The sequence below is a fragment of the Phoenix dactylifera genome, chromosome 5 (genome assembly GCF_051530095.1).
Source record: "Phoenix dactylifera cultivar Ajwa chromosome 5, Ajwa_hap1_PhDact_Kaust_v1.1, whole genome shotgun sequence".
NCBI classification, from domain to species: Eukaryota; Viridiplantae; Streptophyta; class Magnoliopsida; order Arecales; family Arecaceae; genus Phoenix; species Phoenix dactylifera.
Genome location: NC_143194.1, coordinates 15,113,084 through 15,185,172, shown reverse-complemented (window position 1 = coordinate 15,185,172; position 72,089 = coordinate 15,113,084). Strand labels below are relative to the sequence as shown.

At 38.6% G+C, this 72,089-nt stretch overlaps 2 protein-coding genes and 1 non-coding gene across 4 annotated transcripts; 1 reads left to right on the top strand and 2 right to left on the bottom strand.

The window, feature by feature from the left end:
- Positions 1-25,049: 25,049 nt before the first annotated feature.
- On the bottom strand, positions 25,050-25,158 carry LOC148703411 (small nucleolar RNA R71). The gene has a single exon (XR_015987775.1). It is a non-coding gene; the product is annotated as a small nucleolar RNA R71 (small nucleolar RNA).
- A 10,176-nt stretch (positions 25,159-35,334) lies between these two features.
- Positions 35,335-62,679, top strand: LOC103723967 (putative ubiquitin-conjugating enzyme E2 16). Of its 2 annotated transcripts, none has more exons than XM_008815070.6 (6): positions 35,335-35,467; positions 35,565-35,668; positions 35,770-35,872; positions 35,976-36,039; positions 62,095-62,183; positions 62,276-62,679. In XM_008815070.6, exons 1-6 carry the CDS (start codon positions 35,438-35,440, stop codon positions 62,369-62,371), a joined length of 486 nt encoding a protein of 161 aa, XP_008813292.1. In that variant the 5' UTR covers positions 35,335-35,437; the 3' UTR covers positions 62,372-62,679. The 2 variants fall into 2 exon arrangements, with proteins under 2 accessions (XP_008813292.1, XP_008813293.1); XM_008815071.5 differs by having other exon boundaries at positions 62,095-62,129; positions 62,276-62,583.
- Positions 62,680-69,007: 6,328 nt separating this feature from the next.
- LOC148703412 (uncharacterized) lies at positions 69,008-69,430 on the bottom strand. The gene has a single exon (XM_088722965.1). The coding sequence runs from the start codon at positions 69,428-69,430 to the stop codon at positions 69,008-69,010; it is 423 nt and encodes a 140-aa protein (XP_088579091.1).
- Between the last annotated feature and the right edge of the window lie 2,659 nt (positions 69,431-72,089).

The window sequence follows — 72,089 nt, the reverse complement described above, 5'->3', positions numbered from 1 at the left end:
AACTTAATTTGGGTTGAACCCAATTTGATTTAGCTCATCAAATTAGCCCAATTGCAATTAATTCTACTTAATTCTTCTTCCATTAACTCACTAACACTAGTGGGTTAATTCATTCACCAATTATATTGATAATTGACATCAATTGTAATTCTAAATCATAATTATGATAATCTGACTAATCAAATCCTTTATGTGTGTAACTCTGTAGGTACTATTCTATTTGGTAGTGAGATATATTGAAATCTCCATCTCAATATCACTGAAACTCCTTTCAGTGGACTGAAACAATTTCAAATCTACTCTTAGGGTTCACTGATCATCAAGTGAATGCCAAAAACATATCCTTAGTCCTTCTCAAGTACTTAAGAATATTTTTCACAGTTATCCAGTGCTCCTCGCCTGAATTCGACTAATATTTGCTCGTGACACTCACAGCATATGCTATATTAGGTCGAGTACATAGCATGACATACATGAGGCTCCCTATTGCCGAAGCATAAGGGATCCTGCTCATGCGCTGAATCTCTTCATATGTGTTGGGGCACATCTTTTTGGAGAGATTTATCCCAAGTCTTAGGGGTAACAATCTTTTTTTAGAGTTTTCCATGCTGAACCTCTTCAGCACTTTCTCTATATACATTTTCTGTGATAGGCCAAAAATTCTCTTAAATCTATCTCTATAGACCTTAGTCCCCAAAATATAGGATGTTTCTTCTAGATCTTTCATGGAGAACTCCTTAGACAACCATAATTTGACTGATGTAAGCATAGGAACATCATTTCCAATCAGGAGTATATCATCCACATACAGTACGAGGAATACTATATCCCTTCCACTAATCTTTTTGTATACGCATGGTTCCTCCTCATTTTTGATGAAATCAAACAATTTGATTACATCGTTGAAACGAGTGTTCCAACTCCGAGATGCTTGCTTTAATTCATAGATGGATCTTTACAACTTGCAGACCTTGTGATCACCATCACTGAAAGTGAAACCCAGAGGCTGCTCCATATAGATATCTTCCTCAAGATATCTATTAAGAAATGCAGCTTTCACATCCATCTGCCATATCTCATAATCATGATAAATTGCAATAGCAAGCAACGTTCGAATGGATTTTAGCATGGTTACCAGTGAAGAGGTATCTTGATAGTCAATGCCTTCACGCTGACTATAACCTTTTGTCACTAACCTTGCTTTATAGGTCTCTACCTTGCCATCTGAACCTAATTTTCTTTTGTAGACGCATTAGGTATTATACCTTCAGGTGGATCTACTAAGGTCCAAACTTGGTTGGAATGCATGGAGTCTATCTCTGACTTCATTGCATCCATCTATCTCTCGGAGTCGATGTCTAATATCGCTTCGTTGTAGGTCTTGGGATCATCACTTTGTTTTCTTTCTTCCATGAGGAACACTTCCTCTACTTCCTCTGTAAGCATACCTAAGTATCTTTCAAAAGGATGGAAGATTCTACTAAATCTACGAAGTGGATGAGGTGAATCATGTACTGGCTCAATGTGAATAGGTTCACTAGGCACAATTGCTCGTTGCTCTTCAGAGACTTTCTCTTCGAACTCAATTTTTCTCCCACTGCTTCTATCAAAGATAAAATATTTTTTCAAGAAGATGGCATATCGGCTCATAAACATTTTATGATCCTCTGGGATGTAAAAATTGTATCCTAACGACTCTTTAGGATATCCTATGAAACAAGCATCAATTGTCCTAGCCTCTAACTAGTCCGTCTGTTGTCGCTTGACTTGGGCCGGACATCTCCAAATCTTGAGATAACCAAGACTCGGTTTCTTACTATACCATATCTCATATGATATGGTAGGAACGGTGTGGTAGTTACGCCCTGCACGATGCGACGATCGTAGTGGAATCTCGCACGGGACGTCGTTCATCGTATGAACGTGCCATGGATCGTAGAGTTTAAAAAAATTTTTTGATCCAAATTCAGAAGACCTTTGAAATCATGAAGGAGGAGAATTAGGATCTGAAAGGATTGATTAAATATCACAAAAACTAAATCAAAATAAGAAATTAAAAGGTTTGAAGATCCCATCTTCAAACTTTGTGTGGATGGAAAAATACCGCAGCCTGCTGATCTTTAGAGGTTCCTGTTGGAGCCGCACACGCGTCCAGCCTCTACAGATATCCACACAAGGACTTGACTATCTAAGATCAGATCTCATCAGAGTGCTAGCTCCTTGCAGAGACCTCTCATGACTATCAATGATGATTAGAAGATCAGCGACATACCTCCTTGAAGAAGAACTCCTTCTTCTTCAACCTTGCTCGCGATGGAGGAGGAGTAAGGAGGAAGCTTTACACCGTGGAAGAAGTGGATCTTCCTTGCCTTGCTACCATGGAGGAAGAGAAAGAAGAGGCCCTCTTACTGCCATGGAGAAGGAGGAAGAAGCCTTGGGCGTGGGAAGGAAAGAACCCTTCTTTCCTTAGCGTGTTGGCCCTCCTCTTGAGATTCTCTTCTCACGCCTTCAATGCAACCTTAGAAGAGGAAGAAGGAGGAGCTTCTTGCTGCCATGGGAGAAGAGGAGGAGAGGGAGAGGGAGGAGGCCATGGAGAAGGAGAGACTTCAATGCTCTTCATAGCCTCCCCTCCCTCCTATTTATACTTGGTGGCTTAGGATTTTTCAAGGCTTATCAAACCAAAAGATAAACTCTTCCTTACCGCCCACCCTTAGATCAATTCCAGGTGACCATGGCGCCATGATCAAGAGGATTAGAATCCTCTTAGGTGGCGCCTCAAATCAATGCATGACATGTGTCCTTGGATCAAGAGATTAGAGCCTAATCACATTAGGCTTGAACCTCTTTCATGGCGCCTTGGATGGGTCCTAATCACATTAGGACTTAGGTTAACTCCTAATCATATTAGGAGAATTAGACGGGGCGCCACGCATCCTACAATGCCATGCGGACTTTAGAGTTCGCATGGTGTGAACTAAAGTCCGCATGGTGTCAACACGACTTAATGTATTTTTATCCTACAATGCCATAGGACTTTAAAGTCTGCATGGTGTGAACATGACTTAAGGCATATTCCAAGAATATATCCTGATCTAATCAGGGTTAAACCAATCATGAGCCTAACTCAATTTGGGTCTGTCAACCCTAAAGGATGAATTTTGATGATTACAAAACACTTGAGATCATGTTGTGTACTAATGACATTGGTCTAATTGTGAAGATTTCTAAGTCAAGAAAAATCAGAAGGAATGAAGCACTGCAAAATCATAAGTTCTTCGCAAACGTCTCATGGGACATATTCTAAAGGAAAATGATCTTAATCTAATCCATGGAGATCAGAGATGAAGTATAAAGTTTTCTGTTTGAAAGACTTGAGTCAATTTCTAAGAAAAAAGAACAAGTTTAAGTTGATTCTAATAAGTTTTATTCAAAGAACACAGTCAATGAGTCGATCCCCGCAAAACATGAGTCGACCCTTGTGTAGTTGAAAGTAAACAGAAAGTCTATACCGCCTGAGAAAAATATGAAGAGTCGACCCTTGCGTTTAAAGAGTCGACCCTGGCTCAGTTTAAGCGACAGCCAGAAAATTATGGTATGAGTTGACTCTTGTATTTAAAGTGGCGACTCCTGAAGACGATGAGTCGACCCTTATGTTTAAAGAGGCGACTCCTGATGAAGATGAGCTGACTCTTAAGAATTAAGAGTCGACCCTTTGAAGATGACACAGTAAAAGCTTTCTCCACATTTTGAAGTGCCGATCCAGAATGAGCATGAGTCAACCCCTGAGATACATGAGTCGATCTTTGTACTGCTGGGACCACAACGGGAAGCTGTAAACGACTTTTGTCTTCTTCTGTAATAGAAAAAGATTCTCATCAGAACGGAAAGAAAGAAATTCAAATCCCGCCGAAGAATTTGTCTATAAATACGAGGGAACCTTAGAATGGAAACAACAAGAAAAAGAAAAAGATTCTATTGAAAATAAAAGGTTTCCACTGAGAAAAAGAGAAAAAAAGCTTAACAGTTCATCTTCCTCACCAGCATTGTAATCTGAAACTTTCTCTTGTGAGGAGATCAGTCAAAGTTTCTCACTACATCGTGAAGAGCTGCTGTTCGAACATTGGAACATCCTTCCGTAGCCAACTTCTTCATCGGCTTCAGTTTTTTCTTTCATTGATTTATTTTTTATATGCTCTGAAGCTTTAAGTTTTCTAGTTACAGCATTCTTTTAGTTGGATTAATTGTTACTGTAACAGTTTCATTGATTTGAAATTTGTAAAGGCTCTTTCAAGCCTCAATTGAAAGTTACTGAATCGGAAATATTCAGCAAGTAAAAAGTTTCTGGTTGGTTTATCTGAAAACCAACTAGGTTGTTTGTGAGCCCGAAAAAATAAATGGTGTAAAGTTTTTGGTTGGTTTGTCTGAAAACTAACTGAGTTGTTTGTGATCCCGAAAAACAAAAGGTTTTCGGTTGGTTGCCTGGGAAAACCAACTGGGTTTTAATTGTGAGCTCGGAAAACAATCAGGCTGTAATCTGCTGGGTTATAGTGAAATCTCAAGTTAGGCTTGAAGAGTGGACGTAGGTACTGGAAGTGCACCGAACCACTATAAAACTTGGTATTTGTGATTGTGGTTCTTCTTTTCCTTTTCTCTGCATTTTCCTGACTGCTTTCCTAACTTTATTTACTATCGTATTTGTGCAATCTTGTTTCCGCTGCTGAATCTATAACATAATAGTAACTCATACTCTCCATACGTTTTAACTTTGATTATTTTTAAAGAGACTCAATTCACCCCCCCTCTTGGGCTGCACCTCTAGGCAACAAGTGGTATCAGAGCTTGGTACTCCCAGAAACGTTTTGATCTAACAATCAAGAGTTAAAGGTCATGGCAGCCACTATGGGATCCTTTGTTGCCGAAGGGCAATCTACCAATAGACCACCTCTTTTCAATGGTACAAATTTTACTTATTGGAAAGCTCGTATGAGAATTTTTATTCAGGTACTTGACTATGATTTATGGACTGTTATTATTAATGGACCTCACACACCAACTAAAATTGTTGATGGCATCACCTTATTCAAACTTGAGATTGAATGGGATGATCATGATAAAAGAATGGCTCAGCTGAATGCAAAAGCCATGAATGTCCTTTACTATTCTTTAATGCAAATAAGTTTAATCGTATATCTATTTGCATGACTGCTAAAGAAATCTGGGATAGGCTGGAAGTTACACATGAAGGCACTAACCTGATCAAAGAATCTAAAATCAGTATGCTAGTGCATAAGTATGAATTATTTAAAATTGAAAATAGTGAATCTATAACTGAAATATTTACTAGAATTACTGATATTATAAATGGCCTGAAAAGCCTTGGTAGATCTTACTCTAACAATGATCTTGTTTGAAAAATTCTTAGGTCTCTTCCTAGAGCATGGGAAGCAAAGATCACTGCCATTAAAGAAGCCAAAGATCTCAACTCTCTCCCACTGGAAGAACTGCTGGGTTCCTTAATGACTCATGAGCTCTCAATGAAACAGAACCTTGAGGAGGATGAACTCAAGAAGCGTAGAACCATCGCTCTTAAATCCACTCTGCATGAGGATGAGAGTGATGATTCTGAACTTGATAACAGTGAGGAAATGGCCTTAATTACAAGAAAGTTTAGAAAATTCTTCAGAAGAAACAGAGAAAATTTCAGAAAAAGGTCTGTAATCAAGGGGGAGCAAAGCAAAGAAAATAAGGAGCAATATGTTTGTTATGAGTGCAAAAAGTTTGGACACTTCAGAACAGACTGTCCTCTATTAAAGAAGGCTTCGAAGAGGTTAAGGAAGAAAGCTATGGTGGCTACTTGGAGTGACGGTGATGAATCCAGCTCTGGAGAAGAAGAATAGCAACAAGAAGCTGCAAATCTGTGTCTAATGGGACACGAAAATGAGGTATATCTGAATACTGAATATGATTTCACTTTCGATGAGCTTCAAGATACTTTTTCTGAGCTTATGATTGAAGATAAAAAACTTAGCTTAAAGAACAAGGAACTGAAGATTAAGAACCAATCACTAGAAAAAGAAAATACTTTGCTTCCGGATAATAAGAAGAAACTGCATGAAGAAAATCAGAAGTTAGTTAATGAAGTTGAAAAACTGAAACCTATAGTTGATAAATTTACCCTAAGCTCTGAGAAATTAAATTTTATTCTAGAAAGTCAGAAAGCTGTTTATGATAAAGCTGGTTTAGGATATAATCCTTGTAAGAAATAGAAATCATTGAAAAATATTTTTATGAAACCCACTTATGTTCAACCAAAATCTGTACCACTCAAATTAGACAAACTGAAACAGAAATATGCCACTTACAATCCTATAAGTCAGAATCTTATGAACAATGCTTCAATTAAAATGATATGGGTTCCGAAGGAAACCATCATTACTAACATTCAAAGACCCAAGAAAGCTTGGGTACCAAAGATAAAGAATTGAATTTCTGTTTTGCATGTGTGTCTAGCATCCCAAGCATCAAACAGAAAATGGTACTTGGATAGTGGGTGCTCTAGACATATGATAGGGGATGAATCCCAATTCATGTCCCTCAAAAAGAAAGATGGAGGAATGGTTACCTTTGCTGATAATGAAAAAGGCAAAATCATTGATATTGGTAATATTCGGATTACACCAACTACTTTTATTGAAAATATTTTATTGGTAGATGGATTGAAACATAATTTGCTAAGCATTAGTTAATTCTATGATAAAGGATATTTTGTGACTTTTGAATCATCATTATATTTAGTTTCTAGTAGTAATGACAGTGGTATAATATTTACTGGACATAGACATGAAATGTATATCTAGTTGATTTAAATCAAATACTCATTAAAAACATGGACTGTCTAGTAGCAATGAAGACCAAAAATAGTGAAGCCAGCTTGAGGATGATAGTGGTATTTTGATGATTAATACAATGATTAATAATGAGCTAAAATTTGCGATAGGAAAGGGATAGTAAATTCCAAATTCTAATTCGGCAAAGTTTCAAGTGAAACGTACTCTTAAGTGGACAATAGTAATTTTCATTGTTTAGAGTATGTAGCACCACCATGACATATATTCAAAATTGTTTAAAGTTTATTTCATTGATTATACGGATAAATCTAACCTTAAGTTGCAGCAAAGTATAGATTGAGTCGACCCCAAGCTTGATTGAGTCGACCCCGGCACATCAAGGAAACATCTGGCACACTTCTGCAAAAATGGCACAGATGAACAGTACTTGGGTCGACCCAAGTGAAAGTTGAGTCGACCCCATCTTCAAGCTTCAAGAAAACAAGTCTCTGGAATCCCTGAGAGGGTCGACCCAAATGGAACTTGAGTCGACCCAACCTTGAGTCGACCCCAACAGAACATGAGTCGACCCAAAGGCTATGTCATTCAAAAATCAGTTCTCTGGAATCTCTGAGAGGGTCGACCCAAGTGAAATTTGAGTCGACCCAACCCAACCTTGAGTCGACCCAAAAAGTGTTGAGTCGACCCAAGTGAAGGAAGGCTGAAACACAAGGTTCTGTGGTTCCTGAGAGGGTCGACCCCAATGTTGCATGAGTCGACCCAAGTGAAAGTTGGGTCGATCCCAGTAAAAGTTGAGTCGACCCAAGCACGGGCAGAAGCATAACGGTTAGTTCTGCAGAAGTACTTTTTGACCTCCAAACAGTAAGTAACAGCTAGTTTTTGAAATCTGACCAATGAGGGATGTCCAATGGGTGAGGAAAACTATTTAAAGGGACACTATTCATCAGAGAAGAATATCCTTTTGCAAAAAGATCAAAGCTTACACAAGAAAGACAAGTGCCCTAATCTTCTTCATCCAAGTGCTTCATTCAAGAGTTGAAAGGAAGTGGTTGAGCAGATTCCAAGAGATATCAAGAGCTCCATCCACCCTCGAAGAGTGAAGCATTCTTGACAAAGAAGAGAGAAGTCTCATCAAGCGATAACTATTCTCTAAATTCTTCTTTGTAGCTTATAATTATTATATTTGCTCATCTAGGAGCTTCAACTTTCTTCTTTCTTTTATTAATCACCTTGTAAAGGTTTGTTGGTGAGCCCGCAAAACCAACGGTGTAGGTTTATTGGTGAACCCGTAAAACTAATTGTGAAGGTTCGTTGGTGAGCCCGTAAAACCAACAAAGGTTATTGGTGATCCCGGAAAACCAAAGTGTAAAGGTTTTTGGATTGTGAGCCCGGAAAACAATCCAACTGTAATCCGAGGGATTATAGTGAATTTCCAAGGGGTCGCTTGGGGAGTGGACGTAGGTGCTTAGGAGAGCACCGAACCACTATACTTCTTGTGTGTTTGTATTGTGCATTGTTCTAATTTCACTCACTCATCAATTAACTAAAGTAAGATAGCAAAAATTTAGAAAAACCAATTCACCCCCCCCCCCCCCCCTCTTGGCTTGTCACCTTGGGCAACACAGCTCATTATGGCATCGAAAATTAGCTCATGCAAGTATGAACTTAATTTCAAAACTTATTTGAAAAGAATTTTTTTTCGGCTTGCCTAAATTATCATTTGAAAAAGATAAAATCTGCTATGCATGCCAGCTAGGAAAACAGACCAGAACCTCTTTCAAATCTAAAACGCTGTTTCTACTAATAGGCCTTTAGAGCTTTTGCATATGAACTTATTTGAACCAACTAGAACTGCAAGTCTAGGAGGAAAACTTTATGGTTTTGTTATTATGGATATTTTTCTAGGTATACATGGGTTTTATTCTTGGCACACAAAAATGAAGCATTTTCAGCTTTCATTAAACTGTATAAAAAGATTTCAAATGAATATGGACTGAAAACTATCAAGATTAGAAGTGATCATGGAACTGAATTTGAAAATCATGATTTTGAAAATTTCTGCACTGAAAATGGTATTGATCATAATTTTTCTGCACCAAGAACACCACAACAAAATGGTGTTGTAGAGAGAAAGAATAGAACATTTACTGAAATGGCTAGGACAATGTTATGTGAGAGTGACTTACCAAAGTATTTTTGGGCTGAAGCAATAAATACAACTTGTCATGTTCTTAATAGAGTTACTATTAGGTCAATACTAAAGAAAACTCCATATGAACTCTTAAAAAATAAGAAACCAAATCTTTCATACTTTCATGTTTTTGGTTGCATCTATTTTGTTCTAAATAATGGTAAGGACAACTTGGGAAAATTTGATTCAAAATCAGATGAAGCTATTTTTCTTGGATATTGTTCATCAAGCAAAGCATATAGAATATTTAACAAGAGAACTCTAGTTGTAGAAGAGTCAATACATGTTATCTTTGATGAATCTAATGACCCTTGATCAAGAAAGAATTTAGATCTCGATGATGATGCAGAAGAACTCAATAAGCAAGCCAAAGAATTGACCCTAAAGGATGTGTCTGAATCTGAAAATTCAGAGCATAATGAAAATCAGAAAGAAGAAGATCAAATACTTAATGATAAAACTAGTCTACCAAAAGAATGGAGGTATGCACATAATCATCCTAGAGAACTAATAATTGGTGATCCTTCACAAGGAATTAGGATTATAACTTTCATTAGAGATGTTTGTAATCATCTTGCATTTGTTTCTTAAATAGAATCAAAATCTTTTGAAGAAGCTGAAAAAGATAACTATTGCTTAATGGCAATGCAAGAAGAACTGAATCAATTTGAAAGAAACAATGTTTGGAATTTAGTTAGAAGGCCTGAAAATATTTTTGTAATTGGAACAAAATGGGTTTTCAGAAATAAATTAAATGACGATGGAATTGTAATTAGAAATAAGGCTAGATTAGTTGCTAAAGGATATAATTAAGAAGAAAGAATTGATTTTGATGAAACTTTTGCACCTGTGGTTAGACTTGAAGTTATTAGATTATTACTTGCATTTGCATGCTTCATGGATTTTAAATTATTTCAGATGGATGTCAAAAGTGCATTTCTAAATGGTTTCATAACGGAAGAAATTTATGTAGAACAGCCACTCTGATTGTTCAAATATATGTTGATGATATTATATTTGGTGCTACTAATGAAAGTTTATGTGAAGAATTTGCTAAGCTCATGCAAGGTGAGTTCGAGATGAGTTTGATGGGTGAACTCAACTTTTTTCTTGGACTTCAAATCAAGCAAACAAGAGATGGAATCTTCACCTACCAAAGCAAATACACAAACGAAATCTTAAGGAAGTTTGGTATGGAAGATTCAAAATCAATAGGTACTCCTATGAGCTTCTCTTGTAAATTAGAAAAAGATGAGCATGGTAAATCCTTTGATTCAAAGCTGTATAGAGGAATGATTGGATCTCTACTTTATCTCACAGCAAGTAGACCTAATATAATGCATAGTGTTTGTATGTGTGCAAGATATTAAGTAAATCCTAAAGAATCACACTTAATTGCTGTTAAAAGGATATTAAGATACTTAAAAGGAACTCAACATTTAGGTTTATGGTATTCTAAGACATCTACAATTGACTTAATTGGATATTCAAATGCTGATTTTGCTGGTCGTAGATTAGACAGAAAAAGTACAAGTGGAACTTGTCAATTTTTTGGAACTATCTTAATCTCTTGGTTTAGAAAAAAGTAAAATTCTGTAGCATTATCTACAGCTGAGGCTGAATATATTGCTGCAGAAAGTTGCTGTGCCCAAATTCGATAAATTAAGCAACAACTCGAGGACTATGGCATAAAACAAAATAAGATTCCTATAAGGTGTGACAATACTAGTGCTATAGAGAAATGATTGGATCTTTACTTTATCTTACAGCAAGTAGACCTGATATAATGCATAGTGTTTGTATGTGTGCAAGATATCAAGTAAACCTTAAAGAATCACACTTAATTGCTGTTAAAAGGATATTAAGATACTTAAAAGGAACACAACACTTAGGTTATGGTATTCTAAGGCATCAACAATTGACTTGATTGGATATTCAGATGCTGATTTTGCTGGTTGTAGATTAGACAGAAAAAGTACAAATGGAACTTGTCAATTCCTTGGAACAAACTTAATTTCTTGATTTAGCAAGAAATAAAATTCCGTAGCACTATCTACAGCTGAGGCTGAATATATTGCTGCAGAAAGTTGCTATGCCCAAATCCTGTAGATTAAACAATAGCTTGAGGACTATGGCATAAAACAAAATAAAATTCCTATAAGGTGTGACAACACTAGTACTATAAATCTGACTAAAAATTTCATACAACACTCAAGATCTAAACATATGAAAATCAGACATAATTTCATAAGAGATCATGCTCAAAATGGGGATATAAAAATGGAATTTATAAATACCGATAAACAAATTGCAGATATATTCACTAAACCTCTTAATGAAGAAGTATTTTGTAAATTTAGAGATGAATTATGCATTTGTGATCCATTTTGATGACTGATTAAGAATGATAAACTGTGTATTTTGATTGACTATTAAAAGTTGAATTTTAGTTGATTTGATCCGTGGTTTGTAATTGAGTTTTAAATCTTATTCAAAAAGATTTTGTCTCTTGAACAGTCTGAGGAGATGACTCATGTAAATGAGGAGTCGACTCATGTAGTAAGGGACGACTTTTAAGTTAAAAGAGTCGACCCCTAACTCACAAGAGACGACTCTTAAGTTAAAAGAGTCGACTCTTAGTTCATAGGAGATGACTCATGAGTTGGATGCGTCGACTAAAGAAAAAACTATTCGAAACGAATTCTAAAAGGCTTTCTCTCTCTCTCTGAAACGTTGAACCTGAAACGTTTCATACCCCTTAGAGCGCTTTTTTGTCTTCAAACTCTTCTTCAAACCAAAAACCTCCAAAAATCCTAGAAAATATTTTCGAGGTTCGGATTGATCTTCCAATGGTGAGGGTAAAGCAAGTGACATCCGGACCAAAGAGGAAGAATGCCACTCCACAAACTGAGAGGAGAACAAAGGCTCGGGCAGAGAATCCACAGAGGCAAGTAACACCACTGCCTCAACCCGTTACGGCTCCTCTATCACCTCCGTCCTCAGTGTCGAAACAAGGACCTCTCTCCATAAGAAATGTATCAACAGGAAGGAGAGTGGATTTTGAATTTCTGGAAAAAGAAAATTTCCCCTTAGGGCAAAATCTAAAGGATATGGGTTGAAAATATTTATGTTCACTGAATGTGCCAATCTATCCAGAACTGGTACGAGAGTTCTACAACAATGCCAAATATGGAGAAGGATAGATCTCATCCAAGGTAAAAGAAATCCCTATCTTAATTACTGAAGAAATTCTTAGAGATACCCTTCGGATTCCAAATGATGGAGAAAATAGAGATCATCTAGAAAATAGAAATGAAGGGATTAGTACTATTCTGAATAGAGAAGTCATAGAAGATTGGACTGAGATCAGTGCCAACTGCCAATCAACTGAATGCAGAGATGCGCTACTGCATCACATGATCAACAAAATGTTCTTCCCGAAGATAGAAAAATTTGATCATATTTTAGAAAGGGATATACTAGTAATGCACCATATCATACAAGAACTCCTACTGAACCTACCTGCTTGATGCTTAGATACATGGAAGCTCAAGGTCAAAGAAAAGGAGCTTCACTTCCTTATGGTATGGTCTTAAAACAAGTCCTCTGTAACTTCAATGTAAATCTAGAAGGAGAAACCAAGAAAGAATTACTGTCTTCTAATGTTTACAATGACAAATCATTGAAGAGGATGGGATTTGTCAAATCTGAGGGAAAATGGACTCATAAAGGGAAGGGAATTCAAGATGAAAGTGGTCAAGATACTCCTACACCACACAAAGGCAAAAGAATTCCTACATAAGCACCTCTAACAGAACCTTCAGTTAGTCAGCCTCCTCCTATTCAAAGGCCATCAGATCCTCCACTCAGACTTGAAAAATGGCAACTAAAAGCCATTGGGGACAATATTATTACAGCACTGTTTAATTCTGGAGTTAGTTTTAGCAAAGTCCATCATCTCACTAACATGACCCAAGAAGTGAAAGCAGAACTGTAAGGTTTAAGGCAACTAGCAGCTAACCAACAGAGGAGAATTACTGAGATTGAAAAACAGCTGCAAGCACAAGAAAATTTTGTTCAAGGCTCCATCCAAGAATTGAAAGAAGAACACACTCAGCTCAATTGCTCCATCACTGCACTGAACAGTAAAATTGACAAGATGATGAAAGAGCCAAAGGAAGATCAGTTTGTACCTTCATCTTCAAAACCTTGAACCTAGACTGACCTTAGATTGAACCTAACCTGATCTTAGACTGAAACCCATGTTTTCAAAACATAACCTTGTACTAAGCTTGTTTTGGCACACTTGTATGCTGTCTAATACAAATTGATCTCAATTGTAATCTTTTTGATTTATCAAGTGTCCTTCATTTATCAAATGTAGTGAATGCTTACCCTTCTGGAAATGCAGTGAATGTCTTTATTGATTTGTATGCTGCTCTAATACATTTTGAATCAATCCTTAATCCTTAATGTTGGTATCAGAAATTATTGTTAATTTCCTTCCTTTTGTTGATGACAAAAAGGAGGAGAAATATATAAAAAAGAATTCTAAACTGAGAGATAGGAAATATGAAAAGAATTCAGAATACAAATCGGGAGAAATATATGAAAAAGAATTCTAATCTGAGAAATAAGAAATATGAAAAGAATTCAGAATACAAATCTCTACATTAAAGATAATATATAGGGGGAGATTTAAATTATGATGGTAAACAAAACTTAAGAAAAGATGAAGAACAAAAACTCTGCATAATTCAAATGTTTATAATTGATAGGGGGAGACTTTTCTCCTTAATTTGGTGAAATTATGCATATATCTCTGAATGTCATATTTGCTCTGAACTTCATTATAAAATTCTGATAATTGCTGTGAAACTTTTTTTAACTCAATGGTTTTGTCATCATCAAAAAGAGGGAGATTGTCAACCCTAAAGGATGAATTTTGATGATTACAAAACAGTTGAGATCATGTTGTGTGCTAATAACATTGGTCTAATTGTGAAGATTTCTAAGTCAAGAAAAATCAGAAGGAATGAAGCACTGCAAAATCATAAGTTCTTCGCAAACGTCTCATGGAACATGTTCTAAAAAAAATGATCTTAATCTAATTCATGGAAATCAGAGATGAAGTCTAAAGTTTTTTGTTTGAAAGACTTGACTCAATCCTAAGCAAAAAGGATAAGTTTAAGTTGATTTTGATAAGTTTTATTCAAAGAACACAGTCAATAAGTCGACCCCCGCAAAATATGAGTCGATCCTTGTGTAGTTGAAAGTAAACAGAAAGTCTATATCGCCTGAGAAAAACTTGAAGAGTCGACCCTTGTTCAAAATGAGTCGACCCCCAAAATTGAAGAGTCGACCCTTGCGTTTGAAGAGTCGACCCCAGCTCAGTTTAAGCGACAGCCGAAAAATTATGGTATAAGTTGACTCTTGTATTTAAACTGGCGACTCCTGAAGACGATGAGTCGACCCTTATGTTTAAAGAAGCGACTCCTGATGAAGATGAGCCGATTATTAAGAATTAAGAGTCGATCCTTTGAAGATGACACAGCAATAGCTTTCTCCACATTTTGAAGTGCCGATCCAGAATGAACGTGGATCGACCCTTGTACTGCTGGAACCACAATGGGAAACTGTGAACGACTTTTATCTTCTTATTTCAATAATTTGGTTCTTTCTATCCCGAATCACATTCGACACGTGCAATTTCTTTTCCGTCAATACGCCATGCAATTTGTACTTGAATTTCTCTGTAACAGAAAAAGATTCTCATCACAACGGGAAGAAAGAAATTCAAATCCTGCCAAAGAATTTGTTTATAAATACGAGGGAACCTTAGAATGGAAACAACAAGAAAAAGGAAAAGATTCTATTGAAAATAAAAGATTTCTACTGAGAAAAATAGAAGAAAAGCTTAACAGTTCATCTTCCTCATCAGCATTGCAATCTGAAACTTTCTCTTGCGAGGAGATCAGTCAAAGTTTCTCACTACATCGTGAAGAGCTGCTGTCCGGACATTGGAACATCCTTCCACAGCCAACTTCTTCATCGGCTTCAGTTTTTACTTTCATTGATTTATTTTTTATATGCTCTGAAGCTTTAAGTTTTCTAATTACATCATTCTTTTAGTTGAATTAATTGTTGCTGTAACAGTTTCATTGATTTGAAATTTATAAAGGCTCTTCCAAGCCTCAATTGGAAGTTGCTGAATCAGAAATATTCAGCAAGAAAAAAGTTTATGGTTGGTTTATCTGAAAACCAACTGGGTTGTTTGTGAGCCCGAAAAAACAAACGGTGTAAAGTTTTTGGTTGGTTTGTCTGAAAACCAACTGGGTTGTTTGTGATCCCGAAAAACAAAAAGTTTCCGGTTGGTTGCCTGGGAAAACTAACTGGGTTTTGATTGTGAGCCCAGAAAACAATTAGACTGTAATCTGCTGGGTTATAGTGAAATCTCAAGCTAGGCTTGAAGAGTGGACGTAGGTGCTGGGAGTGCACCGAACCATTATAAATCTTGGTGTTTGTGATTGTGGTTCTTCTCTTCCTTTTCTCTGCATTTTTCTGACTGCTTTTCTAACTTTATTTTCTGTCGTATTTGTGCAATCTTGTTTCCGCTGCTGAATCTATAACATAATAGTAACTCATACTCTCCATACGTTTTAACTTTGATTATTTTTAAAGAGACCCAATTCACCTCCCCTCTTGGGCTGCACCTCTGGGCAACAGGGTCGAACCCAATTTGATTTGACTCATCAAATCAGCCCAATTGCAATCAATTCCACTTAATTCTTCTTCCATTAACTCACTAACACTTAGTGGGTTAATTCAATCACCAATTATATTGATAATTGACATCAATTATAATTCTAAATCACAATTACGATAATCTGACTAAGCAAATCCTCTATGCGTGTAACTCCATAGGTTCTATTTTGTTTGGTAGTGAGACATATTGAAATACCTATCTCAATATCACTGAAACTTCTTTTAGTGGACTGAAACAATTTCAATTCTACTCTTAAGGTTCACTGATCATCAAGTGAATGCCTTCGAGTCTCACAATCTACTAGTGACACCTAATAGTATGTGGTGGCAACCCAGGAGAACAAAATGTATGAACCTCTAGGTGCAGTTAGCGTATGATACAATTCCTCTATTATGAATCTCGACATGACGAAGGTTATGGATAACTCGTCAAACCCCATCGTCCGTCATATGTCAAATTTATTCGACTTCTAGTTCGACATATGGAAAATTCTTTTTTCCAAAATACCTGGCCAGAAATTTATCGAACTTAGTCTCATGAATCACATAGGATCTTTTCTAATCTATCAAGGTCGATATATCCCATCTAGATGCAACCCTATTTCAAAATGAACCTACTGCAACCAATCCGCACCACAAAGATCTAAATGATTAGGGCCCAAGTTTACATACTCGTCAAACTATAGCAACCTCACAGTGAATAGTTGAGGCATCGCAGGTCAAAGGACTAGTCATACAAGTGCAGCATAAGTAATCACTGATGAGTGGATAGACATCCATGTGATTACTTTCTTTGGTCACGCGCAGTACCTTATTCTCTAACAAGTACTTGCATAATTACTCTAGTGTCTCTACACTGTGGACTCGAGATTCATCTATCTGACTAAGTGATCTGTGCACTAATCTCAGCGGATCGATCACCGCTCTCGTAATGGATTCATCGATTAGGAGTATTTAGAAATTAATCCCTAATGACACATGCTTCAAATTCTCAACTTCTTGAGAATATATGTCATCATCTTATTAATTTCTTGGACGATTCATGGACACATACAAACATGAATGAATAACGAATTTGCCCAATCTTATTAATCAATAAGAGTCAAATTACAAATTTATGCCTTAGATTACAAATATGTGTCAGCCACATTGGCTTCTAGGGCATACTTCTGCTAGACTAGCTAAACTCAAAGTATGGGCAGAGCAAGAGAAAATCACAAGTAAAAGTATGTTATGTTTAGTTATTGTGATGAGGTAGAATTCAACTTACATGATGTTGGATGCGGCAATACAATTACAAATTTTTGAAGGGTTAGAAGATCAAGATATGAGATATTTGAGTAAATTTTGTGGGAAAAATGGGACACCCACTGATGTGGATTGGGAAAATGCCTATGTACCTGAAAATCAATGTCTCTTATTTGCGTGGGTAAAAAATGATGATCCATACTTAAGCTTAATGGCTTCAAGAATGAAAGGCAAATTTGATAAGTATTGGGAAAATGTTGAGAAAATGGATATGTTGTTATTTGTTGCGACGGTGATTGATTTGTGGTACACAATATGTGAAAGTTACTTTTGGCCAAGTTTATGAACCGAATGTAGCTCTTACAATGATTAGAAAACTGAAGGAAATATTGCTTAATTCGTATAAGAATTAGAATATCCTCAATGTAACTTCAAGTGTGAAATCCACTAATAAAGCTGAAAGTTCAAGTGAGATAGGTGTTGATCAACAGGAGTAAGCTTGACATTTGTTGATTTCGATTGAAAAAAAACTATAGAAGAAGAAGATGAGAATAATAAATTTGTGGTGAATTGGTACTTAGAGGACAGTTGGGAAAAAGATGATGCAAAGTTTGAAATTTTGGATTGGTGAAAGGTGAATTGTTATAAGTATCTAATTCTCTTCTAAGTGGCAAGAGATGTCTTATCTATTCCTATTTCTATTGTTGCATCAAAGTTCTTATTTAGTACCAAAAGTCATGTTACTCATTCTAGAGTTCCTTGTCTCCAAAATTAATGGAGGCTTTTATATGTGCACAAGATTGGCTATGAGCTTCACCACTTCCAATTTATGTTGAAGAAAGCATGAATGAGCTTAAATGGCCTAAATCGGGTAATATGATGCTGAAGCGCCTAGGGTTCATCTATTGGGCGAGTGGGTTCAAACCCTATCTTAGATGCCGCCCCAATTGAGTTCCAATATGGGATGTGATACTAGGACGCACAAGTCACGCGATTGTATAGGACGCATGTACTTGCCGCATGGGTCGTGAGTCCTGTACACATGGGTCGTGGGCCCCATATGCATGAGTCTTGAAACCCAAGCTAGTTTGTCTCATTAGAAAAGTTTGATATTAGTTAAATCTAAGAAATTTTAATTTTTATGAACTTTTCTTTTTGAGAATTTTTGTATTACTAGAAAAGTTAGTCGTTAGGATTTTTTGAGTTAGAATAGAATTTGGAATCACACATTGGAAAGTTGAAGAAGAGAGCCCCCTTGTACTGCTTATAAATATCTCTATTGGGGCTCTTCTTGTAATCATACTTGAGTTATTGATTAGTAAGAATTCTCCTATGGAAATTGTTATTGTCTTCTCTCTATTCTCCCTCCTCTCACTTTTGATGGATCCCTAAGGTTTGAGACTAGGCATCGTGAGAGCTATAACCTTGGAGTTGCCGACCAAGATGGTATTTTTGGCCTTGGAAGAGAATGATCTGTTCCTACTCCTTTTCCAACTACCATCCATCCATTCTAACACCTTACATCATACGTACCATAGTGGGATTTCCATCTTGCCACATTCGATTGCATCAATATACCCTTTCTCCTTCGAGTGTTCAGCCTAAGTTCCACACCTTCCTAACGTCATAATAACTAATGAATTTATTCAGTTATAGTTTTATTTGTTAGCACCTAAGTATATTTATTGTTCAATTCCTAAAAATATAACCTCATTTATTGTCTATTTCAGAATTTGCAACTTTGGTGATGGAATCCACACTTTTACGAGATTGATGATTTATTGTTTATTCCAATAAGTTTCATTTTTCTAATTTTTTGACTTTTATGCTTCTTTACAAAAATTGATCCATTTTGTTTTTTTTTTATTTCCTTTTTTGTTTTTCTTGTAGTTAGTGTTCCCTGAATGATTGATATTCACATTGCAACAAAAATGGCTTTGGTTGGGCAATAGTTATATCCCTCTTGATTAGGTTTTGCAATAGTTGTGCTTGTCTCCTTTCAGTCTAATAAAAATATTATATTCCAAGAATAAATGAAGCACTTGGTTTTGTTTTATAACCTTTGAAGTTGATAACTGATGATGATGTTCTATATCTTCCAGTCATGAGCATGAGATGATTGATGCTCTACCTTAGCACATCATTTTGGTTTTATTCTATCTTGGACTATGTTCTAAATATTTTTTTTTTTTGGGATATGAAACCATGGCACTAAATTTTCAAGTGTACAATTGACTCGCAATGGTGCATTATTTCAACATTATTCACCTTAGCTATCCTCTATCGAATAATGGTGCACATATATTTTGATGTATAGTTGATTACCAAAGTCCTTAAATGAGATCTTAGTCTACATTTTTTATCCATTTATTTTTGGTTTGTTATATGGAGTATTATCCATCAAAGCTAGACAGTTTAGATCTTAGTCTACATTATTTATCCATTTATTTTTGCTTGGTTATATGAAGTATTATCCATCAAAGTTAGCTTTTAACATTGCTTCCTAGCCAAGATAACTTTGGGTTTGTACCAAATTTCATTCCATGGAAACACTTGTTAGAGGCCAAAAAATCTAAAAGATCAATTGATAGAAACAAGATAGAAGATACATTGTTAATTTGGGTGATACACTACCAACCTATTCTAATTGTGACACATTTTGTCTAAGAAATATTTTAATTTGATTGCATGATTGTGTATTAACCTTAGCTTCCAATAAGACTTTGATACTTGCAAAAGGTTATGTACTATGGCTATAATTGATATGTAGTTTTGGTTTATGTTTCTTGTTTGATGTTAGGTCTATAAACTCAATGAAAGTTGAGTGAGCTTGCAAACGCCTATTACCCAAGTTAAGCTATATTTGTTTGCAAATATAAGTTGCAAAGCCTATAAGGATGCACTTTGCATTTTGTTGGATCATGATGAACTCATAGTAATCCTTTTTAGTATTTTAAAGCAATACCCTTAGTATCACAACAAGCTTGATATGTGTATTGTTATTTATACTTTTGATTTCATATGACGACAAGTAAACGTCTGATTTTTATTTATGAAATTATGCAAAGTGTTGGTGATAGGCTTGGGTTTGACTATGGTGGTGGTGGATATGGGCCTAGTCTTGTATCTTCCTTTGATATATATTTTCTTTTTGTGCAATGGCTGCACCTCTTCATGGTTTTTAAAAATGGTCCTAAAGCTTAGTAGCAAATCTGCTGTTTTGGAAACTCAAAGTTTGCTTTTGAGTACCCATTATCCAACCATTTCAACTTAATACAAGTATAGTATCTTTATTTGTTGATTACTGAACATATTATTCTCTTCTATGTTATCTTTTGATGCATAATAACTAATATGTTATTTCCAATGTGCCATTTCTTGACTTTTTATATTGTACTTCAAATGTCATCGATTACACTTTATGTGTTGTTTATACCCATGCATTTACTTTTTTTTGTCTCAAAATTTTGAATTTGAAGCTATCTTTTTCATGTATGTTTGTTTTACCATTTGCAATCAAATGCCATAATCTAACAATTATATTAGAAGCTCATTCCAAATAGTGGCTTCAAACTAAAATGTATACAAGCCTATTTAGCCCATCCCATATAGTTGTCTATTGATAGAAGCCCATTAGCCCACAACTCTATAAACTGCATCAAATCAAACAGATTTTTTTTGGGTCGGTTTGAACCCTTTTTTGCATATGATCGGTTCAGTTTTGATTTTAATTTAAGAAAACCAGTTTGGTTCAATTTTGATTTCAGTTTGAACCGTTTTTAGCATATGATCGGTTCAATTTTAAGCCTGAAGTTTAAGAATATAGAAAGGAGGAGGTGTTGAAGAGAAGAAAGGGGTGGGAGGGGATGGGGCTCGGGTCCAGATTAGATGGAGAGAAGGGATAAGAAAAGCAATAAGGTATAAAGAGGAGGAGGAGGAGGAGGTCGTGGGAGTGGTGAGGCTTGGGACTAGATTAGATGGAGAGGAGGGATGAAAATGGCAATGTGGTTTAGAGAGGAGGAGTAGGTGGTGGGAGTGGGTGAGGATAGGACCAGATAAAATAAAGAGGAGGGATGAGGATGACTATAGGGTTTACAAAGGAGGAGGTGTTAGAAGAAAAGGTAGTGGGAGTTGATGGAGCTTCGGTGAGGCTTGGGGCCAGGTTATATGAAGAGTAGTGATGGAGAGGAGGGATGAGGACAGTGATGAAGTTTAGAGAGGATGAGAAGGAAGTATTGGAAGAGGAGGAGGTGGTAAGAAGAATGAGGTGTTGGAAGTGAGGAGGGATGAGAAGAGGAGAAGAGAGAACATTTTTGATAAATAAACTATTTTTGTAAGAAAAAAATTATTCTTTATGATGGTGTTTTAATGGTATTGGATGCCAAATGAGACTCGAGATCATATTGAACCACTTGACTAACTCTGGGGACCATATTGGATGTGGTGGCACGGCCAATTACGATGACAATATTTTTACTTGATCATATTATCATCATTTTCCATGCAATATTGATTACATATGCAATTCTTATAGTTTTACATAAATATGCTAGGGTTTCTTGGGACTATTTGATGAGAGCACAAAAATGCGTTATACACGTTGCTTAAATTAATTTTATTGCTAACAAATAATGATAAAAGGGCTGCATTAATTTTATTTTTATTTGGCACAGATTATCGTAAATCAGAGTTTAAATGTGCATTTGGTTGACTTCAAGCCTGATTACACTGGAATAGAATTGAACCTGGTCAAGCACACTTGCACCCGAGGGACACATGGCAGCCATCCGGAGGCAGCACAAGATGGATCCACTAAGGGTCTAATTTCATCATCCGGGAGGATCCAAAAGCCCGCAATGGATCTGTGATTTGATCTCCCGCAACCCTCATCCAGATCCCGCGATCAAGGCCCTCATCTTCCGCCCGTTTAAGGCGCTTCCCAGCTTCCTCCTTCCGCTTGCGACCCCGTATCCCAGCGCCCGTGAAGCTTCCCAGCAGCCCTCCACCTCTTTCGTGACCTCCTCCCGCGATCACTCCCCAGCATCCGGACGTTTTCCATTTCCACGGTTGAAGCGCATCCCGACTTCATCCACGCGTCTCAGCAACCCATTTCAGCTTACCGTCCAGCGAGTCCACGATCACCGCCCAGCCGTCCGCCTCCGCCCAGTCATCCGGATTTCAACTCCATCAGCGCCTCCCAGCAGCCCGTGACCAGCTCCCGTGCACAATCCCAGCGGCCGTCCGGAAGAGATCACGCGCCTCCCAGCTTCCTCCTTCCGCGTGCGCCTCCTTCCAGCTCCGCATCAGTCCTCCCAAGCATCCGCCTCCTCCACAGCGGTTCACGATCATCTCCCGCACCTCCACAGCTCCCGCGAGCCCGCGATCACCGCCCGGCCGTCCGCCTCCGCCCGCAATCACCTCCACAGCTTCCTCCCGTCAATCCCGTGGCGACCTCCAACGTTCACGGATCTACCTCCCGAGATCCTGCACCCGCTTCCCCTCCACTCCATGCTCCGGCAATCTATAAGAAGGGGTGGAGGAAGAACAAGAGGGGTAGCTCTCATTCGGAAAAAAAAAACAGAGAGGAGCCGGGATGCTGCAGTAGTAAGAAAAAGAGAAAAAAAATAGAAAGAAACAGGGGATGCCCTGTTTCTGTTATTAAAAAAAAAAAAAAGAGTGAGAAAGAAAGAGGAAGATGGAGGGCTGATATCCTAGGTGATGGGTGAAGGGAGATCATTTGGTATACCAAATTCATGATGTAAATTCTAATCCTTTGCTTTATACGATTTATCTTTTGATTATGCCATGATTCTTATATGTTGAAAATTCTTTTATGATTTATGCTTATTGATACATGTCTTCCTCGATTATTTGATTCATCGTTGACGTTATAAGGCACGTTGAATGCTTAACAAAAGAATTCATGTTATCAAGAACATACTCCATAATTAAATTTTCTGCTTATAATTCTTAAAAAAAAAACAAAAGAATCATAGAATTTATCGCATGAATTTGATATTATCAAAGAAGATTCTGGATCCCTGCACCATCTTAATCTATCCTAACTTCGATTCTCTACTTATTGATTTATTTTCTATTTGCAAAACATCATCTTAATCCACAAGTTTATTGTATTAATTAAATCTGAAATTATACTAATAATCCATATTTCGTTCCCTGAGGAATCGACCTCGGACTCCCGAGTTATACTGCTTGTGCGATTCTCCTGCACTTGGGAGAGCAGTTTTTCAAAAGCACCAAGTTTTTGGCGCCGTTGCCGGGGAACGGCTGAGTTATTAGTATAATTTTAGATTTAATTTTTACCTTAGTAGTTAGTATTTTTCTTTTGAAAAAAAAAAAATTACTACTATTTTTAATTCCCTGCACATTTTGCATCAAACTCTGATATCATATAAATTAGCCGTCTGATTTGACTCAAATTTGGTCAGCTAGTGCAAGACACATTGTTAGATAATCTGAACGGTCTGATTAATGCGAAACCTTGCTCAAATTAGCCGTCTGATTTGACTCAAATTTTTAAGACCATCTGATTAATGCGAAACCTTGCTGCTTTCTACTTTAAATTTTCTGCATTTATTTTTTTTAGAATCAGAATTTTATCGTTATCATATCTCATTAACCCTTGTTGCTAATTGAAAATTTAAAAAAAAAAAACTTTAAGAAAAGATCAAGGGTGATTATTCAAAAATCAAAAAAAAAAGAGAAAAAAAACCTAAAATTTCAAATTTCAAATTTTAAATTTCAGAATTCAAATTTCAAACGTCAACTCATAAAATTTAAAAAAATATATATAATTAGTTTGCTTGATCACCTATTCAATGAAATTTAATGTCATGTCATAAAATATTTTAAAAAAAAATCTCTTGATTGTTGCATATAGTATAAGGCATCAGCATAAAATATTTTAAGGGCAGAACCCATTTAAAAAGATAAGGTCGGGATTTCATCACTCGTCCTTAGCCCAAAAATCACCCCAGTGCATAAATATCCTAAGCTTAACTAAAATCAACTGGACGTTGGCCCCTAAGGACATTCGAGCTCAATAGGACGAAGACCACCGAAAGTTGCTCCAATTTCGCTCTGTGGCTTAGTTGATGTCTAGGCAAGCTTTGTCCCTATAAGGGAGACAGTTCATCTGTTCGAGGCAAGTGGGTTTTAAGTGGGACCTTTGCGAACGCATCGTGACCCCTCCACTTACCTGGGAGCTTACCTGGTCAACTAGGTTCATTAGACCGGATTGGAGGCTTAGGTGCCCTCTTCAAACCAGTTAGGAGCTGTCTAGAAATTTAAGAAAAACATTAGAAATTGAGGTGTAATGTTTTGTTGCATGTTTGACTGTGAATAGGATTTTTATTTTAGGATGTCGTTTTAGGGTATCTTTAGTTGGTACTTATATTTATTTTTTTTATTTTTTTAAAAAAAAAGAAAGAAAAAAAAAGAGAGGGAATTATTTTGCATGCTAGAGTGGAATAGGGACGACACTGGTCGATTAAGTCGTACAACTTTAGATCATCCCTTAGGACATACCCCTGAAATTCCTTCTCAATATCTCACACCTTGTGAGATGGCTGATTTAAATGAAGATGCGGGGAGTCACCACAATCGAGAACGAGAACCCCATGTTATGACTCTAAGACAATACCTACAACCGGCTAGGACTAGTCAGCCTTCATGCATAATTTTTCCTGATAATGTAGGACATTTTGACATCAAACCCGGGGTAATTCAATTGCTGCCCAAGTTCCACGGATTAGAGTCCGAGAGTCCGTATCTTCATTTAAAGGATTTTGAAGAATTGAGCATTACATTTAGAGTGCCAAATGTCACCGAGGATGTCCTCAAGTTGACATTGTTTCCTTTCTCTCTAAAGGATAAGGCCAAAACATGGCTAAACTCTTTGCGACCTAGATCAATAAGAAATTGGCAAGATATGCAGAGAGAATTTTTAAAGAAGTTCTTCCCCACACAAAGGACCAACTTTTTGAAAAGACATATCAGCAATTTCCAACAAAAAGATAATGAAACATTTTATGAATGTTGGAAAAGATTTAAAGACCTTCTTCTCTCATGCCCTCATCACGGGTTCGAAACTTGGAGAACCATTAGCTTCTTTTATGAAGGTTTATCTCCACAGTTGAAACAGTTTGTAGAGACCATGTGCAATGGTAGATTCTTAGAAAAACAACCTGATGAGGCATGGGAGTATTTGGATTCCCTTGCTGAGACTGCCCAACTTTGGGATAACGGGGATAGAAACAACAAGTCTTTGCCTAAGCCTACTAGCTCTGTACAGGGAGGTCTTTACAACCTCAGAACTGAGGATGATCTTCATGCTAAAATGGCAGCCCTCACTAGGAAGGTAGAAGAAATTGAGCTTAGGAAGGTTGAGCCTGTCAAGACTATAGAGCTTAGAAACGAGTGTTGTGGTATCTGCGATATGTCGGGTCATACTACTACAGATTGTCCCACCATACCGGCATTCAAAGAAGTCTTGCACGATCAAGCAAATGCTATGAACTCCTACCAAAAGCCTTATAACGATCCATACTCGAATACCTATAACCCTGGTTGGAAGAATCATCCAAACTTTAGGTGGAGAAATGATTATCCTCAACAGTCACACCATTCAGCTCCTCCACCTGCACATCCTACTTATGCACCATCACCTTCTCAAAAGCCAAATATCGAGGATACCTTGCAATCCATACAAACTTTTCTACAAGGTCAAGCTAATATCAATGCTCAAAATACTCGAAATTTTGAAGACATAAGGAACCAATTGTCAATGTTGACTACCGTCCTAAGTACCCAAGAGAAGGGTAAGCTTCCAGCTCAACCCCAACCTAACCCACAAATGCACGGTAGTAATAATACGGCTCCTTCTAGTTCGCATACAGAGCATGCAAAGAGCATCATGACTTTGCGTAATGGGAAAGTCATTGATCAAACCGTCCAATTGAGACTGCAAGTCACTTCTAATTCTGATGCTCCCAAAGTCGATGAAAGGGACAAAGAAGAAGTTGAGGTCCCAACTTCTACTAAGAAAGTTGAATGTCCTTTTCCTCCACCTTTTCCACAACGGTTAAAGCCGTTGCAAAAGCTCGAATCTAACTCTGAAATTCTTGAGCTTTTTAAACAAGTAAAAATCAATATACCTCTTCTTGATGCAATCAAACAAGTACCCTCATATGCCAAATTTTTGAAGGACTTGTGTACTGTCAAACGCCGATTAAATGTTAAGAAGAAGGCATTTTTAACTGAAAATGTGAGTGCTATATTGCAGCACAACATTCTCCCTAAATATAAAGATCCAGGTTGCCCAACCATCTCATGCATCATAGGCAACTTTAGGATAGAGCGAGCATTGTTAGATTTAGGGGCGAGTGTGAAGTTGTTGCCATATTCTGTATATGAGCAACTTGGTTTAGGTGAGTTGAAGCCAACCTCCGTCATTTTGCAATTAGCTGACAGGTCAGTTAAAATTCCAAGGGGGATTATCGAGGATGTATTAGTCCAGGTAGACAAGTTCTACTTTCCTGTCGATTTTATTGTATTGGACACACATTCGGCTTCGAACTCACAGTCTCAGATTCCGGTCATTTTAGGACGTCCATTCCTTGCAACTTCTAATGCATTGATTAATTGTAGGAATGGCGTCATGAAGCTTTCTTTTGGTAACATGACCTTAGAATTGAACATTTTTAATGTGTGCAAACAACCCAATGATCCCGAAGAGAGTAAGGAGGTTGATTGGGTTGAAACCATCGCAGAAGATTATTTGTTAGCTAAAGCAATTAACGACCCATTCAATGATAGCTTAATTGATTGGTGTCCTAATGGAACCAATGGTGATAATTTGTCAGTCACACCTATTGTGGATAATCTAGATATCAAGATGGTCAATGGGTGGAGACCAAAAGAAGGAGAATTTGAGAGATTGTCGCCTCGAGAGGTGAAAATAGAACCATCCCATGAGCAAGCACCCAAGCTCAAATTGAAACCCTTACCAAAGGAACTTAAGTATGCTTTTCTTGGACCCGAAGATACTTTTCCTGTAATCATCTCGTCTAGACTTGATCATACCCAAGAAAGAAAATTAATTGATGTTTTAAAGAATCATAAAGGAGCCTTAGGATGGTCTATTGCCGATTTGAAGGAAATTAGCCCCTTAATTTGCACGCACCGGATATATTTGGAGGACAATGCCAAAACCACAAGGCAAATGCAACGAAGGTTAAATCCTACAATGAGAGATGTGGTTAAGGCAGAAGTCCTCAAGTTGCTTGACGTGGGTATTATTTACCCAATTTCTGACAGCAAGTGGGTAAGCCCTACTCAAGTCGTTCCTAAGAAATCGGGTTTGACGGTAGTAGAAAATGAACAAGGTGAACTAGTTCCAACTCGTATCCCGACGAGTTGGCGCATGTGTGTTGACTACCGAAAGCTGAATTTGGTCACACGAAAGGATCACTTTCCTCTACCCTTCCTAGACCAAGTGTTGGAGAGAGTTGCAGGGCATGATTTCTATTGTTTTCTCGATGGCTATTCGGGATATTATCAAATTGAAATTTCACCAGAAGATCAAGAGAAGACTACCTTCACTTGTCCTTTTGGCACATTTGCTTTCCGACGAATGCCATTCGGGTTGTGTAATGCACCTGCAACATTCCAAAGATGCATGCTCAGCATCTTTGAAGACATGAACGAGAAATTTTTGGAAGTGTTCATGGACGACTTCTCCATTTTTGGCGACACATTTGATGATTGCCTGTCACATTTACAAGCTGTCTTAGCTCGATGTATGGAAAAGAATTTGATACTGAATTGGGAGAAATGCCACTTCATGGTGCCAAAGGGAATTGTCTTAGGACATATTGTTTCATCGAAGGGCATGGAAGTAGATAGAGCTAAGACTGATTTAATTGCTAAGCTACCTGCACCCAAGACGGTTAGAGATGTTAGATCATTCTTGGGTCACGCCGGATTTTATAGGAGGTTCATCAAGGACTTTAGTGTCATAGCTCGACCATTATGTAATCTCCTATCCCTTGATACACCGTTCAATTGGACTGAAACCTGTCAGGAGGCATTCGAAAAGTTGAAGTCTATGCTTAGCACTGCACCCATCGTGCGACCACCCGATTGGTCATTACCTTTTGAGATTATGTGCGACGCTAGCGACTATGCAATAGGAGCTGTCCTAGGACAACGCAAGGATAATAAGCCATATGTCATTTACTATGCAAGCAAAACCTTAAACGATGCTCAAATGAATTACACCACCACCGAGAAGGAATTGCTTGCAGTAGTATTTGCCTTAGATAAATTTCGCTCTTATATCCTTGGTGCTCCTATTGTTATCTTCACGGACCATGCGGCACTAAAATATTTGTTGGATAAGAAAGAGGCCAAACCACGCTTAATACGATGGATACTTCTACTCCAAGAATTTGACATCACTATCAAAGATAAAAAAGGAGTAGAGAATGTGGTTGCTGACTATTTATCACGATTAGTTTTTCATGATTCAGTGCCACAGTTTTCCATCAAGGACTCATTCCCTGAAGAGCAGTTGTTTGCACTTTCTAGTATACCATGGTATGCAGATATTGTAAATTTTCTTGTTACAAGCCGGATGCCGGAGCATTGGGGGTCGACAGATAGAAAAATTTTCTTGCCCGAAGTAAAGAATTATTACTATGACGAACCCTATTTGTTTAAATATTGCAATGATCAAATCTTTAGACGATGCATACCGGATCATGATATACAAAGCGTACTTTCTTTCTGCCACACTGATGCTTGTGGTGGACACTTTGCCTCTAAGAAAACTGTTGCAAAAGTTTTGCAATGTGGTTTCTATTGGCCCACTATGTTCGAAGATGCCCACGAGTTCTGCAGGACATGTGATCCATGTCAACGTATTGGAAGTCTAACTCGTAGGCAAATGATGCCTCTTCAACCCATTACTATTATCGAAATTTTCGATTGTTGGGGCATCGATTTTATGGGCCCATTCCCACCATCTTTTGGATATGAGTACATTTTAGTCGGTGTCGAATATGTGTCCAAATGGGTAGAAGCTGTTGCTTGTAAGACCAATGATCACAAACCCGTTCTGAAGTTTTTAAAAGAAAATATTTTTTCACGATTTGGGATGCCTAAAATCATAATTAGTGACGGTGGAAAACACTTTTGTAATAAGCCTTTCGAAATCTTATTGAAAAAATATGGTGTCACCCATAGAATTGCTACCCCATATCATCCACAAACCAGTGGCCAGGTAGAGTTAGCCAATCGAGAGATCAAGCGTATTTTAGAGAAAACGGTGAACCCATCACGAAAGGATTGGTCCTTGAAACTATCAGATGCATTATGGGCTTACCGTACTGCATACAAAACCATTCTTGGCATGTCTTCCTACCGGCTAGTCTACGGAAAAGCGTGTCATTTGCCCGTAGAAATAGAACATAAATCGTATTGGGCAATTAGAAAATTGAATTTTGATTTACAAGATGCCGGTCTAGCTAGAAAATTGCAATTAAACGAGCTTAACGAGATTCGCAGAGATGCTTATGATAATGCTAAGATTTGTAAAGAACGAATGAAGATCTTACATGATAAATCAATTTTGAAAAAAACTTTTGAACCTTTGCAAAAAGTACTTTTATACGACTCCCGCTTACATCTGTTTCCTGGTAAGTTACGATCAAGGTGGACAGATCCTTTCATTGTAAAAACTGTTTTTCCACATGGGGCGATAGAGATTGAGAATCCACGGGATGGTAGAATTTTTAAGGTAAATGGACACAGGTTAAAACCTTTTCTTGAGAATTTTTCAGATGAAGAGGACTCCTTTTTCTTAGGGGAGCCTTCTTATGACTAAAGCATGATGGCAAAGGTATGTATATATTATTTAGAATTAAATTTTCTTTTATTTCTATTTTTCTTCTTATTTTGTAGGTCTTATTTTCTAGATATCAACAGCTCAAGGTATTCCTCTTCTCTCCAATATTATTTTCTCTACTGTCTCTCATATATAGTTTTCTTAATCTATTACATTGAGGACAATGCAATGTCTAAGTTGGGGGGAGGAAAATATTTTGCAAAAAAAAAAAAAAATGCTTTTGCATTTAATTTATTCTTTTACTTTCTTTTCTAAGCAAATGCACATGTATTTTCATATTGAGTTTGTGCAACTATTACGGCAAGGAACACATGCATATTATGATTGATCAGAGACCTATTATTAGATCCCCGCACATGTACTTAATGATTATAGGAAGGCCTCAGGAGTTCATATTTGTTTAATGCATTTTTATTAAGCCGTATCTGTAAAAGAAGTACGAGTATCCTTGTCCGTACTATAAGGTTCATGATTTGGTTTTCACATAAAGATAGAGGTTGAATACCCTGGCTAGATCACCTAAGTGCCTTATGTTCCGACCTTGGTTGACCTATAGTCACGATGCAGTCACGTTATATGGTTCAGTTTACCTCCTCTTTTTATCGCAAAAAAAAAAAAAAAAAAGATGAGAAGCCTGACCTCGTGGCGTAGTCTGGTTCGAGTAATTAAGCCCGAGGGGTGTTTCACCTAATGCCTTGAGCCAACTGGATCAGGAGTCATTGGCCGAAAACTCGTTACATGGATCTTACTAGAGCCTAAGGGGGTTGGACTATTGTAATCGTCATATTTGTTTAAAAATAAAAATAAGCATGAATAAGGTTGGTTGGACTGAACCCAGTGACATGTGGTAATGGCTGGTTTGACTCCATTAACTTGGAACTCTGTGTACTTTGGATATTTAGTTGGGATTGATAGCTCCTTCTTTTTATGCGAACCATTCTTGACAATTTTAGACAACATGAGATATTCCGAAAATTTGATGGATCAGGCCCTAATAAACTGTAGTAAACACTTGTGAACTTGAGTAGTACACCTAAAATTCAAGCGGTACCATGTTGTGGTGGAGGTATTAGTACTCTGAGAAAGTCATATTATTTTATGCACACTACACTTTTATATTTCCCCTTGCTTTGATAGTTGCCATGCTTGAAAATATATATTAATTACATGGGTATTAGCTTAGAATTTAGGACTGCATGTCATATCATTCATGATGTTTGTGGGTAACATCCCTGAAAACCCTCACGAGACAACACTCGTCCACTAGGGTAACCTAGGGGTTTAATGGCTTGTTGCACATGCTAAGTGCAATCGTGATGCCCTACGAAAGTGGGTACGTATCTTAGTTTTGTGTCTTTAGCTTCAATAAAAAGTCATAGGTTAGACCACATCTTTTGTGTTCTCATTATTGTTTGCTCGTTAATTACTAGAGACTAGCAATAAGCTAGTTGGGGGGTATGATGAGAGCACAAAAGTGCGTTATACACGTTGCTTAAATTAATTTTATTGCTAACAAATAATGATAAAAGGGCTGCATTAATTTTATATTTTATTTGGCACAGATTATCGTAAATCAGAGTTTAAATGTGCATTTGGTTGACTTCAAGCCTGATTACACTGGAATAGAATTGAACCTGGTCAAGCACACTTGCACCCGAGGGACACATGGCAGCCATCCGGAGGCAGCACAAGATGGATCCACTAAGGGTCTAATTTCATCATCCGGGAGGATCCAAAAGCCCGCAATGGATCTGTGATTTGATCTCCCGCAACCCTCATCCAGATCCCGCGATCAAGGCCCTCATCTTCCGCCCGTTTAAGGCGCTTCCCAGCTTCCTCCTTCCGCTTGCGACCCCGTATCCCAGCGCCCGTGAAGCTTCCCAGCAGCCCTCCACCTCTTCCGTGACCTCCTCCCGCGATCACTCCCCAGCATCCGGACGTTTTCCATTTCCACGGTTGAAGCGCATCCCGACTTCATCCACGCGTCCCAGCAACCCATTTCAGCTTACCGTCCAGCGAGTCCACGATCACCGCCCAGCCGTCCGCCTCCGCCCAGTCATCCGGATTTCAACTCCATCAGCGCCTCCCAGCAGCCCGTGACCAGCTCCCGTGCACAATCCCAGCGGCCGTCCGGAAGAGATCACGCGCCTCCCAGCTTCCTCCTTCCGCGTGCGCCTCCTTCCAGCTCCGCATCAGTCCTCCCGAGCATCCGCCTCCTCCACAGCGGTTCACGATCATCTCCCGCACCTCCACAGCTCCCGCGAGCCCGCGATCACCGCCCGGCCGTCCGCCTCCGCCCGCAATCACCTCCACAGCTTCCTCCCGTCAATCCCGTGGCGACCTCCAACGTTCACGGATCTACCTCCCGAGATCCTGCACCCGCTTCCCCTCCACTCCATGCTCCGGCAATCTATAAGAAGGGGTGGAGGAAGAACAAGAGGGGTAGCTCTCATTCGGAAAAAAAAAAACAGAGAGGAGCCGGGATGCTGCAGTAGTAAGAAAAAGAGAAAAAAAATAGAAAGAAACAGGGGATGCCCTGTTTCTGTTATTAAAAAAAAAAAAAGAGTGAGAAAGAGAGAGGAAGATGGAGGGCTGATATCCTAGGTGATGGGTGAAGGGAGATCATTTGGTATACCAAATTCATGATGTAAATTCTAATCCTTTGCTTTATACGATTTATCTTTTGATTATGCCATGATTCTTATATGTTGAAAATTCTTTTATGATTTATGCTTATTGATACATGTCTTCCTCGATTATTTGATTCATCGTTGACGTTATAAGGCACGTTGAATGCTTAACAAAAGAATTCATGTTATCAAGAACATACTCCATAATTAAATTTTCTGCTTATAATTCTTAAAAAAAAAACAAAAGAATCATAGAATTTATCGCATGAATTTGATATTATCAAAGGAGATTTTGGATCCCTGCACCATCTTAATCTATCCTAACTTCGATTCTCTACTTATTGATTTATTTTCTATTTGCAAAACATCATCTTAATCCACAAGTTTATTGTATTAATTAAATCTGAAATTACGCTAATAATCCATATTTCGTTCCCTGAGGAATCGACCTCGGACTCCCGAGTTATACTGCTTGTGCGATTCTCCTGCACTTGGGAGAGCAGTTTTTCAAAAGCACCACTATTTGTGAGCTTTTACTTTGCTACTTGGTTTTAGAATTGGTCTATATAATTGAGCTCTTTTTTGAGTTCATTACCATCAAATGAATTTTCTTTTTTAGAAGAAGGTTTTACTTTTCCTCTTTTCATTTGAAGTCCAAAAATGATAAAAAGATTAGAAAAGGCCAAGAGTCTAGACCCTTTTTAGTTTAAGATAGAATATTTTTTAAAGGTCCAACTGTGTAGAATTGTAGATGTTCATCATTGTTTGAGATAAAAATAGGCGGTTAACAATCTCATGTAATTATATGTAAAATAAAAAATAACAGGTTAAGGCTTTTTTGTAAAAGGAAAAGTGAATATGTGAGGTAAAAGAAAGTATATATGCTTGTTAAAAATCCCATCTTAAAAGATTAGACTCTCAAAAGTGACAACAAAAACATGGTTGTTCATAATTACTCTCATATTTATCTACTGGAAGGTTAACTATTAAGAAGAAATCTTTTATTTAAGTTTAAAAAGTGTGATACTAATGCGATGCACATGCAGATAATGAAATTATAAATATCAATTTATACAATAAAAGAATAAGTAATTTATGGGATAAACCAATGTTATATATTGTAAGCATATTCAATAATTGATGTCAAAATGAAATATGAAAAGTCTAATTGATTGTTAAGATCCTTAATAGACATGCTATGAAGTTTCTTAGTAGCATATCTACTAAAGATTTCAAGATTTGTTAAGAATTTCAGAAAGAGCCATTTTATTAAGGAACTTGATATGACTATGCTTTTTTTCTTTTTATCAACTAATCATAGGCTATAAACAGTTTCAGTAAGGATTTTAGGAAGAGTGAACCGCTGAATGTATTGCTTTCTATTGACTTCAAAATTAATTATGTTATGGCTAGATAACATATTATCCATAGTAACACTCACATTTCAAAAGATTTAGAGAGCTTACATATATCAACAAATCATATACTTCTTATTGGTATATATTCTTAGGAGTTGCTATTCGTCATATAGTAAGCTTTGTCATAATATTGGATATAAATGGAAACAGTATATCCAAATATTGAAGAACCAATGCATGTGAGTGATGTAGTTGAGATTGCAAATCTTTATCCATTTACTTTTGACCTTTCTCCAACATAGCTTCATACAATAAAAGTAATATGATTTCCTATTCGCAATATTATTGGCAATTACAATAAAAATTCTTTTACTCATTATATAGATAAATATAGAATTATAAATGAATGTACAAATGTATTAATATTAGCATGACATTTGTATGTTAATATAATTTGAATTTGAAATGAGTCTAGATGTTTAAGTTCAAAGTGATATCAGATTGTTAAGATTCTTACAGACATGCTATAAAGTTTCTTAACAGCATATTTGCTTTGGATTTTAGAAAGACCAACTGTTAAGAAATTTCACTATTTTTTTTTCGAATCAAAGATAGAAACTAATAGATGAGAAAGATTTGAGACTAGACATAATATATAAGGAGGGTTTTAGTTTCATTTTTCTTTTTATCAACTAATCTTAGGCTAGGAAGAGACAAGTAAAGATTTTTTTTTTTTTTTACTAAGGCGGGCGAGTCAAACTACACGGGTACGAACACACCCAATAAAATCAGAAAGATAAGTAAAGATTTTTAGATAAAGCCAACTATTAAGGAACTTAATAATTATTTATTTTTTATCAACTAATTGTAGGCTAGGAGGAGTTAAAGTAAGGATATTAGAAGAGTTGGCTATCAAGAAATTTATTGAAATTTTCAGCCAGTCCTTTCTCTGTTCTAGGAGCTGGTCTCTAAATTAAAAAAAAAAGATCCATATCCGTGAGAGCATCAATTTAATTATTTTTATTTAGTCGTTTGACATCTATCTTCATGATACCTATACTACACGTGCCAAATACTTGTTCACACAAAACCGCAAACCGTGTCCGCCCGCCGGCCGGTTGCCAAATCAAGACCCCACACGAGGACCAAGTGGGAACATTTAAAAATACACTATACTACATAGAGTGCGACTCTAACTTTCACAAATAGATCTAACAAACGAATCATCTCCCACTAGTCTTCTACCATGAGTGGGACCCGTTACTACTATAAAGTATCAACTGACTGTATTTTTTCGTACAATGAGTTGTCGCGTCTAACTCACCGATTTTCTACATTATAAATGAGGGCATTCCATCCGTCGGCGAAAAAAAGAATAAAGACCACCTTACTCGAAGTCCGTGACAAGCGACGGTCTCTCCTCCCTTCCCCCCTCTCTCTTGCTCTCCGCCGCCGCTCTCACCCGAAGCATGACCAGCTCCTCCGCTCCTTCCAAGAAGGTTTCTCTCTCTCTCTCTCTCTCTCTCTCTCTCTCTCTCTCGCTCGCTCTCTTCCAATCTTCTCTCTTTTATCGTTCTTCTTTTTATCGCTTTCCAGGTTCTGAGCAAGATCGCCAGCAATCGCCTCCAGAAGGAGCTGAAGGAATGGCAGGCCAATCCGCCGGCTGGCTTCAAGCAAAAGGCCACCGACAACCTCCAAAGGTGTTCACCGCCTAGGGCTCCATCTCCTCCTCCCTCCCTCCTTTCTGCTTTCTTCTAATCAATTTGGCTTGAAACCCTTTTCTTTTCTTTTCGATCGCAAGGTGGATCATCGAAGTGGTCGGCGCCTCCGGGACGCTTTATGCCAACGAGACCTACCAGCTTCAGGTCGATTTCCCCGAGCATTACCCCATGGAAGCTCCGCAGGTGATTGGATTCGATCCCATTTTCTACTTTCTTTGGCCTTTGATTCTATAGGAATGCCGTTTTGTAATATATATTTATATATACATATGGGTGTGATAATCAGGTCATCTTTCTCCATCCCGCCCCTCTGCACCCTCATGTTTATAGCAATGGACATATATGTTTAGGTAATCCTCCACTCTGCCATGTTTTATTTATTTATTTATTTTTATATGGTCTTATGTAGGGTGTTCTGGTTCTCATTTTTGGATACTAGGGTTATCGAAACAGCTAGGCAGTTGTTAAATGCTTTTTCTGTCCATATAATATCAAGAATTTAAAGGATGAAAGATTAGTTTACTGGATCATTCTCTTCTTTTAAGTTCATTCTGGGTCATTTATTTTGTATTTGGGCCTTGTTATATTTGTATCTAGTATGGAGGCAAGTTCGCCTTCTGATGAGTGGTCTTTGCAAGCTAGTGAAGTCATTCTGTAACCGGAAGTTTAGCAGTTCCAAGGCAGTCCATCCTTGGTCAAAATACTTGAGTAAGGTCTCCATAACTCAAATAAGAGGATCGTCGAGAGGGATGCTTTGCTGAAACTAGATCATGGTTGTGAGGCCACATTAGAGAATCCTATATGGTGGCAGCAAAGTCATTTAATCATCCTTATATTTGATCAACACAAATATTAGGGTTTTCCATGATAGCTTGTCCTGCTAATCTCTTACTATAAATGTTTGCCCCTCCTTCCACCAGGAAGGAAAGAAAAAGGGGAAAAAGAACACTTTAGACAACACACCAGCAATGCAGGAGAAACCTTTTCCTTTTTCTTTCTTGTCCATACTCTTTTTCCTTCTCTTACTTTTTCTCTCTTCTATACAACTAGACCTATTAGTTCTCTTTCCTTCCTATCAATGATTTCTTTTTCGACAACCATTCAGCCGGGTGGCACGCACTAGGCACTTATCCAATACTTTTCCTTTCTCCGGTACATTACATGTTACTAATTTGCTCTTGATGGAAGCAATACATTTGTATGTTATTCCTAGGTCATTATCTTATAATAGGGACGTTGACTTTCTATTTGCACTTCACATTCTAAGTTCAGTACTACATCGCTAGTGCCCATAATCCCCAGATAGATGTTGGTTTGAGGTGCTAATTACACCTTGAGTTATATTCTAAGTTCTTAGCAAGAAAGTGACCAGCATGGTGTGATTTGACCTTGCATAAGCTGGTCATTAAACACATTAGGGGCCTGTTTTGATGTTTGTATTAGAATTACCTAGGATAGAGAAAATGTAGGAATATAATGATGCTATGGGAGGAAATCAAGAAAAAGATTACCATTGGTGTTTGCTGTTATTTGTTGTTTGGCTGATCATAGGAAAATACTCTAGAAAAATAGTTACAACCCAAATTAGTTTATACATAATGTATGCATAATGCACTTGTTATGGAAAGATGTATCAATAGTTTCACCTAATTGAATATAATTATTATTTTGATTCTGTACATTGCATATATATATATATATTATCAGTTAGTATACTTTTGCTCAAAAAATACTAGTATTCTTTTGCTCAAAAAATAGCATTCTCAACTTATATACACCTCTTAGCTAGTTCAGATTTATCACATTCACATCACCAACAACCAAACTCTTAGTTTTTCCTACAAGTCATTTGAATATTATTAAGAAAATAATCTGATAATATCAGTAGATATTCCCTGCTTCCCGAGCAGTGGAATATGAGAAAAAGAGAACAATGGAAAGAAAAGTGTAGGTTGGTTCTATTGTTTTGCAGAAGAGGCTGGAGGAGTGTCATCTATGTCAAGGAAGGAAAGGATTTGGGGCTGTGTTGATCTGCATGGGAGAGCTTTAAGAGAAAGGAGCTTGATCAGATATGGTTGAGAGAGATTTGAGGGGAAGAAGGCATTGTTACATTTTGAGGTGGAATTATTTTTACGCAACCATTATAGATGAACAGGATCAATGTCTCTTATTTTCTTTGGTATTTCAAATTCTTAAAATTTTATCCAAACAGATTTGAGGTTTCTGTTTCCATGATGGTTAGAATTTCCTTGGAATTGTGCCAATCCCATAAAAAAGCATGGTCACTGACCGCATCCAAACAGGCTCAAAGAGGAAAACCAGCATTAAAGAACTTTAGGGCTATTCCATACCTTTTATCTGGGACTTCTTGGTTATGCCATATGTGGGAATGTACCGTGTTGATGCTAATGATTGTGTCTACCCTATTTATGAAATTCACAAAGAGGTGCTGGAGAAATTACAGTTACGCTATATTCGATATATGGAGGCAACATTAGTACAAGTCATGGTTTGGAAAATTGTTTTCCATTTTAGTTTTAGTTTTAGTTTTGTCGGGTTTGTGGATTTTGGCAATCCAAGTTTCTAAGTTTTAGACAAAGGAAAAGAAAGTGCAAAAAAAATTGAAAATTGAAATAAAGGAATGAAAATAAGTAAGAAGTAAACTATATTACAGTATTTTGTGCGATGCAACTTCTTTAGGCTCATAGTATTGATAGTGTTAGGTTGAAGTTAATATTGAAAAATAAATGCAGTTCATAGGTATTTGATATTTTTGTATTGTGAATACACATGCATATATGATATATGCATTATTTATGTCTTGAAGTTGAAATATTTGGAAATATGTTGTAAGTAGCAATTTTGAACCCTTTTCATTGCTATTCAAATATTTTCTTTCATTTTTTAGAACTTAAAGATATATTGAATTTGGACATTTTTATTCTCATTGTTTTGAGGTTACGTGGCTATTTGATCATATGCATGTAGTTATCAAATGCTATATTAATTTATATAAGGAAATATTATCCCTATAAAATGTAGGTTATGCTGTTTTTTTTCACTATTTATATAGGACAGACATACCCAAATAATAACTTCAGGTTAGCCCTTTTGGTGAGGTCATGGGCTGTTACATAGAAGATTCATGAATATTCAAAAGTTAAAGGTGGATTTATGCTTATAATAATACCATAATGAAGGGCTAGAAGATTCTTGAACAACAACCTTCATAGGTTTTGTTGTTAAACAAGAAACTAAAATCCTATAAAGATTTTGAGTTTGTAGTGGAATAATCTGTTCTTCTATCATAAGATGGATCATTATCTTGCTTCATCCAATGGTTGATTTTAAGAATTAGAATTTGGGATCAATGGTTGAGATGGTTATAGTTAGGGTCTATTGGTCGTAATTGATCTTTGCCATCTTCATAAAGCTTATGTACTAGTTGTTCTTTGCCATCTTTTCTTAAAGCTTAGATGTTATGCCCTTTGCCATCTTTTCTTAATGATTAAGCAGTGGAGTTAAAGTCTACGAAAGTCGAGGATCTTGATGGAAAATTTTTGTAGTATAAGCATTTGATTTATCATTGCTACTAGTTGGTATTTAGTTTTACGATTTTAGTTATATTAAAATTTTTGATTGTTGGATCTAATTATAACCACAGTATTTGAGGGCCATAACTTCATATTTCAAGTTTTTATTTGAGCTTTTTATACTCTTTGATTTTGAATGACAAACTTGTTTATTTAGACTAAGTTATCATCTGAATAATATTTTGATGCAGACTCCTACATAATTCCCAAATTTGATAACCATCATCGTAACACAGTATTACATAGGAATGGCCTAAAATGCAGGGATGGACCTTAAGTGCTAATGTAGATAAAGATGAGATCAACAATTTGCTTTGATATCCTGTTGCAAAAAACATGGAAGAGAGAGAATCATTGATTTAATTTAATAACAGAGCTTGGAGAATCTGTGCTTTAAACTCTACAGAGGTAATTCTAGGGAGAAAGGGTCTTTAGAGTTCAGGGCAATCAAAGACTATCAAGAAAAGATTTATAACAAAATAAATCCAAATTAAAAGGGGGCTGTTCTTTCTTGAGTACAGGAGAGCTGAATTTAACTGAAAAAATTGTAACATAAAGATGGCAGAAATTTGTTTATCAATTAATCTCAGCACAAAACAGGAAAATCTATATGGATTTCTTTGTTAAAGCAATAAACTGAGCATAATAAAATTATATGTTGTTAAAAATCCCCTGCACTGTAGTGGAAAATGAAGAAAAAAGAGGCGATGCAGGTGAACTTAGGTGACGGCTTGCAATAGCATAGTCAGGCCTAAGATGTTGGACAAATTTGGGAATAAATAATTTGTTGCCTTGCTGTCCAATTATAGGAAATAGCTTAGAAGTGAACAGTTTAGTCGATTGAAAAAAATAGGGAAGCTTTCTAGGTCCTTCCTAGGGTTTAGGTATCGTGTTTGGTGTTAAGAGAAGCTTTCTTAGGGTTGTAGGATTAAAGAAGAAGGTTTGATGATGATTGAGATTTAATTCAGGCAATAATACAAATATCTGCAGATTGAAAGAGAAGATACAATGGGGAAAAATAACAGGAAGTAAAGCAGTTAGAGAGATGAAGTGGCATAGTGAATAGATGGCACTAGAGAGGGGAAGAGAGAGGGATTAGAGAAGCCATTTTGTTACTCTCTGGCACAACTTATATAATACAACTCATGACATTCTTTCACTATCCCATATATTTATATATATAGAACCTACATGATTTGAGGACTAAGTGAGCAAATAAATAAAAAAGGTAACTTGGAGACCGAGTAACTTAAAGGCTTGGTTGCCAAGTAACTCATAGTCTTACTTAAGGAACAACTAACCTAATACATCAAATGGACATGTAACCTGGGAAAATAACCTAAGGGTGTATGTAATATCTCTAAACTATTATGAACTTATTTTATGATCAAATCTGGACTGCTCATAACTCAAATGCTGTGATTGATTCCATAAGAACTCCTTGTAGAATGATAAGGGCCTAAAATACCCCTTCCATGAATGGGGCCAAACTTCCAACACTGTTTGGCTCAACTCATTTTAGATGGGAAGTTTTGGCATTCCGCTTCAGCTTTGTCGGTTGTAGGTTCATGTGCTCACCATGTTGCGATAAGTACATGTTGGCATAGCCATCATGCTGACCTTAATGGTCAAAAGGCCAAGGATGCCCAAGGAGGATATGACATACTTCCACTGACAGGACATCACATTGCATGGTATCAACCAAGTCTCCAATTGAGTAGGTGGCCAAGCATCATTCATGGACCTTTTTAGGTTTCGGTTATTCCCCATGCCACCTTGCATGGATGGAGATATGCCCCTGTTTTTAAACCAAGCTTGCAAACTGCATATTTAGGCATAATGTTGGTTCTTCCAATCTTCTCTCACCTTTATGATGACTTCTTTTGCTCTTTGTTCAAAAGTTCTATTAGTGAAAAAAGGGTCTTTTGTCAGTGAAAATCACCAATGATTAGGACACCGTGTAGAGAAATGGCCAAATCTCTTGCAAGTAAAGCATTGGATTTCAGTTCTCTATTTGGAACTTGCATTCAACCAGTTTTGTGTACTTATGGTGCGTGATGGCTTATTGCTGACTGTTATAGAGGCTTAGGATCAAGGTACGCGGGACCGATCGAACCGACGTATCGGTGAAGACCGGTACAGGTTCAGTATTGGTTGGAATCGGTACCAAACCGGTTCCGCTTAAAAAAAAAAAACGTGCGGACGCACGAGCGTCCGCATTCGGCCACAGAGTGGCAATACGTGGGGGCTCGCTGCCCTGCGCGGAGAGCCCGCGTAGGGAACTGCACGCGAGCATGGGGAATCGCGCGCGTGCGATTTCCTGCATGTGGACGTGCGATTCGCACCGCATGGAACGCGTGTAGGCGCGAGTCGGGGACGCGTTTCCCCACTCGTGCGCGGGCGCGCTGCCCTGCCCGCCGGCCGCTCTCCTTTTTTTCCCCTTCTCCTGTTCTTCTTCCGACCCTTCTCCTCTCTTTTCCGAACCGTCTCCTCTTCTTTTTTTCCCTCTCCTCTTCTCTTCTCCTCTCTTTTCCCCTTCTCCCGCGAGCAAAGAAGGGGCCGGAACCGCACCGGAGAACGGGTGATCCTCGTCAGCTCGAGGGAGGAGGTCGGCCCGAGGGAGGAGGTAGGCTTCTTCTTCTTCTCCTCTCTCTTCTTCCTCTTCTTTTTCCTCTTCTTTCTTCCTCTTTCTTCCTCTTCTTTCCTCTTCTTTCCTCTTCTTCTTCCCCGGTGCCGGTACCGGGCTTGTACCGGTGAGAATCGGACCGGTTCACACTGGTACCGGGCTTGTACCGGTGCGAACCACACCGGTTCGCATCGGTACTGGCAAGGAGCCGTTCGGTTCCGACCTCTTCGGTTCTGATCCCTTTGGGGTCCGAACCGAATTCTGTGGCTGTATCGTACCGATGCTGGCCGGCACCGGTACGGTACAGGCTGAACCGGTCGGTTTCGACGGGTTCAGCAGACCATGCTTAGGATGGTTCATATCTAGTAGTGATTGCTCTAATTTGAAGATGTTTGATGTAGAATGCTTTGTGGCTGATCTTATCTTTAAATTTTCCTCCATTTGATATGTGACATTTCAGCCAACGGGTAGAGTCTAGCTGCTCACCTCATTGAGATTTGAGATTTGGAGGTTCATACCTTGGCTTTACACTGAAATCATCATATCCTTGTTCCAAGGAAACTTGGATCATGCTGCCAAACTGTAGAACTTCAACATGTATTGTTCCATTATGGAACTACCCTGCACCAGCTGGGTGGATTGGAGATGAACCTGTTGTTTATAATTAGTTGGAACAAAATACCTTGTTAAGCTATCTTCATGTCCTCCAAAGTTTGAAACTTTGAATAGTCACATAATTGCTTTGTTGACATTTGGCCCACCATACCTGTGTTGTCCCCTTCAACTTGGCTTTTGCAAATAGGAGCTGACGCTCCTTTGCAAGCTGTTACCACTTGAAGTAGTTTTCAAGAGCATGAACCTAATCTAGGAAGACCTCTGGTTCATGTCCATTATGAAAATCAGCCACCTTGAGTTTTACTCTATGATCCATCACAGTAACTCTTTGATGTCCAATTGCTTGAGCATGGGTTTTTAGAGGGGGTGCTTGAACATGAGTCTCTGAGAAGAACCAATGTTGATGTGTTGATTCAAGGGCTTGCTTTATTTCATCTAAGGAAGTTTTTAATGAAGTTGTGTCCTCTTGAAGATGAGCAATTTGTTGTTTAGTGTCCTTGTAGTCTTGGACAAAGGCCACAAACTGATTGTTTACTTTGGCATTGGATAACATGGTGGAAGAAAGGGGTCAAAGAAAGAAGGAAAGGGAGGAAAAGAGCAAACAATGGAGTAGAATGTTATGCACTGATACCAAAGTGATGCTGATCAACTTAGGAGATGGCCTGCAATGGTGTTGTTGGGCCTAAGATGTGGGAGAAATTGGGGAACAAGTATTTTGCATTGTCTTGATGTCCAATCACAGAAAACAGGGAAGAAATGAATACTTTAGTGGTTTGAAGGAAAGGGGGAAGCTTTCTAGGTCCTATCTAAGGGTTGGGGATAGTGGTGTTGTTAGGAAAAGCATTTTTAAGGTTTTCGGGTTAAAGTATAAGGTTTGATGTTGACCTTGAAATTTGATTCAGGCAGTGATACAAATATTCGCAGATTTAGGGAGAAGATAGAGAAAAATAAGAAAAAGTAAAGGAGTTGAGAGAAGTGGCAATAGGGGAACAGATGGTACTAGAGAGATGGGAAGAGACAGAGAGGGAGGAGAGAAATCACTCAGAGACTCATACAACTCATGGCATCCTTTCACTATCCCATACGTTATATGTAGAGCCCACATGACTTGGGGACTAGGTAAATAAATAAAATGGATAACTTGGAGATCGAGTAACTTAAAAGCTTGCCTGCAAAGTAGCTTAGAGTTTAACTTGAGGACCAAGAAACCTAATATATTAACGGAACATATAACTTGGGATGCAAGCAGCTTGTATGTCAGGTAACTTAAGGGTTGGGCAATCTAATATTATCTCTGGACAAATGCATGGTTTCTTAATGATGAAATCTAGATTTCGAGTGCTGCATTTGATTCCATAAGATCTCTATGTAGTAGGATAAGGGCCTAAAAAAATACCCCTCCATGATCTTCATAGAGCAATCAGAGCCCTTAATTGTTTTGAGCCCTCTTTAGCTACCCCAAGAATATAAGAGTAAGATCTGTCAGTTTAGGCGAGGGAAGAAGTTAGAGAGGAAGAAGTAGAAAGAAACAAATCGCAATATGGAATAAAAGGTATCAAAAACCTGGTCTAAGGGACGTCTTTTTCATTCATTCAAACCAAAGTTCGCTAAACCAGTACCAAGAACCATACTGGTACATTACCGGCTTAGTACAGTACGGTCTTGTCCCAAAACATGCTTCCATCATCTTTTCTCACACCCAGTCATAGTACTGCTCGAAACTAGGCAGCATGGGTTAGTATTAGGAGGTATAGGGTGGGGTGGTTCTGTTCGGTTCGGATTGGTATGGACTAGTTCGGTTCATATATTGGACTAAATCTTGAAACTATACAGGAATCCTATTGGTATAGTGTGGCAGAATTGGTATGGGGTGGTACAGGTCAGTATGGCAGATTTTTTCAAACCGTTCATGTGCACCAGTTCTCATATGTGTTTAATTATCCATCTAGTCACAAATATTCCCAAACCTTTACTCTTAAAATTTTACAATTTAGGATTTTATTGAATGTAATTCATAACTTAGAAACCAAGTAATTTAACCCCAAGATATTAATCCAAACTAGTACCTTAGAGGCTAAGTATAAAAAACTCCAAAAGTAAAGCAGCTAACTGTGCTTCTATCACTATCATGGTGCTATGGTGTGAGTACTGCCGTGGAGAATAATACCTTCAAAATGGGAATTTCTATTTCAAAATAAAGCTCCTGTAAATACCCCTAAACCATTTAAACATCAATATACTAGAGATCTTAACTGTTTAAGCAACTTGGGGGCTCCAATCTACTCTGTGGGCATTCTGATCGTATGAATATTGTCCAAGTACATCTTCTTAGCTTGGCTATTGCACGATATCTGCCCCATGTTGCTCTAATTGACAATAAAAACCCTTTTTGGCTGATTCTTTCGTCCATAGAATCCTCCATGGGCACACATCAATTGATGTTTGATCGATGGGACATCCCTCAGTGTTACCATTCTTCTTCTTTTCCAATCATACCCTCTATCTCCCAATATGAGAGGTCTAGTGATGTGTTCTTAAAGTAATAAAGACATGTTCTACTGATGGTAAGTGAGAAAAGTAATGCTTATCAGGGTTTAAAAAAATTAGTGGCTTGCTCTTTTACAGCAGAAATGAGGACTGATCTGGATAGGTTTGAGGGCCTGTTTGGACCCTATCTGCAGATAAAATGTACTTAGATGAGAAATTTTTATGCAAAGTCTGATGGTTGAGAAAATTGAGAGATTGGAGAAGCAACAGATTCCATCCTTTTTTATGGATATGGATAATGATTTTTTTTTGTTTTTGTGTCCTTTTTTTAGAGATTGAGTGCATGGCGCTCTCCTTTGAATGCTTAAACTTTCTGTTTAATACCGTTTCATCCCTTTTTTTATGGATATGGATAATTGTTTTTTTTGTTTTTGTGTCCTTTTTTCAGAGATTGAGTGCATGGCGCTCTCCTTTGAATGCTTAAACTTTCTGTTTAATAACGTTTCGCCTCGACATCTTTGTTCTTGTGAGGAGGCACCAAATGTTTATGATGGTTCATTTTTTTGGGCATCCAAGTAAAACCCAACGGTGTTGAGGAAAAGCAAGAAGATGGAGGCTCTTCCTAAAATTTCTAGGACACAAGGTTTAGTCTAAAGAAAGAAGGTTTAATAGGGTTCGTAGCTAAGATCTATTTTTCCTTTTCTCTTCCTTATCCCTTTAGATGCTTAGTTGGTATTTGTAAGGAATTATAGTGGAGCTACCATGCCCTTTGGGCCACCCTTTGCTGGTCAAAGAAAAGCCCACTTAAAAGAAGTTCTTTTTGGTCTCTTTTTAGCTTTGTTTCAGTTAGGAATTCTTTTTCTATTTCTTTAGTGACTGCTTTTAGTTGTCATATGTCTTATTAGGTGCCCAATAGGCAATTAATTAGTATCCTATTGTTGTGTCCTAGTTGGTTTCGGGTTAAGTATAATCATGGTATGCTGAACCAATCGGAACCGGTTGGTTCAGGCTATACCGAACAGGTGCCGACAGGTACCGGTACGGTTCGGTTGTAAAAATTGGTACAGAACCGAAACTGGTGCGACCGGCATCGGTAGAAGCGGGAAAGAAGAGGCGGAATAAGAGGAAAAAAGAAGAAAAGAAGAGTAAGAAGAAGAAGAAAAGAAAGAGGAATAGAAGAAGAAGAGAAGACAAGTACCGGGAGAAGGAGGACGTCTCTTCCTTGCTCGCGGGCGGGACCTCTCTTCCTTCTTTGCTCGCGGGAGAACAGGCGGAAACTGGAAAAGAGAGAAGAGAGGAGAGAGGAGGGTTCGGGAAGAAGAAGAGGAAAAAAATAAATAAAGAAAAAAAAATCCCATGCGCGGGGCAACGTGCCTGCAAGCGAGGGCGAGTGGGGAAACGGGCACGAGTGGGGAACCGTGAGCCCGTTCGCGCCTGCTATCAAGGAATCGGGCCCGCACGCGGTTCCCTGCGCTGGCTGCGATTTCCTGCATAGGCTCGCCGCACGGGGTAGCGAGCCCACGCGGGCTGCCCCGCGTGGGCTTTTAATGCCGCACAGAGTGGCATTTGCGTGCCCGCGCGTCCGAGGCATTTTTTTTCTTTCTATCTCGATCGGTTCGGTACCAATTCCAGCCGGTATCGAACCGGTACTGATATGGTACCAATTCCAACCGGTATCGAACCGGTACCGTACCGGTATATCGAACCGGTACCGTACCGGTCTTCACAGGTACATCGGTACTATTGGTACTGCAGACTCTGAGTATAATAATGTGGACAATTGACTCTGTTAATATGGTCAAAAACTGGCAGTGCTTTTTTTTGGAGACATCCAAAGCGGACACAAATAAGCGAACTAAAGGTGGCCAATTAGTCCCCTTAATATAATGATTTTTAGATTGTTTTCTTATTTTGAGAGTCCAAAAAGGATGGGGATGTCAAGTGTCCAAGTATCCTTGAGAATCCAACATGGTGACCTCCTAATACTTGGACATGGGACATGGCCATATGAGCACCCTCAAGGTATTAGCTTGTGCTATTAGCTTATATGAGAACAAAATTGGCATTTTACACCCCAATCTTCTGAATTGCAAATTGAGTGAAAAATGCTAGGCTAACATTATGTAGATGAGTGATCCTAAAAAAATTGATTTGGCGGTGCTATGTACAAGGCCTTGTGCTTGCTTTGCTTGGGTGGAGGACCCTATAAGTGATAGGATTTAGGTCATAACCTAGGGGTATTTTGTTTTTCTAGCCTTATGTTTTTTTTAGCATCGCTTATGAAGGTTTGAAACCAAGGTTGGTAGTACTAGTACTGGAACCTGTATCGATTGTTTGGTGGTACGGTACAGTATCATGCTATGCTGACTCACCGCATATTGAGATAAGGGAGCCAGATAGAGAAGAGAGAGGGAGAAGGAAAGAGAGCAAGAGAGAGGGAGGGAAGGAGAGAGAGGGGGGAGAGAGAGGGAGCTCGAAAGGCCTCCTCTTCTCCTCTGCTCGTCTGTAGGTTCGAAATAGGGGCTTGGCCAATTTTTTTTTGCTGCTCTTTAAGCAAAGTTGGAACAATGGGGCTCCGCCCATTTTTCTTTAAGTGAACAAATAGTGTGCCGACTTCACAAGAAAATTTTTTTGTTGGCCAAGCCCCCCTCTTTTGTTTGAAACAGGGACTCTGCCTAGCGGGGCCTGCGAATGAGTGAAGGAGAAGAGGGCTTCCAAGCCCCTTCTCTTGTCATCTCTCTCTCCCTCTCTCTGTCTTTCTCTTTTCCTCTCTTTCCTTCTCTTTGCCCCTTTTCCTTTTTGGTTTCTCTAATCGAGCGGTGGAACCATGTCGGTCCGCCTCCAGTATGGCTCGGTACACCCCAAACTAGGCGGTTCGGGGCGGTATGTTGAGCCATGGTTGAAACTATGGTCTGCCATACCGGTCCGGCTCTAGACCGGTACCGGATCCGCGTGGAATCCAGTACCGAGTGGTTTTTATAGGAGAGCCGACTGATACGTGGTTCGTACCAGTCGGTACCGGTTGGTACCGCTTGGTACCGGCATCGTACCGGTGCGAACCGGCCGGTTCGCACCGGTACATCATTTTTTTTAAAAACAACCACAGTGCTGTGCGTGGTTTCAAAAACCACGCGCCGTGCGTGGTTTCAGAAAGAAGTGGCCGTGTGGGCCACTTCTTTTTTTTTAAAAAAAAGCTATGGCCTTTCGGTCACAGTAAAAGAAGTGGCTCGGCCACTTCTGTTTGTTTTGAAAAAAAGGAAGTGGCCTCGGCCACTTCTCATTCTTTTGAAAAAAAAGTGGCCGACAACGGCCACTTCTTTTTTTAAATTTGATGGCCAAGACAATAGGCAATGACACCGGCACTCGTCCAGCTCCTTGGCCTTCCTCACTCGTTTGGCTATAAAAACCGAACGAGAGCATCCAGAGTTAAATCCAGCGAGCCTCTGAGGGGTAATCAGAGAAGGGAAGATTTGAGAGATAGCCCACAAATTCAGGAGGAGGTCCTTCCTAAAAAATCCAGTGGAGACTATTTAAAGTGTGGTTTTTTTGTTCTATGTTATTTCATTAATTTTGTTAATAAGTAGCTAAAAAAATAGTTTATAAATTGCTTAAAAAAATAAGATCATGTCAAAATTTACTCCATTAGCTTAATTTTTTGATATGTTGTACATTTATTGTAGGAATTGAGCCATCAAGAAAAATGAACCCTACAAAGCGTGATATTGGCTGGTCTTATGGGCGAAGACTTGGAAGAGAGGGGCAACGACACCGATTTCAATGCAACTTAAGGTCTTCAAGGTAGGAGGGGTAACCAGGTTGATGCAACATTTAGCCGAAAAATTCGGTGAGATTGCTACGTGCCCGAATTGTCCAGGCGAGATTCGTGTGTTGATAAGGCAAAATCTCACTGAGGTCAAAGAAGTGAAGAAGAGGGTTTCCAAGAAGAGGGCGGAGGTGGATCGCCGAGTGACAAAACCACCTTCCTATCACTCTAGGGAGCTAGAGGAGGTTGAGGATCTAGATGAGGAGAAGACAGATATTCAGGCAGCCATGCAGGCAAGCCTGGATGATCAGTGGCAGCAGGGGGAGGTGGCTAGGCATAGGGCTCGATTTGAGCCCTCTTCATATGAGTCAGGCGGTGGTTCTAGGAGCACTAGACTAGATCCAGAGTTCTTGAGGATAACTTCAGTCAGGGAGGGCGTCGGCAAAGAACGTGGTCGGATTGCATCTATGCTAGGTAGTTTTGGTAGCCGAAAGAAGTCATCTAAAGGAATTCCACAAGGAGCGACAATTCATGATGTAGATTCGCATGCTCTCCCCAGCAGAAATTCAAGGCAGTAGAGGGTAGACACAATGTGGATGAAGGATAAGAAGAAAACTATGTGGCGAGCTATTGGATCCTAGTTTCACTTCAGCCATATCCCAGCGAATGTGGCAGACAACGTACTACAGGTCTGCCATTGCCGTCATACAAGCTGCCGGTCCCGATGTAGTTCCTCTAGGCCCGAAGGACATCTACGGTGAGCTTCTTGACAACAATAAGGAGCTGGAGAATTGGATTGACTCCTACAAGAGCAAGTGGCCCATATATGGACTAACCATCATGTGTGATGGTTGGACCGGTCGACCAGGCGGAGCATCATCAACTTCCTGACATACTGTGATGCGAAGATCTTCCACAAGTCGGTTGATGCTTCGGCTTATGTGCACAACACCGCGTACATGCTGAAACTTAAGGAGGATGTGATTGATCTAGTAGGAGAGGAGAATGTCATGCAGGTCGTCACTGATATTGGGCCGCAATATAAGGTTGCCGCGGAGATCTTGATGGAGCGGCAACCACATTTTTTGGAGCTCATGTGCTGCACATTATATCGATCTCATGCTGGTGGATATTGGAAAGATTCGTAGGGTGCAGCAAACGGTGGAGACAGCCCAACACATCACCAGGTATATTTATAACCATAACTGGGTTCTTTCATTGATGAGAAAGTATGCAGGAGGAGAGATTCTGAGATCAGAAGTCATACGGTTTGCTACCAACTTCATCGTACTTGATAGCGTTCTCGAGAAAAGAGGAGCCCTACGTCAGATGTTTGTCAGTCCCGAGTGGCATGATAGTAGATATTCTTATGCCGGCACTGAAGGGAGCAAGATAGAAGACTTGGTGACGAGACAGTCATTCTGACAGCGGGCCACTACAATAGTCAAGGCTATCAAACCATTATATGAAGTGCTGCGGGCCGTAAATAGCGAGATCTACCCCCAGATGGGTTTTTTATATCACATGATGGTCAAGGCAAAGGATCAGATTATGGAGGTAGATCCAGCACATGGCCAGTCGTACATCAACATCATTGAGCGATGGTGGGGAGCGCAAATGGGTAGAAAATTGCATCTAGCAGGTAAGCAAGAATATTGACAATTATAGTGATGGATGTACTTATATAATTATGCTAAGATAGTCTCATATATGCGCAACATACTACCTAAATCTCCAGTTTCAGTACAGCATAGATGGAATTGGTATAGATGAAAAACTTCTGGATGCTTTGTGTAATGTGATTTACAAGATGGAGCATGATCCAAAAAAGCGGCCCTATGTCTTGAAGAAGTAACTATAATTTAGTAATTACTAGCATGTGTAAGTATACCGGCATCTTCAATTATTAACATAGTAGAACACGCTTCTTTTTCACAGAGCAAAATATTTAGAGAGGGCAGCTACAGTTTTGGCCAACGAGCTGCTGTCGTCAGCAAACAATATGAATCCAGGTACGTCACACATCAGGAAGACATTCACCTGGTGTTACTTGGTTACTAATATGGAACCATCATATATGTAATTTTCATAAATATTTTTGCAGCTGATTGGTGGGTGTATTTTGGCGGGTCCGCGAAAAATCTAAAGCAGATAGCTATCCGGATCCTCTCCTAAACAGTCTCCTCTGGTGGCTGTGAGTGCAACTGGTCCACCTTCGCCCTTATCCACAGCAAACAAAGGAACCGTTTGACACATAAGCGCCTCAACAACCTTGTTTATGTGCACTACAATCTGCGGTTGAGGCTAAAGTGCATTCAGGAGGAAGCGGAGCTTAAGTATGTAGATCTGATTTACGGGACCTTCACCGATGATGACGATAATTCACTGCTAGGCTGGCTTGTAGGCCAGCAGCAAGAGCCCGAGCTTGACGAGCCAGGATCGTCTCCACGACCAGCTAGCTTCATAGCAACCGAGGTTAGGGTCGATCCAGAGCAATGAGCTGAGTGCAATATTCCGCGCATTTCCAAAGCTGATCAGCTGCAGGCACAGGGGAGCCAGTCACCACATGATTGGTACGAGACACCCTCCGAGAGAGCTGATCGAGAGATGCTCAGCAGAGAAAGGCGAGATAGCCAGACAGAGAGGGCCAGAAAAGGAAAACAAAGGGTCCCAATGGAGAGTGTCGAGGAGACTTGGACCAGCAACGATGAAGGTTCTGGTGGTGATCGATCTTCTAGCCATGGAGGAAACGGAGGACAATATGGTACTTATGAGACACAGCTGGAGGGTGGTCTTCATTTCACCGGTGAGTCTCAATTTACGGGTGCTACACAGGATACGGACTACGGTCGACCACCTGATAGATTCCGTGAGGATATTATTGGATATAGAAGATGGGCTCCTCGAGGTCGTTCAGGAAGTCAGGATACAGCTACAGATGAGCTCGCATACGGACACAGATTCTATTATCCACAGCCTCAGCCTGACGAATATGGATATGGTGCATCGGATTTTGCTTCCGCCATATTCGGATGGGCCCCTACACAATCAGAAGATACCTCTCAGAGCCAGAGCGTGAGCGAGAGATCCGACAGTTCTTATAACCTGGTGCGCATTCCTTCTAATTGGGTTGATCTGCCTCCTCCTGACTATACTTATGATCCGAATATTTACGAGAGCCATTGGCACTCATCTCGATTTTAGATATTTGAGAGTGCTTTAAATATATGAAATGATTATATCTTAATTTGAAAATATTTTATGTGTATCATTTTATCATTTGGAACAGGAGGAAGTAATAACATGCATCATCTATGTTTCAACCCTAAATTCAAGTATAGAAACATCAAAAATCATGAAAAAAGTAATAAAAAAACATCAAAATTTACTTAATTTAAGATCCAACAGAGACAACACTTGAAAAAAGCAAATCGAACCCAAAATCCGGCTCACCGTACCAGCCGGTACGGACCGGACCGGTACCGTACCGGTCCGGCTGGCCACCAGTACGCCGACCGGTACCTGTACGACGGATCTTGGTTGAAACCCTTTTTAAGAGGCTTGATTGGGAACATCACCCTACCCTTTCCTATTATCTACTCATATGGCTAAGTTGAGAAAGAAGGGCAAAAGAAGGAAAGAAAAATAAGAAAGAGGAGAGAGAAGAGGAGTGTATGTTTCTTGCAATTCAACTTAATTATTGGCACATCACTACTATGCTAATCTCCAAATGGTCTTCTAGTCTTGTGTGGTCAACCATATTAAGAGTCTCACTAGAGATTTAGGATAGAAAAGGAAAACCTACTTAATAGATATTACTTTTGAGTGGGGCTTTATGGACTAGCTTCTAACACAAATTTTTGTAGAAATGGTGCTTGTTGATAAATATGAGGAATGAGGATTCACAGCTTCTATGTGCATCATATGGGAGGTGAAGATGGTGGCATAGTAATGGCACTGTAGATGGTAATTATCAATGGTAGCATCTGCTTAATGGATGCTATTAGACCTGTTCATGAGCTCAGTGGCTCACCCACGTACTCCAGCTTGAAGCCTTTTGGGTAGGCTCGGGTCAAAGGTTTTAGAACTGACAAGCTGGGTCGAGACTCGAGAATAGGCCCGTTTGATAAGCGGGTCGGGCTTGGGAATTAAAGCCTGGTCCGAGCCTAGCCCAACCCAATAGTTTACTTTTTTTGTATTTATTTATTTATATTTGATGTATTCGTAGACTTAATTAACAATTACAGTTGATATGTGAACTTAATGGGATGATAGACATGTTATAGATCGTTGACAATATTTAATTATTCATATTTTTAGCATTTTTTAAATATTTTTATATTTTAATAAAAAATATTATGAAGCCTAAGATTTGGCCTGAAGCTCTAGTAAGAGCTGACTCGGGCCTCGAAGGTAGGCTTGAAGGCCAGGCCAAGCCTAAGAAAATTTTGTTGACCATCGGCCAAAGCTTGGCCCATGCCCGACCTGGCCTGACCCTTGAACACGTATAGGTGCTATTTCTTCACTGATGATAATATGGTGGTGGTACTGGTTGTTATATAAAGTTGGAAGGTCTCATGAAGTTGGAGAAGTAAACAACAATTATGCCCTTCTCAATTTGATTTCCTTATAACACTATTTTTTAAATGAAAGTCATTAGGGCGATGGTGGAATACAAAAGCAAAAGTTACCTTGTTTCCTTTTTTTTTTTTTGCTTTTAAAACTCGAGAAGTATAGTCGGATAAGTTTAGGGCAGTACCTTCTCTAATGGAAGCAATAATTTGAAATGTACGATTATAATGAGTTGTGTCACAAGATAAGTTCTTTTCCTAGTCTACATCTCTTACTTCCTAGTTTGCTACACATGAAGGTGGGCCTTTACGAGTCCTTACTTGAACATACACCAAAAGCACAAGGCAATTTAGCCACATGGCCAATGCCACATCACTATGCAAAACTCCTGGAGATGCATAATGCTAGTGTTGCATGTTTAAGTTGCCAAATCATCAAGCCTTGTAGCTTTTTGAATTCCATATATGATTGCACATTTGTTTCTTATCCCATCAAGATTCTGCTCTCAAGGCCACAACAACGCTCTTATGCCATGGTCCTATTGATGCATCCATGGTGCGCCTTTGTCTAGGGCCATAGCACCCAAAACCTTAATTTCATGCTTGTTTGCACAATTTTGTGCATGCCATGACATTAAGGTCCTGCTACCAAGAAAATATCAAATTATGTTGATACTATCCCTTATCAACTCGTTGGTCAACTCTTTAGTCTAGCTCCAAGGCTCAATTTATTTTTAACATCGATCTTGTATTAGTCAGTGGCTTGTTCTAATTGGTTATTAGGGATCTCATGTTGCACCATAGTGCCTCGCTTAGACTTTCTTGTCAAGGTAGGCCAAGCACTTAGCTACAGAGATGCAAAACCTATAAGGTGGTCTTGGACTCTTGAGCAACAATTAAGATAGAACTTTGAATCCTTTTCCCATTGCGAGGATTGTTGGCTTGTTTAATCAAACATCACCATGACATCCCTTAATACAATGCCCAAGAATGGCATCCCTTTCAACATGAAAACTACAACACATAATAGGGGAGGCGAAGCCCCTTAATAGAAGGTATCCACCACTCCTAAAAGGTCCAAAGGTTGCTCAAGAAACAAATATCTATCTTGGTTATCCATCACCATGCTACATGAAAGTTTGTAAGGCTTTATGCTAGTGTATGTCATGCCACATGGTGCAGTCATGGCTTATGGTCCTCTTATTGCACTAGTTTCTAACCTGAATTATAAATACCCTATTTTTAAGTAACCCTGGTTCACTTCAGTAGGGGCTAGGGCTATTCGGTTCGCTGCTTATTTCTAAATTGGGAGAGGGAATATGCTCCTCTTCAATCACCTCTTCTTCAGATGTCGACGGTGAACTCCAACGTATACTACATCCCCAAGGGCCACATAGAGCACACCCAGGGCATCGTGGACTTTAGGAGCTCCGCCTCTTGCGGTTTCCTCATGCTCATCCTCTGCTGGGTAATTGCTATGAAATTCATGGTAGATCTGAAAAACGACAGCATCATTTGCATATAGCCATCTTGATCCGTGTGAGGAACCGCTTTAGTGACGCCAACAGTGCGAGGAACCTCAACATTGGCGTGATATGGATTCGCCAGAATCGCTAGTGCTTCTCACTGCCGAGCTCTGTCGTGCTCCATTGCCTCGATCCTCAACCGCTGCTACTCAGCCCCTGGTATGCCTTCCGCTTCTTGTACCTTTTCAACCTCCATTATATGCCTTCATCTTGCTTGCTTTCATCTTTTCCCGCTCGATCTCTAAGTTCTATTGCACTAGACATTCGATTTGGGGATGAGAAGCAATGAAAATGTTTTGCAATTTTTTTAATTGAAAAAATAAGTTGAGGAAATTCAAGACCTGCCCGAAATCCAAAGCTCGAGTAAGTACATTGGGGTTAGGCCCGAGCCTGGCTAAATTTAGTTGTACCTTGGGCTGAGCCCGACCCGAACTTGTTCAGTATGTGCTTTGTCTATCAGATATTTAGCCTTTAGAATGATTTTCCACAATAACAGCCTAAATATCCTCAAATTAGAATGGTGAAAGCTATAGGGTGCCATAACTACATTTTCTGATTCATAACTTATTGTAGGTATTATGGACATACTATTATCATGGAATAACATGTATTAGTCCAACTATTTTATGATGTATTTCTTCTACTCTATCATATTGATGTGACCTCTATGGGCATAGGTGGCACAGGACAACCATTAATTGGGGGTAGAAGCAAGTAAGGGGGATCAAAAAAGTATAAAAGAAAGGCCGATGAAGCTAGCATAAGAGAGATGTTCCGATGGATTCTAAAATTGTGTGTCATTCTTTGTAGATCTTGGCTATTGAAGTTTTGAGGGTTGTAGCCACCGCTGGGTTAGAACTGTGTATATCCATATAGCTTTTTTTTTTTTTTTTTGGGGGGGGGGGTGTATTAGGTTATCCACTGAGTTATGTAGAATATATGGAATAATAGAGTAAGTATTTTCATTACACACTAGGATGGCAAATCATATGCATGGTAAGTAACTAGGTACTAGTGGTTCCTCAGAAAAAAGTTCGTCATGAATTCTTCTTGCTGTCCTTTTCAATTTTTTGATTTTAGTATCAATTACTATTGTAGTAGTCTCTACCTTCACTTTACCTTTGTTTTCATTCTTGCAACATTTGTTTCCACTATAAAATAAATTTAGTATAGTATTAAGTATTAACCAAGGTTGGCAATACCAGAACCAACACTCGTACTGGTAGGTGTCGAGTTACCCCCACATGCGTTGCGACGATCGCAGCGAAAGATATGCGTGGGGTCATTCATCTCATGAACGTCCTAGAGAACGTAGATTTCAAAAAAATTCTGAGTTTTCTAACTCAGAAGATTATGAAATCATAGGAAAGATTAAAATTAAAAGACTAGATTAATTTCAGATCTACTATTTAGAATTATAAAGATTGTACCTTTATCTTTAAGCGGGTAGATCTTTACCGCTATCTGATGATCGTTGGATTTGGTTCGCTTGAAGCCACACAAGCGTCCGGGCCTCTATAGGTATCCACACGAGGTACAGATTGCTCCAAGATCTCACCGGGGTGCTAGCTCTCTTGCAGAGATCACCTTTGATGGCTGATTTTCTCTCTTCAATCAACCCTTTGACTGCTTTGAGAGGAAGGAGGAAGAGGAAGAAGCCTGCGCCTTCTTTTCTTCTTTTCTTTGCACACGGCTGGAGGAGGAGAAGATGAATGGGGTGGCTGAAACACGAGAGCTCCAATTCTTCTTAATGCCCCACGCCACCCCTTCTTTTATAGGCATTCTATGCCTAGCTAAACAAGGAATAATTTCAATAAGAAATCACTTCTTGATTCATTCCTCCAAATTCTACCACACCCTTACTTAATTTTATCACACGTCTTACTTAAGAGGGATTGGAGAGAATCTAAGGGCTTACCTTGCGCCGTGTGGCAATCCGCGTTTAAGAGAAAGGAGGGGCGGATGCCCCTCCATGTGGCATGTGGGACCAAAGTAGGAAAGGAGAGGGACGCCCCCGTCCTTTCTTTGGGCGTGTGACAAGGAGGGGCGGACGCCCCTCCTTTTCTCCCTTGTGTGGCATGCATGAAGGATGGGACTATCCCATCCTTTCATGCTCAAATTTTCTAATCCAATTAGAAAATTTTTGGTTCCTCTTGATCAATTGAATTCTAATCCAATTAGAACCCAATGTGTCCTCCAATTTGATTCATATGAATCCTAATCCAATTAGGATCCAAATTGGACTTCATGAATTAAGTTTCTTATCTAATAAGAAGTTCTAATTAATTAGGCCTTCCCATCCTTATCCAATAAGGTTAAGCCTAATTTAATTAGGTCCAATTGAATCAATTAAATTGCAATCCAATTGCAAATCCTTCTTCTTTAGCTCACTCACTCTTAGTGGGTTAAATCAATTGTTAATCAAATTGACAATCTAGATCAATTGCGATTCTAAATCGCAATCCAACCGTCGGAACGATCAAAATCTCTATTGTATGTGACCCCATAGGATCTATTCTCTCTAGTAGTGAGATATATATTATGATCTCTATCATAATATCATTGAAACTTCTTTCAATGGGTTGAAACAATTTCAACTCTACTCATCAGGGTTCACTGATCAAGTGAATACCTTTGAGTCCAACAATTCACTAGTGATACCTAGCAGCATATAATGGCAACCCAACAGAACAGAATGGATGAACTTCTAGGTGCAGTTAGCATATGATACAGTACCTCTATCGTGAATTCCGATATGACGGAGGTTATGGATAACTCGTCAAACTCCATCGTCTTATGTCAAATTTATTTGATTCAAGTTCGAGATTGGAAAACTCTTTTTTCAGAACTGCCCTGGCCAAGGTTTTTCGAACTTAATCTCATAAATCATATAGGATCATTCCCAATCTATCAAGGTCGATAGATCCCATCTAGATGCAACCCTAATCCGACAGTGAACCTACTGTAGCTAATCTGCACCACGAGGATCCTTAGGGCCCATGTTTATATGCTCGTCAAACTACAACCTCACCGTGAGTAGCTGAGGTATCGCAAGTCTAAGTACTAGTCATATAACTGCAGCATCAAGTAAGTGACCGACGAGTGGATAGACATTCAAGTGACTTTTTGCTTTGGTCACGCTCAGTACCCTTGTTCTCTAACAAGCACTTGCACAATCACTCCTGTATCTCCACACTGTGGACTTAAAACTCATTCATCAAAAAAAGTGATCTGTGTACTAATTTCATCGGATCGATCACCGTCCTTCGTGATGATCCATCGATCAGGAGCAATTCAGAAATTAACTACTTCATGACATATGTCTTAGATTCTCAACTCTTGAGAATATATGTTATCATCTTATTAATTCTTAGGACGATTCATGGACACATAATAACATAAATGAATAAAATGCCTAATTTTTATTAATCAATAAAAAGGTTAAGTACAAATTTTATGTCCCAGAACAATTACAGTACGTTTGCCAAATTTCCTTTTAGGGCATACTTCTAACAGTAGGCTGGTGGTACAGTGTGGTACCGTACCGTCCTGTCTTGGTGCATAGCGAAAAAGAAAAACAAAAGGGGGAGAGGGAGAAGGAGAGAGGAAAAGAGAGGGAGGGTGAGGGAGGGGGCGAGAGAGATGTGGAGAGAGGAGGGGGAGAGATGCGAAGAGAGAGGGGGCTTGGAAGCTCTCCTCTCCTCCGGTCGTCTGCACATTGGGCGGGGCACTATTTCGTTCGAAACAGAGCTCGACCTATTTTTTTTTTTATTTTTTTGGTTTCTTTAAGTGAAGTCGCCGACTTCACTTAAGAAGTGAAAAAAAATAAAATAAGGGGTTGACTGTTTCATTCGTGCGAACGACCGAAGGAGGAAAGGAGGGCTTCTGAGGCCCCTCCCTCTCCCTCTCCCAGCATCCATCACTCCTCCCTCCCTCTCCCTCTCTCTCTCTCCCCCCTCTCTCCCCCCCTCTCTTTCTCTATTTTCTTTTCCGCCCTCCATCGCCGATTCTCATTTTGCTTGTGAGGACCGTCCCGATCTGTGGCCGGTACAGCTCAACATACCCTGAACCAGGCGGTTCGGGATGGTCTTGCCATCCATGGTATTAATGTTCTGCATTCAAGAAAAATTTTGGAGGGATTGATCTTTTTGACATAAAAAATAAAAAAATAGCATTTTATTGAAGTCCAAAATGAAGAAATTCTCTCTCCTTTGGCATAGTTGTTGTTAATGCTCAAGTCGACAGTATTCTTAATTCTGCATTTTACTGTTCCAGTCGTCTGCTATTAGTTCAAATCCCTGCCATCATACTGAACTATAGCATACCTTCTTGTTATCTTGTTTGGATTTTTAAGGATATTTTCTAGCCTCATTTTCTTAGAACCTGTGGTTCCTACATGTTGACCAACTTTCAACAATTTTAGTCTTTGAATTTCTAGTTTGAAAAACCAACTTTTGAACCAGCTCATCCTGCTCTAGGTTCTTTGAATAGAGCAAGGTGCTTTGTCCTCTTTGCTTAATGACCCTCTGCCTGAAGGTTTGCCAAAGTCAGGTTTCTTCTGATCTGGAGAACAGAATTTGAAAAGTGCATCATCACTACTCTCAGCCATATCATTTGGTTCAAGAATCTTCCCACACTATGCCACTACCAACAATTCTTTAATTGAAGGTTTGCAGGGCTCTGAACATATCCCCTTGAAGAAGGCTTAGTCAATGACAATGCTATTTAGAGCAGTGCTGAGACTAACAACAGTAAAATGATACTGCATTTTACATTCTTGTATGAAAGCCATCAATTGGGATTAGGAAATTAAGCCATGATTTTCTGGTGAGCACCTTCTGCTTCTAAACCATCATTTCCAGTGCTATCCAAAACCAGCTATTTTTGTGTTTAATGTTTCCCCTAGTTTGATGCCACTCTACTCCTCTACCAATTGTTGATGTCAAAAAATGCCTTAGTACAAACAGTTGACCTCCACATATATTCAGATATTACCTTCGTGACGAATCTTGCCTCCCTTTTAAATCGAAACTGGAAACTTTTCTCTTACACTGAACATTAAATAGTCTATTTTTTCTTTGTTTTATGGTCATTCCTGTGGAGTTACCTATCATGCTTGCCAATTTACTGATAGTCTTGTGCAACCACAGATGTGATCACTGATTAGAAATTGGGGAGTGCAACTCAAATGGGGGTTGAGCTTAGCGATTCTTTCTACATTTTAGTCAATTTTTCCTCTTTCGATGAAACTAAGGGATGACCTCAAAATAACTAGTGGCTTCCTCAAAACCCCTCCTTAAACAATCCTACAGTCCATTAAGAACCAAAATAAAGATAGGAATGCCCATTTGTTTATCAGAAACCTGCACTACCCTTTAGTTTCTGGATTCTTTCAGGAAACTCAATAAGGTGTTCATTTTTTAGGAAAATATACAGTAATGAGTGCATACATCCATTGCTTTGCGGCTCAAACATTGTTCCCAAGTTCCTGTGGAATAAAGGACTACCACATCCTTAATCCTTTTGGGGGAATAATTGCTGGCTGAACAATGCTAACAATCTGGGGATGGAAGAAACAAAAATATGTAAAACAAGGAAGTTTGACATTTTTTTGGGGCATGAGAATTTTCACCTATCAAGAGGGTTCAGATGCTCAAAGGTGATGCAGAATCGATGCACAATTGAATTGATGGTTAAGAGTAAGAAATGAAGAAGGTACGGTATTTAGAATGTAATGTGAATCAGATGAAAGCTTTTTCAAGAGGGTGATGAATGTGCATAAAATGTGAGGATAAAGCAAGTGAGACCTCGGATTGCGATATTGCAAATTGTCAAAAGAAATTTTAGAAGTTTCCTCGACTTGGTTAGGAACTCTGCTGTTGGTTTCATAACATACCTTAACTGGGATGTGGTTAGGATAATACTTAATTTCCATAATCAGGAGCAGGTGTGAGTGTGGGTCCATGTGTGGTTTGGGGAAGCGGATACTTTAGAGACATTTTTAGTAAAGAAGTGCTTAAGTGGGAGCAGGTTTGGAATAGGTCAAGGTCTGGATGTGCGGAAACGGATACTCTAGAGACACTTTTAGGGCCTGTTTGGATGATTGGCTGAAAATATTTTAGGATTCGTGGATTGGGCTAGTACAATCAGCAAGCTCACAGTATTATAGGTTGGGCTAGGCCTATATTGGAGTGGACCCGCCCAAATCCCATGGGGAGAAAAAAAAAATTGAGCATGGCCGGCCCACTCTAAAGCTATTCCTAGGTATTTATGAATATGGGTGTAGCCCATGTTGGTTGTACTAGCCTAATCCATGAATCCCATAGGATTTTCAGTCTAATCATCCAAATAGGCCCTTAGTAGGAAAGTGCTTAGCTAGGGGGAGCAGGTTCTAGTTTTCAATAATATTCTAAAGCAAGTGTGTTGCTCTAGATGAAAAAATTCTGGCTACCAAGGGATAATGTATATTCTATGAGTTTTGTATGTTTGAATTCTATTGCATTTTATATGTATTTAGATAAGGGATGATGATGGAGGCCTTAAAGTATTAGAATAGTTTACTAGGTTTCTTATGTACAAAACCTTTTTATTTTTTGGGTGAAACTATATTGCTCATAAGCAACTTGTATTGTTTTAAAGTTTATTAGTTTTTGTATCAATTTACTGTTTGCATCTTTAATTTTATATTATTTTTTAATATGCTTGAATCTATCGACAAGAGGGCTCTAGTGCACTAGGCTCCAGCCACTGTGGAGTCTGAGGAGGGTTAGATGTATGTAACCTTATCTCCATGTGCGGAGAGACTATTTCTGTGTTGTGAATCCATGGCACCCAAGTCACAGTGGAGAGCAATCTTACTAGTGTCCCCAGGCCCACTCTTGTATCAATTTCTATATCTTGTGCATATTCTGATACTGCGTTTCATCCTTTTGAATATCATATGCCATTTTTAAAGGCTGTCGAGTATAAATGTGATAATTGACATCTAAATATTGTGTTTGTATGTTGACTTTTTTGTATATGGTACCTTAAAATCCTAAATTGGGTTTTCGAATTAGAACTCACAACTTCAGTTGAGTTGGATTCTTTCTTTAATGAATTCTATAAAGTTGCTGTTTGGTTTATTGCAAAAAGACAATTCAACTACCAGTGTTTGACAAATATTTGATTGTGAAGATCCTCTCCTGTAAGTTTTGACATTCTAGTTTGGGCTTTTTGTGGCAGATATACTATATGATTCATGGTCACCAGCAATGACTGTAAGTTCTGTTTGTATTAGCATTCTATCCATGTTATCAAGCTCGACTGTAAAGGTCCTTGTCTATCCCCATGTCTCTTACATGCCCTGTTCTTGTGTTACATTCTCTGCCTTGTTATTATTTTACTTGAACCTTTTTGACTGCAGCAACGCCCTGATGATAATGACCGGTATGTCAAGAACTGTAAGAACGGCAGGTCTCCTAAGGAGACTAGGTGGTGGTTCCATGATGACAAGGTGTAGGTACAACAGCTTTAGGTGGCAGCCGTTCCCAAATGGAGCAATCGAGGGCTCATGAGCTACTGTAAATTTGCATGAGGTGTTTATAAAGTCTGATAAGTTGTATCATTCCCAACAGAGAGCAATAAAGCAATGCAGAGCTAAGGTGTAACGAAATTGGCTGTGGTAACTTTATCAGCTTAGCTTCTGATGAAATTACTTCTGCTGCTTATCAATGCCTTAAGCACAAAGCAGCAAAAACTTGTATGAAGTGCGAGTTGTGACCTGACCTGATCTGGCCCATATTTATGAAACTTATGTTGACTGCAACAGCTAACAGAAGTTCACATTATTATTGGGTTTAATAAGAAGTTTGTGTAGCGTAATCTCGTAATCAGAACAAGGGACATAGAGCACCCTGCCCACTTGGGAACTGATTCACGAACTCACCCCTTGCATTTGGAATTTTATAGGGTAAGTTCCTGCTCGTCTTTTGAAGCTATCTTCAGTAGAAGCCCCTAACCAGCAAGCAGGACTTTATGTTTTTCTCTTGCTGTGATGTTAGTCATTTTTGGGTAGATACTTGCCTCCTGCTTTCTCTATTTAACAGAGAAATACATAAGAATTATACATATGCCTCGTGTGGATCCCTACTTAGAGATTTGTTATTTTTAAACTGCTTACATATTGAAAATCATATGATTTGAAGATTTTACTGTATGCATCTGGTGATAAAAAAAAATTTATATAATTTAGTGTTATATAGAACGTGTATTTTTTGAACAATTTGATGCATAAGTTAAATGCCTTTTTAAGTTACATGATTTTTAGTATGTAAATAATATAAAGATGGTAGATCATACTCAATAATTCATATCATCAATATGGGATTTTTATCGTCCAATTTTAGCTGGATCTTAATGAAGATTTACTCGAATATGGCTAAATCTCTCTCTCTCTACACACACACACACACACACACACACACACACACACACACACACACACACACACACATATATATATATATATACATATACATGAATTTTATTTTTATACGAGGCTATAAGCACCTATGGGGAATTTGAATGAAAAGTGGTGCACCCGGCCTTGAGCACTCCCGTTCGAAGCCAACAGGAGCTGAAAGATTTCATTATCTTTCTCGATCAATCCCTTTGCCTCTCATTCTTCGAGAATCAGAAAGATCTCTTTCGAGTTTGAATTTGTTCATTTGGAATCTGGGCTCTTCCATCTTCTACTTATTTTTTTCTTTTTTCCTCAACATAGATACATATACATAGATACATATACATAGATACATATATACATATACATATATACATATACATACACATATATACATATACATATATACATATACATATACATACATATACATATATACATATATATATATATATATATATATATATATACATACTGAATATGTATATATACATACATATAGACATATAGACACACATATACATACTGAATAAGTATAATCTAGAGGAAATTTGACCATCTAACCCCTACAATATATTGGTGACTTTGATGTACTAAAATTATGAAATATCTTTATGCATATATTTTCTAAAACATGTTATTTTGAAGATGGTTAGTTTCATTTGAAATATATTTAGGGAACTATCCTATCAAAGTCTATATATTACAATATTGCCATGGCAATCCCGCATGAATGTTGTGGCTTGTCATGTCAAGAAGTTACACGAAATGGTGACCTGAAGGTGTTCACAAACCTTCGATGGCCTACATATATATTTTTTTTAACTCATTCAGAAAATCATAAGAATATCCATGTAGCCTGTTTGGCATCGAATGAGTCATCATTGCCATGTGACTGACATTTGAATGGGAGGAATAAGTTCATGCTATTTTAAGTGCAAGCAACAAAGGGATGCTCATCTTTTTGGTAGTCTGTTTTCTCATCCTTTCTGTTACCACTTATATTTGAATTATGAAAAGATTTCTTAATTCTCCCATGTATTTTTCCATTTATAATAGTAGTCCTTCATAGAAATGTTTTTCTTTTTCTTGTAGAACGTCCGTAGAAATATTTGCAGACAGAATATTACCATCATAAAAACAAACCTAGTAAAACCTGCATTCATAATAACCTGAAATTTTTAGAAATTTGGTAAAATTTTTTTTGGTAAACTTATTGAAAATTTAGTTTAAGATTTGGTAGGATATATTTGAATCAAAACAAATGGCTTGAGAAGAAGTGTTATTTAAGTGACATTAAGCTATATTAAAGTGTCACGCTCCCAATTCGAGATCGCAACTCAGGAGTCATGGTAACTATTGCAAACTTATAGAAAACATTTTTCCACAAGCATTCAAGGTATCTTAACATGATATCATGTACAAGCAGTAGAATAAATTTAAATAATAATGTTCAAATTCTAGATTAAATAACTAATTCAAAATTTGAAAGTCTCACAGACCAATAATATTCTAATATCTTGCATCAACTCTAACAAGAAAATCTAGTCTAAATAAAAATATCAAAATCCTGTCTCTAATTGTTCTTTCATGATAAATCCTTGAGTCAAGCTAGTTCTTCAAATCTGTAAAAAAAAAAAAAAACAGTAGAATACAGAATAGTGAGCTAGACAGCCTAGTAAGCAATGAAAACTTTATCTAAATAAATCAGGATATAATTAAATAATTATTTATAGAAAATAAGCATATAGAATTTATCAATTTAAAACTAAATTCAGATATGCAACATTATCAAAACATTACGCATGCTAAATTTAATTTTTCTCAAAATCTAAATGTGGTTCATAAATCAATTTCTTTCAAATCATTAAATTCAGCTCGACAGCCAAAAACTATGACCGCATCAAAATGTCACCGCATAACCCCCGCTGGTAGGGTATTAAAGTGCCAATGTATAACCCTGCTAACGTACAACCCCCACTGCTAGGGTATTCAGATATAGTCTAGCTTCGAGTCCAAATTTGTTTTAATTCAAAACTCTTTTTTCTCAAAATATTTTCAATGTTCCGTTGTAAGATGCGATATCCAAATCAATCGAACATAATCCATATCAAAACTAATACGTTCAATCAAGAATTATACAATATTTTAGAAAAGGCATATATAATAATTAAGGACTGCATTAAATTCATAAATCAAAATTATTTGATTCAAAAAAATATTTATAAATTGCTGATAAATTTAGAAAAAGGGGCAAGGAACACTTACCTCGCTCCTGGTGAGGATTCGGTGGCTCTTTCTCTCCGACAGCAATGGAGGAAGAGGACCTCCCGAACCGAAGAGGACGGGCTTCAACGGCTCTCTCCCTCTCTCTCTCTCTCGGGTGGAGCACGAGGAAGAAGAACCCCCAAACCAGAAGCGGGATTTGGCGGCTCTTCTCGGATGGCCTCAAGGAGAAGAGGGAAGAGCCATAAAACCAAGGGATCCCGGCTTCTTCGGGATGGATCCTCCTCCTCACCGTGCGCCCTCACGTCTGACGCACGTGAGGCCGGAACTGGTGGCTGGGCCGGTCAAGCGGACCGGGCCAGTCCCGGGGTCTTACATTCCTGCTTGACCGGTCCAGCACCAGGGTCTTACATTCCTCCCTCCTAAAAGAAATTTCGTCCCTGAAATTTGCATCCTGTAGTTTCGAAAAGTTGAGGATATTTCTGCTTCATCTCCTCTTCCAATTTTTAGGTAGCTTCTCTTTCTGAGTGACGACTCCACTACACCTTGACATAAGGTATAACACGGCATCTCAAAACTTGATCTTTCCTATTCACTATCCGCACTGGATGCTCCTCATATGATAGATCTTCTCTAACTCGTAAAGGCTCAAGCTGTGTGACATTATTTGGATATGGTATATATTTTTTCAAAATCGAGACATGAAAAACATCATGTACACCAGCCAGAGAAGGCGGTAGGGCAAGTCTATAAGCCACCGTACTAATTCTTCCAAGATCTCGAACAGACCAATAAACCTGGGATTCAATTTCTCTCAAATACCGAATCTTGAAACTCCCTTTGTAGGTAATATTTTAAGAAATACATAGTCGCCAACTTAAAATTCTAATTCTCGTCTCCTATTATCTGCATAACTCTTCTGTCTACTTTATGCAGTCCGAAGTCAATCTCTGATTAGCTGAATTTTCTCAACTGTCTGCTGTACAAGTTTAGGGCCCAACAATCTTCATTCACCAATATCATCCCAACAAATTGGCAAACGACATTTTCTTCCGTATAATGGTTTAAGGCGCCATCTATATGCTACTCTGATAACTATTGTTATATGCAAATTCTATTAAAGGTAGATGCTCATCCCAAGAACCCTTCATATCTATGACGTAAGCTCTCAACATGTCCTTTGGAATTTGAATGGTCCACTCAGACTGACCATCGGTCTGAGGGTGAAAGGTTGTACTAAAACATAACTTAGTCCCCAAAGCCTTATACAAGCTTTTCCAAAATTGTGATACAAATCTAATATCTCGATCAGACACAATGGATACTGGAATACCATGTAGTCTTAAAATCTTTTTAATGTATAATTTGGCTAGCCTTTCCAGGCCGAACCTAACTTTGATAGGTAAAAAGTGTGCCGATTTTGTTAACCTATCCACTATTATCCAAACGACATCATTAGCACTAGGAGTCTTTGGCAATCCCGTTACAAAATCCATGGAAATTTGTTCCCACTTCCATATTAGAATATTAGGAGGCTGAAGCAATCCTGCTGATCTTTGGTGTTCAGCTTTAATCTGCTGATATACTAAACACTGTGCCATGAATTAAGCAATTTCTCTTTTCATGTTGTTCCACCAATACAATTCCTTTAAATCTCTATACATCTTGGTTCCTTCTAGGTGCACTATATATCCAGACTGATGGGCTTCTTTAAGAATTTCCTGCTTAATTTTCAAATCCATAGGTACACAAATTCTATTCTGATACCTCAAAGATCCATCCTAATACCCATGCTACGAGTCTGCGGTCAAGCGCAATCTGAGATCATGTATCCCGAATTCAGATATATCTCCTGCTTCTACTGACTTCTGAATCTTCAATAACTGCTGGTCATTTCCTTGGGTTGTCTTAATCCTCTCTATAAGTGTCGCCTGAACCTACATATATGCCAATTGAGTCCCTGAGCCATGTACTCGGATCTCTAATTCAAGTTTCCTCACATCTTCCAAAAAATGTCATTGGCTAGTAATCAAAGTGGCCACATTTCCTATTGATTTCTGCTTAAAGCATCTGCCACAACATTAGCTTTTCCAGGATGATAATTAATTGTTAGATCATAGTCCTTCAATAATTCTAGCCATCTTCTTTGTCTCAAATTTAGTTCTTTCTGGGTGAATATATATTTCAAACTCTTGTGATCTGTAAATACCTCACATCATACTCCATAAAGATAATGTCTCCAAATCTTAAAAGCAAAAATCACAGCCGCTAACTCCAAATCATGAGTAGGATAATTTTGCTCATAAGATTTTAATTGTCTGGAGGCGTAGGTCACTACCTTACCACGCTGCATCAAAACATAGCCGGGTCCCTTCCTTGAAGTATCACTGTAGATTGTGAATCCATTGTCACCTGTGGATATAGTAAGAATAGGCGCTGTAACTAATCGCCTTTTGAATTTCTGGAAACCTCATTCACAATCTTCAGTCCATTCAAACTTAACTCCTTTTTAAGTTAGGCGAGTCAAAGGTACAGTTATAGAGGAAAATTTTTCCATAAATTGTCTGTAATAACCTGCCATTCCTAGAAAGCTATGAACCTCAGAAACATTAGTTGGCCTGTTCCATTGCACCATAGCTTCCACTTTTGTTGGATGCACAGAAATTCCACTCCGGATACGATATGCCCCAAGAACAATATCTTATCCAACCAAAAGTCACACTTCTTTAATTTAACATAGAGTTTCTCATTTCTTAAAATTTGAAGTAAGCTTCGCAAATGTTCCTCATGTTCTTCTTTTCCTTTTGAATAAATTAAGATGTCATCAATGAATACCACCACAAATCGATCTAGGAAGGATTTAAATATTCTGTTCATTAAGTCCATAAAGGCTGCTGGGGCATTTGTCAATCCAAAAGGTATCACTAAGAATTCATAATGTCCATAACGAGTTCTGAATGCAGTTTTAGGTGCATCTTCTGCATTGATCTTTAGCTGACGATATCTTATGCGGAGATCAATCTTAGAGAAAATCTGTGCACCTTGCAATTGGTCAAATAAATCATCTCTTCGGGGCAAAGGGTACTTGTTCCGTATGGTGACCTTATTCAATTCTCTATAGTGAATGCAGAGTCTCATGCTTCTATCTTTCTTTTTCACAAAAAGCACTGGAGCTCCCCAGGGTGACACACTAGGTCATATAAACTCCTTGTCCAGTAAATCTAGCAACTGATCTTTCAACTCTTTTAATTCGGCTGGGGCCATTTGATAAGGAGCTTTAGAAATCAGACCTGAATTGGGTACAAGATCAATAGTGAATTCAATTTTTTTGTCCGGTGGCAATCCTGATAACTCCTCAAAAAAACCATCCGGAAATTCATTCACTATAGGAATATCCTCTATCTTTAGTTCATCTTCTCGTATATCAATTACTGAGGCCAGATAACCTGTGCATCCTCTCCTTAACATTCATCCAGCTTGCAAAGCCGAGAAAATATGAGGAAAGGCAGTTCCCTGGTTCCCACAGAAACTGAATTCCGGTTTGCCAGGAATTTGGAAGTCTACTGATGCATGATAAGTAGCAAGCCAATTTATTCTCAGGATATCAAAATCCTGCATATCAAGTACAATCAAATCCGCAGGCAACTCTCTATCTCTTATTTTAATTTTACATGACTTGCATATAACATCAATGCTCAATATACCGCCTACTGGTGTCTCAACATAGAACTTAGTGGTCATAGATTCACACAATATATCATGTGTTTTAACGAAGTTTGAGGATATGAATGAATGCATGGCACCAAGATCAAATAATACATAAGCATAAATGTCGGATACAGGAATAGTATCTGTCGCCATTGCATTAGAAGCTTGTGCATCTTGCTGCATAAGCGCATATACTCTTTTTTGAGTCTTTGGCCTCTAGCTTCCTTCCATTGCCTGAGTAGATCTATTCTTGTTTCTTTGTGGGTAGTCTGCGATTCTATGACCTTTCTGTTCGCATCGAAAACAAGCACCAGTAATCCGGGACAATTTGCAACTTTATGATTACCGCCACATCTTGAACACTTTCCACTCTCATTTTTGTGATTTATATAATTATTTGGCTTCTGGGCTAGATTCTTGAAATTCTTGTTTCGTCCTTGAAATTCAATAGTTCTGTTTCTTTTCTTTTAGTTTCGTTCCCTTTTAGTAGTTTTGTTTCTTTTCTTTTAGTTCCGTTTCGCCCTTTATATCTCACTAGCAGACAGAATAGAACCTATGGGGTCACACACATTAGGGGCTCGTTTGGTTCGCGGGAAGTATTTTCCCTCCTAGGAATATGATTCCTGGGAATCAAATTCCTAGGAAGAGGATACCTAGGAAAGTACTTTTGGCATGTTTGGTTAACCATGGGAAAGTGACAAATTTCCAAAGTGCTTATGTTTGGTTGACCATCCACTTTCCTAGGAAAGTTATGTATAATTCCTATTATGCCCTTAATAAAAATTAGGTCTTTAATGCCTCTTTAATGCTTCTTTAATGCTGAAGGGTCTTTTTGGGAAAAAATAAAAAAGGAGTGATTCCCACCTCATGGGAAAGTAACTTTCCCATGTTTCTCATGGGAAAGACTTTCCCATGAAATGTGGGAATCATATTCCCATGGGAATACAACTTTTCCATCTCTCTCCTTTGAAAACTCCAACCAAACAAGAGGCATTTCATTACTTTTCCGTTGACCACACTTTCCCCCCTCCTTTTCCTGCGAACCAAACGAGCCCTAGAGGTATTGACCGATCCGATGGTTGGATTGCGATTTGGAATTACAATAGTTCATAATTATCAATTTGATTGATAATTGGTTTAATCCACTAAGAGTTAGTGAGTTGAAGAAGGAATAATTGCAATTGGATTGCAATTTGATTGAATCAATTGGACTTAATTAATTGGGCTTGATCTTATTCGATAAGGTTCAAGAGTCCTACTTGGAGTAGGACTCCTAGAGTCCTAATTAGATTAGGACTACAAATTATTAGAGTCCTACTTGGAGTAGGATTCCTAAAGTCTTAATTGGATTAGGACTAAAATTATATGAGTCCTAATTAGATTAGAACTTGGAATCTTAATTGAAGAATCCTAATTGTAATAGGACTCCTTATTAGATAAGGATGAAGAATCCTAACTGTAATAGGACTCCTTATTAGATAAGGATTAAGAGTCCAAGAGCCCATGATTGAGTCATGATTCAATTAGGCCACCTAATTCTCCTTGGAGGAGGATTCACGCACAAAATAAAAGGAGGGGCGTGCTCCCCTCATTATTTATTTTTATTTTTGAATTTTTTTTGGGCTATGCATGAGAGGAGCCCTAGGGGCTTTGGGGGCAAATTTGGACCGCAAGAAAAAGAAAAAAAAATAAAAAGGGCCGATGGCTCTCTTTTTCCTTCTCTTGGTGCGTGCGGCCTCCCTTTCCTTCTCTTGGGCGTGGCCTCCTCTTCTTCCCTCTCTCTTTCTTCTTCCTCTTGAGAGCAATCAAGAGTTGATTGTTCAAGAGAATTTCAGCCATCAAAAGCAATCTCTGCAAGGGAGCTAGCACCCCGGTAAGATCTAGATGTTTGGATCGGTTCTCTTCCTTATGTGGATATCCGCAGAGGCCGGACACGTGTGCGGCTTCAAGCGAGCCTTTCAAGATAAGCACAATCATCATATTGCGGTGAACATCTACCCGCACAAGAAGAAGATCAGATCTTTCTTATCTAAAGTAATTAATCATAATCTATCTACGAATGGTTTTAAAATATGTTCATGCGATGAATGAAATCGTGCATGCTTCTTTCGCTGTGGATCTGATTTTCTGCAGCATGCATGGTTTCCCAACATCTAGTAGGTGCAGTCTCCTCTACTCGGTCATATTTCTTTACCCACTGGCCATTTACCTTAAGAAAACCCATCCTCTGAAGGGTTTTATCATTATAATAGTCAGTATGCCTTAGAGGTCGGGAGGGCTCATCCTCGGATATGGGTATACCAAACTCCCAAAAGATAAGTGTGAAGACCATCCCATAAGGTAAACTGGCCTTGGACTTGGTTGCTGCCTCCCCCATATAGGACATCATCATCCTAGGCAAATTAAGGGGATGACCCTCTATGACACAATGCATCACTACCAAGTCCCTCTCAGAAATAAAATCAAAACGGCCACTCTTGGGAAAGAGGACCCTACCAACTATGCTAAGAAGAAGTTTCATTTCTACTGACAATTGGTTGGCAAGGACTTTTTCTAAGGGATTTACAATGTCCTTAGCTAGAATGAGTCTAAGAGCTCCCTCTCTATCTGAAAGAGTAGTGGGGGCTGGACCTTCCCTAGGGAGACTCAATAGGTTGGCTAGATATTCCTCTGTTAGGGTTATTGTAATGTCCCTAACCATGCCAACCAAACCGCTTGATCCTCTACCCACAGAGCTAAAAAATTCTCTCATTAAACTAGGGTATGTGGGTAAATCCAAGGAACACAAGTACTCCCACCCTAGGGCTTTTATTTTCTCATCTAGAGTAAACCCTTCTCACTC

Excerpts from the sequence above, each read along its gene's own strand:
- LOC148703412 (XM_088722965.1), bottom strand. The coding sequence starts at position 69,430 with ATGCAGCAAGATGCACAAGCTTCTAATGCAATGGCGACAGATACTATT.
- LOC103723967 (XM_008815070.6), top strand. The coding sequence starts at position 35,438 with ATGACCAGCTCCTCCGCTCCTTCCAAGAAG. Across the intron at positions 35,669-35,769 it reads GCCACCGACAACCTCCAAAG|GTGGATCATCGAAGTGGTCG; the intron begins GTGTTCACCGCC and ends TTCGATCGCAAG. Across the intron at positions 35,873-35,975 it reads ACCCCATGGAAGCTCCGCAG|GTCATCTTTCTCCATCCCGC; the intron begins GTGATTGGATTC and ends TGTGATAATCAG.